Below are 70,556 nucleotides of genomic sequence, written 5' to 3' on the forward strand. Positions count from 1 at the left end.
CTCCAAAAATTAAGCCTTTGTATTCTTAGTTTGAGTGTGGTGTCTTGAGTGTGAGTTGTGAGCTTTCTTTTGATTCCTCCAACTACTTGAAGGTCACCCATCGTGCCGACAGGACTTCGACTATACCGAACAAGCTTGACTAACAAACTTGCGATTACCAAAACTCGCACGACTCAGATAACTCCACCTAAACGCTCCTTACTGTCCCGCTCTGATACCAATTGTTGAGTTAATTATTTAGAGTACATGACTCTAAACTTACTATGTTGGACCCAAACAAGTAACAAATTACTTGTATCATACCCACAATAAAAATACTACAACACTTTTCAAAACCACTCACAATTTGAAGAGAATACAAACACTCAAAAGAAAGCTTACAACTCACACTTAAGACACCACACTCAAGACACCACCTCAAACTAAGAATACAAAGACTTATTTTTGGAGGATACCTAACCCAAATGCAAGGGGATATTTATAGTCCTCATCATGCAATCTACACCACTAAATATAAATTAAGAATAATTCTAACCACACATTATTACCACATTCTACATACTTCTCCTAAAAATACTCTTTTCTATATCCTTCTATAATTTTCTAAAAATATCTTTCTTCCACATTTGTTGATAAGCTTCTATGTTTTGGACTAACATAAAAGGTTTGGGCTTTTATTTTCCTTGGTTTGAAATCAAAATATTGATTGGGTTCTGCAATGGGTTTGGGTTGATCTTCAACAATGTTATGATATGGAAGGATATTTTTTTGTGTTTGCTTTAGAAGCACTTAAAAACCCTGTATTACCTGATCTAGTTATATATGTAAAGCTTGTTTTATGTACGAAATAAATTGTACTTTCTTTTTGGTGCTCCTAGATGCTTCATATCTTAGCACTCCAAATTGTTTATAGTTTATGGGATTACTGTTTACTTATAGCAAGTCCAAATTGTTTTGGTCTTTCAATCCTTAATATGCTTGTTATGTTGATTATTGGACAAGAAAATATTCTAATTGAAGAAAGTCTCGAGCTAATATTGGCAGTAGATAATGTATACAGGTGGCTTGAAGTTGAGGGTGGCTCACAAATTTCAGTGTTTTCTTTTCTTGTTTTTAAACATATTTATTTGATTCTGTTTCATACTAGTTATCTCGTGAGTAATTTTGTAGTTTACATCCTGTGTTTTATGGCTCACTAATACTTTTCAATTACGAGTAAGTTGAACTTTTGACTCTTGGACCGCAATTGTTTAGGTGCTTTGACAGAGAGCCCAAGTTTTGAAATGTTCCAACTTTTCTGATACGTTTTGATATCTATTAGAAATAATTCACAGTGCTTTTTTCATGTTAGCTTTCTTCACATTGGCTCTTGGTGTTACAAATTTCTTTGATATTACTGATATGTGATTGTTTATGTGGTGCCCTAGGCTAAACTTGCAAAGTTACGAAGGAACTCCTTGAGCCTACAACAAAAGATGTGGTGGTGTGGTGAAGGTTTTGATGTCACTAAAAGTGGAGATGCAGATTGGTCTTGTCGGTTTCCTTCCGTGGGGAAATCTACACTTTTAAACAAATTAACAGACATTTTCGAGGTATGAAACTGTTGTTTGATCTTGTAAATGTTATCTTTTACTTGTTCATGAATGCCACCAGCCTGTGGTTTTTGGTTTATAAATGTATGAAAGTTTGATTGCAATCACTAGTTTAAAAATTAAATTATCTATTGTTTGTGGTCAAACACAAGCTAAATCAACTTAGTGTGATATGCCTCCTGGAAGTTTAATTCTGAAAACTACTGTTGAGTGATGCATGTCTCACCTGTGAACTTCATTTCTTTTAGTGTGGATTTTTATGTTGTTGAGATATATTTTTTTGTAAAGGCTTGGAAGCCTATAGAGTTAAAATTCTGTATTGTAACATTTTTTCTGCCTTGTAAGAGATTGAGGTGAGTGGAAAGGAGGGAGAAGTGATGTTGTTCTTTATATGATAAAGTTTGACTGCCAATATTTGAAGTATTTTCATTTTGTTAAATCTGCACTGTGTTGCATTTGTCCAGTGACTTGTTCTGCAGTGGTTGGGTACCATATATTCAATAGAGGCTTGGCTGAACAATATGGAAACCTGTGTATTTATTGTCATTCTATGTCTGCTGTATGTGTTGGATTGGGATTCTTTTTCAAAATTTCTGCAAAGTTATAATCTGATGAGATCCTGACCTGCAACTTATCAAATACACTACAATCTAGTTACAGTTCCAATCCCACTCACAATCGAAACAAGAATTCTCTATATAATGGCAGCAAAACAGTACATCCGAAATACTCGACTCTGCTACAATAATCCACAACTGAGAATCCAGTAAATAAGCTAAGCTAATACAGAAGAAAACAGAAATATAATACTGACTTTGAGGTCAGTCACCTCCCCTATCCATCCTTAATCAACTTTTTCAAGGCCTCTCCCTTTTCCCTTCTCCCCCTTTTATTCCCTCCTGGCACCTAAGTTTATTCATAACAGAATTTCTCTCTCTCCACTCTCCATAGGCCACCTGTCCCTTCCTAACAATTCTTCTAACCTCCTAAATGCAATTATCCCTGCTTCTTACTCCCTTCTTCCTACGTAAACCTTTCCCTTTGTTGCTCATCATTATCATGGATTCCTGATGTGATTTATTTGTTATGATATACAGGTTGCTTCATATGAATTTACTACCTTAACCTGTATCCCAGGTGTGATCACATATAGAGGCGCTAAAATTCAGGTACTATTATTTATACTTTCCTTTTTATTTTGGGCAGTGACATGGCCTTTTATAATGTTAATTTAGCTGTGACAGTGAATGTTTAACATTATGTTAGGAAACTATATATTATTATCTGTCCAAATATGGTGTCTGTATGAGTGCAAATGAATATTTATTGGTTGACATGTTTTTGTTCCCCTGTTTCCCTCAGGGTTGAAATAATTTAATGATATATGTAATGCTTCTTCGTTTATGTTTGCAGTTGTTGGATCTGCCTGGTATTATTGAGGGTGCTAAGGATGGAAGGGTAGAGGAAGGCAGTAAGTCATGAAATTGTTTATTCTACTTTTATTTTAGGATTTTCTAGCCTGCATGTTTGATTGTTCATTTCAAAGTGCTGTAAAAGGGTATGAGGGCCATAATTCCTTTGGAGCCTCACTTTCCAGGAGTTGAATTTTTATTCATTTTAATCTCAACTATTTTGATTGTCAATGTCATTGAATGGAATGATACTAATCGTTGCTGTTATTACCTTAGCGGTATATTATAGGTATGGAAAAGTTTAGATGTACTGTATGACTGCTATTATATTAGTATAAATGGTTATGGGTTTAATTGACATTTTTAGTTTGCATAGTTCTGGTTCATAAGCATCTTTATATCCTCTTTCTGACAAATCAGTATGCTGAAAAAGTCATGTATTGGAATCCAGGTTATCAGCACTGCAGGACATGTAATTGTATCTTAATTGTTCTTGATGCAATAAAGCCAATAACTCACAAGCGTCTGATAGAGAAAGAGCTTGAGGGATTTGGTATAAGGTAATATTGTGCTTTTAATATCTTTATTCAAAAAGCAAAGCTTTTTGGTGTGCTCTGAAAAAAAAAAACATTGTACCTTTTTTTTTTTTAAGTAGCCTACTCTTTCCTCTGACATCATGCATCCATGAAGCATTTGGTACTTAGTTTGATCTAATCTGTAATTTAAATTTAGAAATCTGTATACGTGCTGCTGTTTGAAATTTGGGCCAATTTTTTGCAGTTGTTCCCATCTGAATACTTGCTTATTGTTCATATTGATCTAATTATTTTTTTATATCAACAGGTTAAACAGGAACCACCTAATCTGACGTTCAGAAGAAGGATAAGGGAGGTATTAATTTTACCTCAACTGTTCCAACACACATCTTGACTTAGATACCGTGAAGGCAATATGCAGTGAGTACAGAATTCACAATGCTGATATTACTTTGAGTATGATGCCACCGCTGATGACCCTCGATGTCTGGAGGGCAGTAGGATATATATGCCTTGCATCTATGCTGTGAACAAGATTGATCAGACACCCTTGAAGAGCTGGAGATATTGGATAAACTTCCTCACTACTGCCCGGTTAGGTTAGTACTATATTTATTTTGTTATCTGATAATTGCTTAAACCCTTTATCTGTAAACTCCCTTACAATTACATGTTGAAATTCATTAAAGATAAATACTGTAAATTGTGGGTGGAGTAAAATTCATATGGATATTAATATCTTACTTAAACTGTCTTTTACACTGACCAGCTGAATGAAGCATTACAATGTAGATTTTACCATTATGTGGTATAAGCAATGATGTATAGTTTACCTTTTGATAGTTTAGTATAATGCTTTCGAGTTCTTTTCGCCTGCTTGTTTAGTCTTAACCTTTGATTTGCATGACTTTGTACAGTGCTCATTTGGAATGGAACCTTGATGGCCTCTGGATAAGATATGGGAATATCTTAATTTGACTCGCATATACACCAAGCCCAGGGTGAATCCAGACTATGAAGACCCTGTTATTCTGTCATCAAAGAGGAGGAAGGTTGAGGACTTCTGCAACAGATCCATAAAGATATGCTTAAACAATTTAGTAGTGAGTATTATTTCCCATATCTTGTGACTTCAAAAGTTTTGATTTCTTAAAAGATGGGAGCATCAGTAATTGAAAACACCAAGTCCATTCTGGACATATTGTTTAGTTGTTTTCACTCTTCGTACACACAAGGAGTTATCATAGGAGTCAGTCCGGCGTTTATTTTTGTGTACTGAGGAAATAGTAGGTCTAGCTTACAGGGCTTACACAGAAGTCTTTCTGGACATTTGTTTAGTTGTTTGCTCCCGAACATTTTATGTCTGCTGGCAACACGATCATCAAGTGCCATAATCAAATAGAGTGGTATCACTTGTGCCTAGAAATACAAGTCAACAGATGCTGCTGACACTGTATTGGGGAAATCTTTGGATGAAGACACTTATATTCATTTGTCATCATTTACTTTTGGTTGGTTAGGATTTTCTTTTCCGCAAAACGCCACTTCATTTCCTTTTTACTTGATATCCTTGAGATGCTCTAGTGAGCTGAATGTCGTTTCTTTTTTTAGTTTCTGTTGCATCTTTCTAGCTTATTTCTCTCAAAGTGAGTACTGACTGTGGAAAAAATTATGCAGTGCTCTGGTATGGGGGTCAAGCGTGAAACACAAGCCCCAGAGTTGGCAAGGTTTGATTCTAAAACCTGATATTCGTATACTCAATTCCTTTATTTTTATTAAAGTTGTGTTATTTTTATCCAAGCCCATGTTCATTCAGTTCGCCGATTGAAATCTATATTTGGTGGTTTATTCTTACCAGGAACACGACTCGAGGATGAAGATGTTGTTCAAATTATCAAAAATGTGTATTGAGGAATATCAAAATCCATCTTATTCTGCTACAAATTTCTTCGTGAAACCTTTCTGTAAGAGTTCAGATCCTGTGATGAGATTAGGTAGAGAGCCAAGAGAAAAGCTTGATGTTAAGTAAGCCATTTGTGGTCAAGCGCTTGCTTGGGTGATTCACCTCGTTGCCTGGTTAGTAGTATTCCTAATGTTGTGTTGTGTATGAGATTTGATGACATAGAAGAATTAAGAGAATTTAGCACTTGTTCTCTTTACGCCTTTCGTGAGGCATCCATTCATCTACATTATAAAATCTGAATATCGCATTGTACAAGTCACCAGATGACCTATTGGTAAGTTATGTCATTTCTCACATGTGATAAAACACTCTTAATACGTTTTTGCATGATATAATTCGGATATATTTACAAGTCCATTCATTCTTCTTCTTTGATTGAGGATTTGGTTACCGTAGATAGAACTGTATGAATGGATTGGGCATCGGAAACACAACGATCTATGTGGAGGGTAGCATTGCTGAGGTACTGTAGATAGAACCTTATGAATTGATAGGGCTTATGAATAGAAATGGTCAAATGAGAGTAACGTTATTGGTTACCGTAATAGAACCTTATGTATGGATGGACTGGGCATAGAAAACAAATTCAGTCAATTCCTCTTTATATTGTAGTGTAAATGCACATATCAAGCAATGTGCGATGGTGGTCATTATTGTTTTGTCATAGCACAGCTTCAATAAGATTGTGATGAAAATAGCTAAGCAATATCCCACAATGAAGCACATGTATGCCACCTCATATTATATCTTCTCTATGTCGCCTCTACATCCATTCATACATTTACTGTTTGTACGTTGTGTTCTGTGCTGTTTATACAATTATAGGGAAAAATAACAATTTCGCCCTCAAGTAACCTTGAACCAAAATATTACTAATTATCAAAAAATAGGCTCCGTTTGGTTCACTTTTTTGCATTTTTAGAAAAGTTTTTTGAAAAAGTTAAAAAAAAGTTAAATTGGACGGGTATTACGATGGTATTTGGAAACTATGAAAATACCTCTTATGTTTGTTTATTTACTAACACTTTATAATAAAACTTTGAAAGTTAACAAAAACATTTTCAATCCACCCATTAATAATTACACGCGGCCACCACCGTCGAGGGTGGCCAAGTCGTCGTATCGCGTATGACCAGCAGGATCTTGCCAATCGTGCGTCGATGTGGCCTTTGCCGGCCAAATCCATGGTGGATCTGACCGCATTTGCTCGCACACGACGGCCAAAGATACGGCCGTCGTTGATGTCAATGACGATCATATGTTGGTTCTGACCAACTTTCGGCAGTGGTGGCCGAATCTGGTATAATATAGGTTTAAGGTGTTTTTGTAATTTTGAAAAAAAATATTTAGGGGTATTTAATTAAATTAACAAATTTAGGGATTTAAAAAAGTTGAATAATATTGGATAATATTACGAGTTTTTGGGCATTTTACTGTTAACTTTTTTGGGAATACTAATAATGTATTCCCAAAACCAACCAAACGGAACCCTAATTACCAAAAATGTTACTTAAACCAAACTTTAGAATAAAAATTTATTATCCAACATTATTTTAGCCAAAAAATAAAACAATGAGGACTTTTATTAATTGCATACGCAAATAAAGTGATATTTCAATTTTCTCGGAAAGATTGTTCACCGTAAACTATTACCTTAACACCATAATCTTACAGTAGGATACAGGCGTGTTCCTGAATTCTTGTCTTACAAAATGTATAGATTGATTTATTATTTCTGAGTTAAAAATGCTTAATGGGTTTAGGTTGAATCTGATTGAACTTAATTTTGAGTACAACTTTCCAAAAAAAAAAAAAAAAAAAATCTAATAAAAAAATTTGCATTCTTCTTACATAAAACCATCAAAACACCCATAAACATAGCGTTTCAACGAAGAATTTGTATTCCAAATACAAATTTGGATCTTCTATTGATTTGAGCTCTTAACAATCTTCCTATTTTGCTCAAGTAAAGCTCGCATCAGGAGAAATTCTTGATTTTACAAAGACATGCATAGGCTTGCCGGAAAAAAGAGATTGAGCCGATTGATTTAAGCTCTTATAGATATGCAGTGATGCACTTTAACCCAGAAAAAGAGAGATTCAAGTCAAAACGTTTTTTTCACACACAATATTATTGTTTAACTAGACAAGGAAAACCCACTCTCAGGCTACAATGGTCTAAAACTTACAAAATTACTCATGATAGACAATCAGCTAGAAGCAAAATCCACAACAAAACAAAATATTCTTTAATAACACAGATACATTAATAGAATATATAATAATCATTTTTGAGCGATAATGAACACACAAGACCTGTCCTTGAAAACACTCCAGCAGTTCTCGCCAGGGATTCATGTATTCTGTAACAAGAGAAAACACAATGTGTAAGTCCATCTTCATAGATTTTGTGTATATGATTTGAAGAAATCGAAAAGCCCAGAGGTGTGTATATAAATACTCACATATCTTGTTGAAGGCAATGATATCGCAGCTCTGTACATATTCATTTATCGGTTCAGACATTAGATGTTCCTCAATGAGATTGTCGACAGAGACCAAGTCATCCACAATGGTAAGCATTATCTGCAATTTCTTTATACCATACCCGACAGGTACAAGTTTCGCTGTGACAACAAAAAATATGTATTTTAGAAAAGGAAATGTAACTAAACATAAAATTGTACCACCCAGGAGAGTAAAACCAGCGAAAGAAATGAATGAATTCACATGAAAGATGGTTTCGGTCCCAACATTAAAGATGGAGAAGACTATGGTTGAAGTAGAGAAAGAACATACATGCTCCCCAGAGTAGCCCTTCCATCTGAACACTTCTAACTGCTTCCTCGAGCTTTTTCATGTCTGTCTCATCATCCCATGGCTTTACTTCCAACAAAACTGATGACTTACCAGCTGAGAATAAAAAGCAAGGGCGTTTAGATTTTAATTTTTAACTAAAGAATACAAGGAAGATTGTCAAATTTCTGGATAATAGACAAATTAATAAATTACCAAGATGAGAAGCTTACATTCTTTCTTTTTTCCAGATGCCTTAACGGCAGCTGCACGCTCTTCAACAGCCTTCTTTTCCTCTTCTGTCTCCTCACCAAACAGATCAACATCATCATCATCATCATCTTCGGCAGCTGCTGCCTGAGAACCATGTATAAGTCATCAGAACCCATGACCAAGTTTCAGCAAGCAAGGAGAAAAAAAAAATTCCGAATAACCCACAACCCTCTTCTAATATGCACCCACTGTTTTAAACTCACAGGATTCAAAACAATGCAGAAACTGCACGCATAGAAAATGAAAATGTTTGCACGACTGTCAAACAAAATGGCACATGCAATTACATTGTAAAGATATACAGGCAGTTCCATGTTATAAAAACAGAACACTACTTGCCTTTGTGTCACCAACTGGAGGGGTTGCAATCTCCTCTTCTGTGATAGGAGCAAATCCCTCTACAGTGACACCAGACCCTTCTGCCGAAACACCACTGAAATGGCAATATTGTCGAAGCTAGTGAAATAGACACGCAGAACAAGCGATAGTTGAAAAAATGAAACAAAGGCAGGTATAAGAAACTTAAAAATCATCACCATCGTTAAACAGAACTTCAAACAACACTGACAAACTTATTTCAGGGAAACAACCAAATAAAAGAGAACTTACGAAATCCTTAGAAGTGCATCAATATGGTTGTACCAACGAGACACATTCACATATTCAGACGACGGTGCCTTTGAAAGAGCTGCATAAACTGTAATATCGTCCTTTGAAGCTTGGTACCTGATAGGAGCAACACAGCAAAATGCTTAAAATTCTTCAGGCGAAAGTAACCATCATTACCATCACTATTCTTGGGAGCACACAGACATATATACGGCAAAATAGAACTCACCCAGTAATATAACTGCGAGTCAGAAGGTACTCATCAAGTTTCTTCAAACCGGTGGCTGAGTTAAGATCACCGAACACGACTGCCATCTCCAGCAACTGAGGTTTTTTCTGGAACTACAATCATAGAAATCAAAACTTAAGCATCCATTTCATTTACTCGAACCATAAATTTGAGAAACTAAAACTTATAGCAACATTAAGCTATCTCCAACAGAAACTATCATTTTTAGTAGCTTTAAGCACTGAAAACTTAGAAAAATTAACCCCAAAAATAAAAAAACTTTTTAATCAGGAAAATAATAAAGTGGTACAGAAGATCATAAGAGCTCCAGTCACTTTGATAACAAATAAACATTCAGCAACCTTAACCAGAGTATAAATTATTATTCGAACAAATCTTCAATTGAGTATTGAAAATTTTGATTTTTCATGCAAGTAAAACTAAACCATTGATTAACTGTACTCAAAAGCGCACTATATGCTCAATCAACCAGCCGGGTTTTGCTTTAAAATGAAATATAAAACATTTAAAATAAGAATATCTAGGAGCCTGTGAAGGAGTAAATGCCACGAAAAATTGAGGAAAAAAAAAAAGTACTATCATTAAAAGAAAATCAAAGTAAAAAACAATTGAACTCATTTATCAATCAATGAATACCAACAACAAAGAAAAGAAAAAAGTAAACTTACTAAGTGTGGAGGCTTGGGGCGGCGGAAACGGAGACAGGAGACGGAGACCCAAGCAGCCGAGCAGGAGGAGGGAACTACGGAGACAGCCGAGCAGGAGGAGGGTACTAAGGAGGCAGGAGAGTCGACGTGAAGAGTCTAGATTTGTCTTGTCGTTTATGTTGTTGAATTATGTCTCAAAAAGCTAAATATACAAAAATGCTTATAGTAAATTATATTAAATAAACTTTTTTTCTTTAATATAATTATATTAAATAATCTTTTTTTATAAGAAATTATATAAATAACCTTTTTTTTTTTTTCTGTGTGTGTGTGAATTGAAAAATGATTTATTTGTGAAAATCTCTCAAAAAATAGGAATTTTAGAATATAGTAATTTTATTAAAGGCTTTGGAAATAGCGTATTTTTTTTTAACTAAAATCCCAAAACTGGGTTATTCAACATAATTTTGCATATTTTTATACAATAATTAATAATTAATTTAAAATACACCCACAATTATAAGAAATTATTCGTATATTCTTGAAATAATTAAACACCCTCTCATATTGTTAAAATCTCAATGAAATTATTAAAAAATTCTTTATAAAAATATTAGAAACACCCTCTCATACTATTAAAAACTCTGTGAAATTATTAAAAATTTCTTTATAAAAATATCAATAACCCTATTATGTATAATACTTTTTAAGTTTAAAAGTTATGAGAAAAAAGAAAATTGTTTTTTTTTTAATTTCTTCTTTTCACCCACTAATAAAACACAAATATATGTCCTAGAGATCATAGATTTGTTGAAGATCAATACAAAGATGAATATAAATAACATAAAAAGCATGACGTAATTATGATATTTATAAGATCGACATTAGTTTTTTAATTTTATTTAAACTTAAACATAATCCATATATTACTAAATTAATACAATATAGAATATTACTTTCATTGTCTTCTTTTAAATTATGTTAAAATAAAATTCCAAAATTAAACCTTCTACGCTTATCCAAGAAAAGAGACGTTAATTTTTTTTTTTTTTTTCGTTAAATAAGGTGTCTGAATCAGTTTACACGCATGACTAATCCTTAAGAGAAACTATCCTACAATAACCCATTGTCACGACTCTTCAAATAATTCATGAGCAAAGAAAGATACTACATTTCTATGTATTGGGGTATCGAGAATTCCATCTCCACGTAGTTGGAATTTCATTAAAAAGAAATCCATCAACTTGAGAATTAGAGCAACAATTAATAATACAAAAGAGTGGCAGAAGAAGAGAGAACCCAATTAAGGAGAAGAGTGGAAGAAAAGAAATTAAACAAAAAAACATAAAAAAAAGTGGATTGATTCAACTCTTCATTTCATTTTCATTACACAAACTTCACAAAACCATCTAAAAAACATGGCATTACTTTGCTTTCTTTAGGCTTTAACACAACAGTTGAAGTAGCTGAGAATGCTCCTCCTTGTCTGTCAAAAAACACAAAATATTCTTTTAATAACACAGATACGTTAATAGAATATATAATAATAATTTTTGAGCGATAATGAACACACAAGACCTGTCCTTGAAACCTCTCCAGCAGTCCTCGCCAGGGATTCACGTATTCTGTAACAAGAGAAAACACAATGTGTAAGTACATCTTCAGAGATTTTGTGTGTATGATTTGAAGAAATCGAAAAGCCCAGAAGTGTGTTTATAAGAGAAGTACTAATCTTACAAAGATAAATACAAAAAGGGCATACAAAGACAACCCCCACCCTTGATCTTCATGATTTCTCTCTCTCTCTTTCTTTTTTTCCGTTTTTTCTTTGTTTTTTTTCTCACTTTATAGTCTTCTTTGTATAAGTCATTGTAAGGATAACATTTTTCGTGTATATAAATACTCACATATCTTGTTGAAGGCAATGATATCGCAGCTCTGTACATATTCATTTATTGGTTCAGACATCAGATGTTCCTCAATGAAATTGTCGACAGAGACCAAGTCATCCACAATGGCAAGCATTATCTGCAATTTCTTTATACCATACCCGACAGGTACAAGTTTCTCTGTGACAACGAAAAATATGTATTTTAGAAAAGGAAATGTAACTAAACATAAAATTGTACCACCCAGGAGAGCAAAACCAGCGAAAGAAATGAATGAATTCACATGAAAGACGGTTTCGGTCCCAACATTAAAGATGGCCAAGACTATGGTTGAAGTAGAGAAAGAACATACATGCTCCCCAGAGCAGCCCTTCCATCTGAACACTTCTAACTGCTTCCTCGAGCTTTTTCATGTCTGTCTCATCATCCCATGGCTTTACTCCCAACAAAACTGATGATTGACCAGCTGAGAATAAAAAGCAAGGGCGTTTAGATTTTAATTTTTAACTAAAGAATACAAGGAAGATTGTCAAATTTCTTGACAATAGACAAATTAATAAATTACCAAGAATGAGAAGCTTACATTCTTTCTTTTTTCCAGATGCCTTAACGGCAGCTGCACGCTCTTCAGCAGCCTTCTTTTCCTCTTCTGTCTCCTCACCAAACAGATCAATATCATCGTCATCATCTTCGGCAGCTGCTGCCTGAGAACCATGTTATATATAAGTCATCAGAACCCATGACCAAGTTTCAGCAAGCAAGGAGAGACAAAAAAATTTCCGATAACCCACAACCCTCTTCTAATATGAACCCACTGTTTTAAACTCAGAGGGTTCAAAACAATGCAGAAACTGCACGCGTGGAAAATGAAAATGTTTGTGTAATAAACTCTCCGGCTAGTAATTTTTTGAAAAATATGCAGTAAACTCACTAAATATCTCATAGAAAATTTTTATATATATATGTAATAGAGGGCCCAAATACAAACTTTACTTTATATATAAAATCTCTACATCAAATAATAAAATCTCATAAATAACCACAAAATACAAACTGCTTCTTTAATTCCTGAAGCTTGATTGGGGCCATACGATAATAGGCTTTAGAAATTGGTGTTGTCCCTAGTGCCAACTCAATGCTAAATTTCATTTCTCTTTCTGGGGGTAAACCTAGCAAATCATCAGGAAATACATTTAAGGACTCTCGAACTACTGGCACACTTTGGATCTCTAGTCGTGAGACATCATTGCTTTACACCACATGGGCAATATACCAGGAGCACCATTTTCTTAACATTTTTCTGGCCTTTACACTGCTAATCAACATACTAAGTTGGTGGCCCTCTCCAAAACTAAACTTATCTCCATCATCAAGATTAAATCTTGCTTTCTTCTTTCAGTAATTAATCTCTACTCCATATCTCCCTAGGAAATCCATACCTAAAATTATCAAACACAATCAAATCCACTAGCAACACCCTTCCATAGATCACTACAGGCTCCCTCAGAAGCATCTCCTGAGTTACCACACTAACACCGTCTGGTAATTCTATCTTAATGGCCTGATATATTATAGTAGATTTCAAACCTGATCTTTCTATGATCCCATGTGTAATAAATGAATGTGTGGCTCCAGAATCAATTAATGCATAAAGGGAAACTGAATGAAATAGTAACTGACCGGTAACTGCGGATGGGCTGACCTCGGTTTCACTCTGTGCTACTGTAAACACCCGAGCATTGGTACCTCTGGACGTCTGTGCTGTGGGTGCAGGAGGGGCTTTGCAGTCTCTCATCACATGTCCCGGCTGTTGGCATTTGTAACACACATTTCGGCCCAATTCTTTAAGACACTCCCCCGGATGATATCTCCCACACTTCTGACATGGGGAAAAATCAATAGTCCTCGGCCTTTTATTCTGCCAATCCCTCCTATTTTTCTTGGGTTGAAATCTTTTCTTATTTTTCGCTTCTCTATTATTGGAGACATCAGCTCTACCTCTCTGTGGAGTGAGAGGTGGAACACTAGGAGCTGATGCTGATAGAGTTGTTGGAATCAACTTATTCACAAATATTTCAGCTCGTAAAGCTCGTTCCAAGGCCTCACTGTAAGTCTGAGGGGGTTGGGCTCCTACCATCACATCTCGAGCTATTTTTGGATTTAGCCCATAGACAAAGTTGTTCACCCTCAATTCTGGTGTGCTCACTATACCTGGTGCAAACCTCGCCAAGGAATTAAATCTTATGGAATATTCTTTCACTGAACTGGTCCCCTGCTGCAAATTGATAAACTCCTGAGTCTTTTCATGAACTCGATCAACCATTCCATATTCTGTCTCAAACAATCTTCTGAAATCTCCCCAGGTCATAGAGGCTATATCATGAGTATCCTCCATCAACTCCCACCATATTCGGGCATCACCCCGAAACAGAAAATTGGCATACCGAATCTTTTCCCATTCTGTCATGGGAAAAAGTGTCGTCGTACGCTCTACGGACCGAATCCATTCTTCTGCTACTATTGGGTCCATCGTACCTCTAAATACTGACGGCTGATGCTGACTAGGTAACCCATAAATAGGCTCAAGACAGCACGGTACTATAGGGGGTACTGGTCGCTCTCTCTCCTCTCGGGTGGTCGGTACAACAACTGGTGTCTCAACTCTCTCCGATATAGATTTCCCCTGACTCTCAGCCAGTACCTGCTGTATCATATTACGAATCCTCGCTTCATCGAGGACAGGGGGAGTAAATCTTGACGGGTTGGATGGTTCACCCATACTCACTGCATTGTTATTACCTGATCGAGTCATACGTCTCATCTAAAACACATAGCACCAACACTATTAGTCAACTAAGTTAACTCATCTACTATAAGTAAGAAAATAAATAAACTTACAACGGTCAGCTACGGTACGTCAATGCGGCGGGAGAGGCACACTGTCAAATCACTCTAATAAAAGACTCTTACTTTTCCCAAAACCTGGCTCTAATACAAAAAATGCAATAAACTCTCTAGCTAGTAATTCTTTAAAAGATATACAGTAAACTCACTATATATCTCATAGAAAATTTATATATATAAGTATGTAATAGAGGGCCCAAATACAAACTTTACATTTAAAATCCCTACATCAAATAACAAAATCTCATAAATAACCACAAAATACAAACGGACAGTGTTGCCATTCTCCTCCGCTACTTGACGTTCTACCTGACCGCATCTCATCTACTACCTGCAAAAACAGTGAAATCAACGGAGTGAACACTAATTGCTCAGTAAGTGAACCAACTATACTACTATTCTTCCTCTGTTACTCTTAATCTGGAGTTCTTTTTTTACATCTAGCTTCTCTATTCTTCTTCGTTATTTCTATTATTCTGGTTTCTCATTTACCGATATGTAAGCACAATTAGTAGAAACTGGAGTGTCACTGAATACAATAGAAAACTCTGGATAGTAGAAGTAGCATAATGCACATGCACAAGTGAATAACTTCTTCTAAAAAGTAACTTTTTCTTTTCTGTTTTTCTCTTTTCTTATTCAGTCTTCTATTTCTCAATTTGTTTTCTGTTTCTTTCTTTTACTGTGTTTCTTTCTTTTTCTTTTTCTCTTTCTTTTATTTATGTTTCTATTCTTTCTTTTCTTTTTCTCTTTCTTTTCTTTATTCTATTCTGCTTCGCCGGTCAGACTTGGTTAAGGCATAGATTTGGAACCCTCACCGTGTGAGTGTATTCTGAAATTCTTTCTGGGTACAGCCCTCATCCACATGCACTTCCAACGGACTGTACAAAATCTTCTTTCTTATTCTGAGGCCGCTCATTGAAAGCGGCGTGCATGTAAAGCTATTCTGCTTCTCTGTCACTCACGGGTTTCCCATTGCAACAACCTTCTCTTATAACCTTTTATATTTCTTTAATTAAAAATTTCAGATTTGGAAGGATTCTTTAATTATATTCTTTTAAATAATGATTCTACAATTAATTTCTTTTCTTTCTTTCTCTTTGTTCTTCAATGTTCTCATATATGTATATGTGTATGTAAATAAGCTTATTCTTTGTTATTCTTCTAAATGTAAATACTCAAATATAAGAATGCATTATGGCATATAAAGAGATCATTATAAAACTAATATTCTCTACCAACAACAATACCATAACAAGGTGATAATCTAACATACTCATATATGCACTTTCTTTGAAATTTCATCAAACACTTTACATGCACATGCAAACACTAAATTGGTTATACTTCCACATCTCTCTCAAGCCACCAAAATTGGAGCCAAAAACTCCCTAAAGCCAACATCCAACCTAGCCGAAATTCAACTCCACCACTCAACGTCCATCCTTTCATAAAGCCAACATCCAACCTAGCTGAAATTCAACTCCACCACTCAACATCCATCCTTTCATATTTCATCCAAAATTTCATCAACTCATCACATACTAATGAATCACTTCTCATGGCCATAAGATTTACATATCACTCAACATCAATTCAATCCATAATTCTCATCATCGAAACACATACAACACACAAGAAATTACTCTACACAACTATGGATCAAATCAAAGCTAGAGTTGGATTTACTTAAATTTGAGCAACAACAACACTATAACCTCCCTTTGGTAGAACTCTCTTCCTTTTAAACCCTAAGCATATAAAACCATAAGAATTCAAAACTTTAAAATTTAATCTCACATCTTGGTATTAAAATCTTACCTATGAATGCTTAAGATTGAAAATCTATCAAATTTAAGCCAAATTCTATGAATTTCCTTGAAATTGGTTGAAGAAAATTTGAGAGCTTTCGGGGTGAAGGGTGGCATGTACAAGGGTGGAATGGCTAGGGTTTCCTCTCGTGAATCCTTAATATTACATAATAATATATATAGATTCTGATTTTATCCTTGCACTTCTAAAAATTCCATCTATGTCCCTCAATTAATTACAAGAATGCCCTCATTTCTATTATCTTCTTCATGTTATTCTACTTCTTTTCACTCTCCACTATTTCATCTAATTACGAGTAAAATGACCATTTTACCCCTAATAACATTTTAAAGAATTTCTTTCATACTTGTCTAAGATAACACTAACAAGATTCAACTAAGGATATTAGGACATAAATAAAGTTACATACCTTGATGTGGGTGTTACAGTTTGCACGACTGTCAAACAAAATGGCACGATGCAATTACATAGTAAAGATATACAGGCAGTTCCATGTTATAAAAACAGAACACTACTTGCCTTTGCTGGAGGGGTTGCAATCTCCTCTTCTGTGATAGGAGCAAATCCCTCTACAGTGACACCAGACCCTTCTGCCGAAACACCACTTAAATGGCAATATTGTCGAAGTTAGTGAAATAGATACGCAAAACAAGCGATCGTTGAAAAAATGAAACAAGGGCATGTATAAGAAACTTAAAAATCATCACCATCGTTAAACAGAACTTCAAACAACACTGGCAAACTTATTTCAGAGAAACAACCAAATAAAAGAGAACTTACGAAATCCTTAGAAGTGCATCAATATGGTTGTACCAACGAGACACATTCACATATTCAGACGACGGTGCCTTTGAAAGAGCTACATAAACTGTAATATCGTCCTTTGAAGCCTGGTACCTGATAGGAGCAACACAGCAAAATGCTTAAAATTCTTCAGGCGAAAGTAACCATCATTACCATCACTATTCTTGGGAGGACACAGACATATATGGGACAAAATAGAACTCACCCAGTAATATAACTGCGAGTCAGAAGGTACTCATCAAGTTTCTTCAAACCAGAGGCTGAGTTAAGATCACCGAACACGACTGCCATCTCCAGCAATTGAGGTTTTTTTTGGAACTACAATCATAGAAATCAAAACTTAAGCATCCATTTCCTTTACTCGAACCATAAGTTTTGAGTAACTAAAACTTATAGCAACATTAAGCTATCTCCAACAGAAACTATCATTTTTAGTAGCTTTAAGCACTGAAAACTTAGAAAAATTAACCCAAAAAAAAAAAACTGTTTAATCAGTAAAATTAATAAAGTGGTACAGAAGATCATAAGAGCTCCAGTCTCTTTGATAACAAATAAACATACAGCACCAGAGGATAAATTATTATTCGAACAAATTTTCAATTGAGTATTGAAAATTTTGATTTTTCATGCAAGTAAAACTAAACCATTGATTAATTGTACTCAAAAGCGCACAATAAGCTCAATCAACCAGCCGGGTTTTGCTTTAAAATGAAAAATAAAACATTTAAAATAAAAAAAATCTAGGAGCTTGTGAAGGAGTTAATGCCTCGAAAAATTGAGGAAAACAAAAATACTATCATTAAAAGAAAATAAAAGTAAAAAACTTTGAACTCATTTATCAATCAATGAATACCAACAACAAAGAAAAGAAAAAAGTAGACTTACTAAGTGTGGAGGCTTGGGGCGGCGGAAACGGAGACAGGAGACGGAGACCCAAGCAGCCGAGCAGAAGGAGGGAACTACGGAGACAGCCGAGCAGGAGGAGGGTACTAAGGAGGCGGGAGAGTCGACTTGAAGAGTCTAGATTTGTCTTGTCGTTTATGCTGTTGAATTATGTCTCAAAAAGCTAAATATACAAAAATGCTTATAGTAAATTATATTAAATAAACTTTTTTATTTAATATAATTATATTAAATAATCTTTTTTTATAAGAAATTATATAAATAACCTTTTTTTTTTTTTTTCTGTGTGTGTGTGAATTGAAAAATGATTTATTTGTGAAAATCTCTAAAAAAAAAAGGAATTTTAGAATATAGTAATTTTATTAAAGGCTTTAGAAATAGCCTATTTTTTAACTAAAATCCCAAAAATGGGTTATTCAATATAATTTTTCATATTTTTATACAATAATTAATTTAAAATACACCCACAATTATAAGAAATTATTAGTATATTCTTGAAATAATTAAACACCCTCTCATTTATTAAAAACTCAATGAAATTATTAAAAAAATTCTTTATAAAAATATTATAAACACCCTCTCATACTATTAAAAACTCTGTGAAATTATTAAAAATTTCTTTATAAAAATATCAATAACTCTATTATGTATAATACTTTTTAAGTTCAAAAGTTATGAGAAAAAAAAAAAACATTTTTTCTTTTTTTTTAATATCTTCTTTTCATCCACTAATAAGACACAAATATATGTCTTTAAGATCATAGATTTATTTAAGATCAATACAAAGATGAATATAAATAACATAAAAAGCAAGATGTAATTATGATATTTATAAGATCAACTTTATTTTTTAATTTTATTTAAATTTAAACACAATCCATATATTATTAAATTAATACACTATAGAATATTAATTTCATTGTCTTCTTTTAAATTATGTTAAAATAAAATTCCAAAATTAAACCTTCTAGCTCTAGGCTCATCCAAGAAAAGAGATGTTGATTTTTTATTTTTTATTTTTTTGTTAAATGACGTGTCTAAATCAGTTTACGTGCACGACTAATCTTTAGAAAAAGTTATCTCACAATAATCCACTGCCACGGTTCTCAAAGTAATTCATGAACAAAGAAAGATACTCCATTTGTATTTATCGGGGAATCGAGAATTCCATCTCTTCATAATTGGAATTTCATCAGAAAAGAAATCCATCAACTTGAGAATTAGAGCAACAATTAATAATACAAAAGAGTGGAAGAAGAAGAGAGAACCCAATTAAGGAGAAGAGTGGAAGAAAAGAAATTAAACAAAAAAACATAAAAAAAAGTGGATTGATTCAACTCTTCATTTCATTTTCATTACACAAACTTCACAAAACCATCTAAAAAAATGGCATTGCTTTGCTTTCTTTAGGCTTTCACACAACAGTTGAAGTAGCTGAGAATGCTCCTCCTTGTCTGTCAAAAAAACAAAAACAAAAACTTTAATCACAAAAATATAAAAAAAAAAAAAAAATTAGATTCCTATACAAGATTATCATCTCAAATTCTTCATGGTTTTGTGTGGATTCTAATCATCGGATTCATATATGTTATGCGATCATTCTCTTATGCGGACATCTTGATTCTTTAAAATTTTATTTTTTAGCGGATTTCTTACGTAAGAATCCCGGAATGCATATAGGATACTATTTCCTTTTGGGATGATGGACCACAACATTTAAAGAAATTTCATTCATGTGGCCTAAACTACTCCACAATCTCTTGTCAAATATGCATCAAAGTACTTAAGACAAATTCAAGAACTCCATCTCTTTCGTTTTCGCCATTTGGGTTTCTCCAAATACGGAAAGATACAAATATCTTCTTGTACACAAGACTATGCAAACAATCAATGTGCAAAATTTATGGCTAAGAACAGCTGGGACATGAGCACCATTTGAACTTGTGGCCTATAAATTTTTTATCAAGAGCTCACAAAAATTAATGCCTCCAAGTTCCCTTTCCTCCTGGGAACACATCTCTATCATGACAAGTCAATGACAAATCTCTTACATAAAAATTCTAGATTTAAAAAATGGCTAATTGGCTCTACTCCATATCCTTAGAACCTCACATGTTTAATCACATTCTTACACGTAAGTTACAGATCGTTCAATAAAGGTACAAACTAACGGTAAAACACGTTAGACTTTACTAGGTATAATGGTAATAAACAACTAACTTTGCAAAGAAAAAGTTTTCCAGACAAATTTTTAACCTACCACTTGAATTCTATGAGTTGTATTGAACGATTTATAACTCTTGTGTACTTTTTAAGTAAGTTTTTAAAATGCCGCTGTACCTAAATTGATAATATCCTATTCTAAAATGGCTAGTTGGTTCTGCCTCAGATCCTTAGAACCCCACATGTTTAATCAAGATTAAGCCTCCAGAATCACATGGGACCGTTTCCTTTACACTCAGCAGCTACCAGGCTTCTTCTGGACAATCTAATTGATAAATAATTTCCAAGATATCCAACTAGTGCTCAACTTATGGCAAGCTTAGAATTTTATATTTGACATGGGCAAATAAACAAACAACTCAATACATATCATATGAGTATTCATATGTTACTACCTGCGATACGACAACCAAATACATAATAAACAAACTTATTTCAAATTATTTATACAAAAAGTGGACCATAAGGTTCTAAATCCCCTGAATCTGCTGTGCAACAAGCTATAAGTTAACTGTCTTATAAAAGAAAGAGAATGCTATAAGTTAATTGCTACCTACTAACCGGCTGAAATCGACCTCCAGAATTTAATAGGCAACAACTAAGCAATTACCCCACCACCATCACAGCTCGTGAATGCCTTTGACTAATGTTTTTTGTTTTGGCCATTTTTTTCATATCTAAACTTACCTAATACAATTAGTTGTACTCTATTGACAACACCACTTTCGCCATGGATTGATGTTGCAAACACTTTAGCAACGCAAAAGTTTTAATAAGACGCGCAACGGGTAGTAACATAGAACATCAGATTTTTAAATGTTCCACGCGCTTAAGCAACGTAAAGGTTGCAATAAAGCTCACGCAACAAGTAAATTTGAATTGTAACACACAACGTCAGACTTATAACAGGATAATCAGTAATTGGTATAGTCTATAAAGGTTGCAATAAGGCACAATAAGTAAATTTGAATTGTAACATAGAACGTCAAACTTATAACAGTATAGTCAGTAATTGGTATAGTCTGTGCCATCAACCATGGATGTTGCAGACGCCTAAGCAACATAAATGTTGCAATAAGACACACGCAACACACACAAATTTGAATCAGAACATAACCGTCCGACATATAACAAGTAGTAACCTATCGAAAACACGCCTTTTGCCTACGTTGCAATAAGATGCACGTATAACAAGTAAATATGAGTTGTGACATAGAACTTCAGATTTATAACATGTTATGCCACATTCTAAAGAGTTAATAATATCATGATATGTTTCCATAAAAGCTCAACATTGAACAAGGCTATGCAGGCCAAAGAATCTTACAGTGGGAGAGTGGTGGTGGCCCTGATGATAATGCTGCTGCTGCTGCTGCTGCCGCTGATCATGGTGGCTATTTTGGGTGGTGTCAGCGGTGGTGGCTGTTGGGTTAATTAAGTCTTCTTCATTTCCAAGACTTGCTCTTGAGACATCTCTCTTGTTTTGCTTCCTCATATCTCTGATTTTGGAGAAGTCCATGGAGTAATCAGGCAACTGTCCCTTCTGATCCCAGTCCCCAAATTGCGGCACTGATAGCCATGGAGCATTTTTCTGCATTACATCAAAAGAATCAACTTCCAATGCATCCAAAAGTGCTTTTTTCTATAAGTCAAAAGCTATAACTTAAAATACCCCATCTGATTATGATCTCCAGAACTATTCAACCTCCATTAATGCATTTTCAACCCATGAGAAATGCACAAAAACCAAGAAGCAGTATTAATTTAATAAAACAATATGTGATTTCAAGAACACAGATTTGTGACAGAAGGGCAAAATTCCTTGAATCTCAAAGATCCAATGACACAAAATCCGAGATTGCAAGAGAAAATTAAAGCTCAAATTGAATTTTTAATTCAAATAACAAAAAAGGTGGCAGCTTTGACTGATTCTCAGCTTTGACAGAGTGAGATGATTGCTTCCTTGAGTTTATCAATAAGGGTGAAAAGAAAATTAAAAGAAAATTCGCTTTTGTAGACCAAAATAAAGGCAAATAAAAGTAGGAACAGCCAATCAAATTCAAAGAAAATAGAGATTGTTACTTATTTTGAAAAAAAATAATTTCATGTAATGAATGAAACCCAAATTAAGGTGAAAACTTCAGATTCATATGGTTTTTAAAGGTGAAATTTTTAACCATGTAAGGCTTGAAATCAGAAGGAAAATTTTGATCACATCTCTGTTTGGTAGCTCAGAATTTTATTTTCTAGAGAAAGAGAAGAAAAATAAACTCATAAGCACTTCCATTCAGAAGAGCTTTTGCAGCTCTCTTTGCGAAAGTAAACAGAACTAAAACAGATGTTTCTTATTTCTCAGCAAACAAGCAACCAGATAACAAGAAAAGAAAGGAGAATCCATTTTCCAGGAGAAACAGTAAAATCGAAATTATAAGCACATTTTCAGCTCTCTGAAGGTAAACTAAAACCGAAGTACTTCAAAACACATGTTTCTCATTCACTTTTTTCAGCTTTTTCTCAGCAAACAAACATCCCAACAGCAAGAAAAGAAAGGGGAATTCATTTTCCAAGAGGAAGAGTAAAATCGAAATCATAAGCACTTCCATTCAGAAGCACTCCTGCAGCTCTCTAGAACCAAACTACTTCAAAACACATGTTTTTCATTCACTTTCTTGAGCTTTTTTCTCAGAAAACAAACACCCCAGAACAAGAAAAGAAAGGAGAAACAAACACACACAGAGAGAGAATGAATTACCTCCTTACGATCCTCCATTAAAAGCTTAAAGGGAATAAGCAAAAGCTGATTATACGCTTAAATGTTGATGGAGAAAGAGATGAAAAAGCTGGCTTTTTATGGTGAAGCACAGCACGAGAGAAGGTAGAAAAAGAGACAGAGATGAAGATGAAGATGAAGAATTGGAGACAGCGAGAGAACAGCTTTTGGAATTTGAGAAAGATGAGCTTCTGAGGTAGAAGCGCTTTTAAAGTTGGAACTGCAAAGCTCGAACTGTAGGAAAGCAACAGCAGAATGACAGCAAGATACAGATTCGTGTCTGACATTTCATGCAACCAATAGAGGCAAAGCATAAATTTGTTGAGGTTCTTAAACTTTAGATTAATATCATTAAGATCCCGATATTTTTGAAAGATTTCCAAAAGCCCCCATGGATATTGTTAAATCACAGTGAACTAAGAAAAAAAAATATATATTTCTTGTGTTATTACTTATTAGCCAACTTTGATGCATGGAACAAAAATTGCCTTAAAAAAGATGCACACTCAGATGACATAATTGTTGAGTAAATCGAGTTATATTGAGCACTATAACAAAAGAAGATGTTTATCTTGAATTTGTCAAATTCGTTTACTTAATTATGAAGATAATACTATGAAAGAATAATTCAGCCTATTAAGTGAGAATATGTCAAATAGTATAAAATTATTTTTAATGGGTAATTTAAAATTTTAAATTCTTTTAAAAAGACGTTAAATATAATTGATATTAATATTGATGTTGAGTAAGAAGACATTTTAATATTTCTTGTCCTATTAGCCAACTTTGATTCATGGAGACCAAGATATCCCTAAAAAAATCGTTTATTTCACTGTGTTTAATATTCTTGATGATATTTATTTTTAAGTGTATTGGATGCGTTTATTTAGTTATAAAAATGGTAATGTAAAAGGATAATTTTCTCTATATGGTGAGAAGATGCATGTTCCTACTATTAGAGGGTGGGATATTTGTTTTTAAGTGTGAAAAATGTATTTACTTAGTTATGAAGATCGTATTATAAAAGGATAATTTAGTTCATATGGTGAAAAGACTCGTATTCCTACTATAAGGGGGTCTTTTGATGGTTTTCGAAATTATGAGAATGTATTTGTCATCTAACGAAAGGTTAGAGATATTAAATGACCGCTAAAAGTTTTGATATTTAATTACTAATATGGGCTTGTCTTTGTTTCTTAATTACGAGATTGCCCTCCGCAACACGCTTTCGCCTTGTTCTGTCTGTCGAGACCTTTACCCTTTAAGGTTCCGTGGCCCTATGTCCTTTTGCTAGCTGTCTCCACTCCACCCTCTCCACCGCAACGTTACCTTTTTAACCTTTAACTTCCTCTTTTCTTCTTATCATAACATTAACGGTCCAATAACGTTTAAAAATCGGAAAGAAATTTCGATTATTATTTGATTGAAAATGAATCGATTATTATAATTTTGGTTAATAATCTCATTAAATGAATTTAGTTTTTGGATTTATCCAAACTTACAAGAGATTAGGTATTGATCCATCGGGAGGTTATAAACGTAATTGTAATTATTATCTTTTTAGTTATTAACTTCCTCTTTTCTATTTAGCAAAACAATATTGCATTTATGATTAGATAATGTTCATGAGATAGAGAAGAGGTTTTGATAATGAAGCTTTTTTCATCTGTTATTATTGATCGAAAAATATCTATTATAATTCATAACATTATAATAGTATAATATGATCAATAACGTTATTAAATCAGTTTAGTCGGTAGACCAATCCTAATTTATAAATATTTAGGAACCAAATATTGATAGATGGAGAGAGAGTTGATACAAGTGTCGTGATATTATTATAGTAACACAAATTTTTATGTCGTATCTTTTTAACACATGGAATTACCCAATTAAAACATTTTTTTACAACACATGCAAATTTGCTATGAAAAGTAATATATCTTGTTGTATATGGTTTTCCCGTCAAGCTCGGGCCAATGCGAGGATATAGTTTGGCCTAGAATGATCTCGGCAATTATGATTGATTGACCCAGCATAAACCCGTCGAGCGGTAGCTCGACCAAGCACAAGCTAGTCACAGACAATCCCAAGAATCAATCAATCAATCTCCAGATTACTTCAGATCCCAGATATCACGAGAATGACTAAATCAATAGTTATCATTGCACAATCATAGCGCTCAATCACAAGGATGTCATAATTGTTATTCAAATGATTTGTGATCCCCTTAATTTTACTCTTTCCTTTATGTAATTCTTGTATGTAAACTCCCTAAAACGGTGAGAAGGGGGATACGAATTATAGATTGAAACTACATTGCAAGCTCTCACAACATATACAAAAAACACAGTGGACGTAGGCTGTTAACTTTGCCGAACCACATTAAAAGTTCTCTTTGTCATTTACTTTCTGGCGTTATCATTCACTCATCACTGATTACCCGTAACCACGCGCACTTCAGTTTCGATCCCGATTAGGTCGAATGGATCACGCTGGTTGGTGCAGATTTTTATATCAACAGATCTAATGGAAAAAGCAATAGAAACTTAGCTATTAAGAGTTATTTTTTATGATAATATTAAATGAGATTATATAATTTAATCATGGTTCATCAATTATAGTAACATAAATAGAGAATAATTATATATAAATATAAGGTATTTTTTTTTTTTTTTAACCATTACCCTTATGGTTGGACAGCAAAACTTTAAATATCTGTTTGGATCATCCAGAGGTCTTATGTTCGAGTCTTCATTGGGCTTGTTGTAGGAGACACCCCGAAATTAGTTAAAATACGCATAAACTGGCCCCAAACACCCTAATTATAAAAAAAATATAATTTTTATTTATTTTTAATATAATAAATGGGTATTTATAATTTAATAATTTAAAATTCTCAACCCAAACAGAAGTCAAGTCACCTTCTTGATATTATAATTTAGAGTTTATTTTTGTTATCAATTTTTGAATGAGGATGGTGATAGTAAATTGGTTATCATAAAGAATAAATCTCTTGTGGTGGCTGTGGTCGATTATGCTTAAACAAATTATTAATAATTTATTATAATTAAGAGATTAATTTATATTGAACCTACTGGGAATTGAATTCGTGGATCAAATTCTTTGACTCTTCTTCTTATTAGGGTAAAGAATTAAAGTCAAAAGATTATATGTCAACTCATATGATCTTAAGCTGAATATTATACATTAAGAATAATTCAAAATACCAATATTTATTAAGATTATATACAATAGAACAAAGGTCTAATAATTTTTTTTAAATTAAATTGAAATAAGTTAGATGGGTTTATCTCATTTACCCCATCGTTTAATATAAATACACTTAAAAAAATATTATATACCTTTAGAATTACAAAAATCTCATACAAATATTAAAATTAAAAAAAATATAAAATATTAAATGAGTAAATGACATTCGAAACTATGAATTAATTAAAAAAAATTCTATTTAATCTTTAGTGAATAATTTAGTTTGCATTATTTTCAATGACATTGACCATTATAAAACAATTTTCTATTTAATCTGGATGTTGAAATTTTGTCAAATAATTATTAAAAAAATTTAGAAATAATATTAATTTTTTCTTTTTTACCTTGAATTATTTTTTCTTATTCAAAATGGTTATCAATATTCGCCATATCGATACTATCCCATATCATATAGAAAGATTATTAAGAATTTATTTTCAATTTTTGCACATAAATTCCAAGTTCCAACTATGTTTCTACACATTTAGCCTATTAATTAACTTAGATTAATTAATAATTTGAACAATGTTAGGTCTCAATCAATTTCAATCCTAAAAAGACAATATTAAAAAGACAAAAAAGAAAAAAAAATCCCAAACACCCCAGTTATCCCAAAAAAAATAAAAATAAAAGTGATTAGCGATAATAACTCCTTAAATTTTGGTTAATTATTATGAAGAGATCCAATTAATTTGGAGTCAAATGGGTTGTCTTTATTTAAACTCTATTATTGCTTTACAAGGTCAATTTGGTCATTTCAGGCTATTGCCAACCACACATTACTTAATTTGTCACACTCTATCAGCCTCACAACATTTAATATCATAATCTTATATTATATTATGTGACTAAAGTTTATTAAATCAAATACAGAACATGATGGGAATGAGAATATTGTATAATTAATTCTAGATTTTTTTGCGTATAATATTAATCAAACCCAAGACAGAGAGTAATATTCTTGAGCACTTTAGATAAAGTGAACTAAACCCTCAAAGCATATATTATAATGTAGATTTTTTCTTAACATTGTCGTATATTAACAGTATCAAATATGTAAACTTTATAGATAGGTTTATTTTTTATTTTCTGAGATCGGTTAATATGAAACATATTCACTATTAATTATATGGTTTTTAATTTTTTTTTTAGTAATTCTCAGAGATGGTGAACACGTCAATGGTAAATGAAATAAACTATTAAAATAAAAAAATATTATATACCTTTAAAATTACAAAAATCTCATAGAAATAGCACACACGTGGGTGAATCCCATGACATATAGATCTTTGAGGGGCTTAAATGTTTGGATTTTATAGTTAGGTTGGAATACAATTGGGCCACAAAGATTTTTTTTTTCCCTTGTCTTTTGGTAGCTCGAAGCTTGTCATAAATGACTCATCTCCCTCTTGGTGACAACAATATCAATATATGAAATTTACATATATCTATGATAAATTTAAGAGTTAAGATTAACCTCCGGAAGTTTAATTAAATAATAAAAATTTATTTACCGTTAAGTTTTAAGTGTTATAATAAATGGCAAAATGATAACTTTTAATTATGTAACTTTTAATGATAGACTAACGGTTCACTAATGAGATATTTTGTTATTTAGGAACCCTTGAGAGAATTTTTGTTTCATGAAAATTGTGAAAATTTTACCAGAATTAGGTCCACTTTGTGGCTTCTGAGCCAATTTTTTTTTTTTTTTTTTTTTTTTAATCAGGGTGTTCAAACAAGCTTGTATGTATATCAATTAATCTCAATGACACAAATGTGGTAGGTGACCATTTTGTAGGACTCGAAAACAATACCTTTATGTAATCCACCCAAATAAACTAAAGTGTTGCTGTCCCGGGACAAGGCTAATGGTCATGTGTGCCAAACTTTGTTGCCAACATTTTGAAAATCAAGCTCCTAAAATTAAAACTTAGTGTACAAGACATTATAGCTTATAATAATTCCTATGGTCCATGGCAAATTATTTGTCAAAAATGGACAAATCTCATTTAATTGACAACTATTTTCCTTTACAAAGTCTTCTCGACCACAAAGATTATAAATTACTTTAGAAATAAAGAATACCAAGACAGAGGACAAATTCTTCAACGTAGAAAATTTGTCAAAGATTCTCTCGTTAAAATCTTGTTCAAACATGATAATTTTAATATCAAAGAGATTTCTCATTTTCAATGTTGGACCCATTTGAGAGGCAATGGGGTCATACCCCCCACTCTCAAGCTTTTTTAAACTTTTGTTGGTTTAGTCGTAGTTCTATTCTGTTTTATATAAAACGTGTTTGTGTTTTTAGATATTAAAAAACATTCAAAACATATTTGATTTATGATTCTAGAGAACATAAGTGTTTACCTTCATTGAGTGAGGTGTAGTGGCTAATTTATCTATTAATGAGGGGGAAATTGATAAAATCGATCACGATTTGAAAGTCCATAAAGTGAAGGCCCAAGGAGCCCAACAAGATTTTTTGGGCTACCATTACTATGAGCTAGAGCACAAGAATATTCATCCTGAGAGAATTTTATTTTGATCCTTGAGATTTAGATTAATTAACACTTTAGTTCCTTAAAAAGAACTGTTGGTCATTGTAAAATCAGAAAACAACACATTTAGGTCCCTTAAACAAGGACTAAAATAACACATTTCAACTTGAGCTGAGCTGACACAAGCGGCGTCTTGGTTTCGATTGGCAGAGTTTTGGCCGAGCAATTTGGCTTCGACGCTGAGAACGATTCATGTCATCATGGATTTGCGAAGCCTAAAACACCTCTCGCTTGTATTGTCTTCAGGCGAGAAATGAAGAAGGTTTAATTTTGGGCTGGATTGGACTGGGCTGGGCTGGGCTGGGCTTTTAGATCCAAGAAGCCATATTGGGCCCGATACCTTGGACTTTATAAATTTTGATAAGAAAGGCATTATTTAATTTAAAATAAAATAATAAAATTGTGATTTATAATATATATTTTTCGTAAAGTATGAAAAGATTATATAAACACGTGGCAAGTTTAGAGTCTTGCATTAAATTACACATGGCAGTAAAGTACAAAAGGGTCTCACTCACTAAATTTCAGCCAACAAAATCTACACCACAAGACTTGTAAATTCATTATCTCCAATTCTCCATCAACTATCAACTTTGTGCTTCTTGGCCACAAAATTATTTAATAAACATAATAAATAAAAAAATTAATGACTAAATAATTCCCTCTTAATATTTATGTATAAACTAATTTAATAAATATATTTTGCAATAATATACAAGTCCAGGTTGTTTGCATAATTTTTTGTGAATTTTTCTTTTTGTTTGGTTAAAAAATATATAAAAAAAGTCTTAGTTTTTACTTATCAAAAAATTTTAATATATAAAAATAGATCAAATCAAATTTATGAAATATATTAAAAATATTTATAAAATTTCAACATTTTGTGTAATCTAAAAAAGAGTTTATGGGTCTTTTATAAGTCGTAAAATAATTTATTAATAATTATTTGTATTTATTTGAGAAAAAAATAAATAACAAAAAAAGTATTTTCTTTTAAATTATTTTATTTTTTAATATTGTAATTTAATTTTCTATTTTGTTTCTTGCAAAAACATCAATATCTTCCCAAAACTTTTCATGGCCTGAACACTGTTGAGATTCAAGAAGAGAGGGAGAGACTGAGAGAGTTTCTCTTCTTCTTCAAACTTCAATAGAGGAAACTCACACTTCACAAAAATTTTCCCACTCTTTCCCTCAGTTTCCCTCACTTCCCCACGCTGTCTCGCTATCCAAACATGGACATAACAACCAATCTCCACGGCCTCGACATCCGGTCCTCCTTTTTAACTACCTTCCAGCCCCGTCTTCGGCCATTTTACGCGGCGAAACCCTCTGCACCACTCAATTTGCTCCCAAAACAACAAAGACTCAAAATCACCGCCCAAGTCTCCACAACCATGCTCGAAAAATCGCCTGCTGAGACCGCCGAAAACGACATCGAATCGTTGTTCTCAAAGGACTCCGATGACAACAATTTTGACTACAAGAAGCGCGGAAACGGGAAACAATCAAACGGCGCGTCGAGCGTGTCGTCCGGAGTGAAGCTGGAGAATATAAGCAAGAGTTATAAGGGCGTGACTGTGTTAAAAAACGTAACTTGGGAGGTTAAGAAGGGGGAAAAAGTCGGGTTAGTGGGTGTAAATGGGGCGGGGAAGACGACCCAGATGAGGATAATTACGGGTCAAGAAGAACCCGATTCGGGGGATGTGGTGAGGGCGAAAAGTAATATGAAAATCGCGTTTTTGAGCCAAGAATTTGAGGTTTCGATGACTAGAACGGTGAGGGAAGAGTTTATGAGTGCGTTTAAGGAGGAGATGGAGATTGCCGGGCGGTTGGAGAGGGTGCAGAAGGCCATGGAGGGGGCGGTGGAGGATATGGAGTTGATGGGGAGGCTGTTGGATGAGTTTGACTTGCTGCAAAGAAGAGCCGGGGATGCGGACTTGAGTGTGTTGGATTCGAAAGTGAGTAAGTTGATGCCGGAGTTGGGGTTTGCCCCGGAGGATGGAGATAGGTTGGTTGCTTCGTTTAGTAGTGGGTGGCAAATGAGAATGTCGCTTGGGAAGATTTTGTTGCAGGTATATTTTGATGAGAAGTTTGTGTTTATCATTGTTTATGGTTACTCTTTTATGTGTATGGCTTACATGATGATGATTAGTTGGGCAAAGTTTGATTAGCTTAACTATGAGAGTGTAGTCGAAAGGAGTTTACTTCGCTGTGAAAAGCATGTTTAAATTTGAGTTTGCTAAACAAGCTTGACTGTGGAATAGCCAGTTTCAGGAGAATGCTTTTTCGCTTTTATGGTTGATTGTGTGAGATAATTTATATAGGACGCAGTGAGGATTGTTTGGTGCTGAGACAGCTCGAATGGAAGTTGTTCTAATTCTTGGATTATTGTTACTACTGTAGGGTTGCAATTGACGTTATGAATAGTATTTATGGTTTATGCTATGATGTGCGGTTATTGTTGTTTAATAGTAAGTGTAGATGACATTTATTATAATGCCTGGTATTGATGGTTCATTGTTGATGTATGTCTCTGTCTGCAGGATCCAGATTTGTTACTTTTGGATGAGCCTACAAATCACCTTGATCTTGACACGATAGAGTGGCTTGAAGGTTACCTCAGCAAGCAAGATGTGCCAATGGTTATCATATCTCATGACAGGGCTTTTCTTGATCAGCTTTGTACGAAAATTGTGGAAACTGAAATGGGTGTGGCCAGGACTTATGAGGGAAATTATTCTCAGTACGTCATACAAAAGGCGGCATCAATTGAAGCTCAGTATGCTGCTTGGGAGAAGCAGCAGAAGGAAATTGAGCAGACAAAAGACTTAATAAGCAGGTTAGGTGCAGGGGCGAATTCTGGACGTGCTTCTTCTGCTGAAAAGGTACACTGAGATATACTGATCTTACTTAGTAGGGTCTGAGAACGTTATGAACTGTACTAATCTTAATAATTGTTGCAGCTCTTTGATATTATCAGCATTTTGTTGTAAACATAAGTTAGGGACATCACTGCAAAGCATATTTTTCATCGTGAATTGCAGAATTCATACACCTAGCACCACTTTCCTCTGGAGATCTTGAATTTATATCTTCCATGAAATGCATTTATCTCATAGCATTCTAATACTTATGATTGAAAGTCTGAATTCATCCAGCATCTTTTAGCTAATCAGAGACAATTCTATTTCAGTCAATACTCAATTGGTCGATTAATGGATTTTCATTTCCCTCTTTGATGCAACAATCGTTGGAGCTGGTTTTATTTTGGAAAAATATATTTGTTAGTCATTTGATACAACTATGATTAAATTGTCTCCTTCATTTTGCACAGTTTTTCTTAGGGGTGATTGGGTCTGGGTATCCTGGGAACCGGAACCGGAACCAGTCGATTCCTAAAATTAGGAACCGGAACCGGTCGGTTCCTAAATTTAGGAACCGAAACCGAAACTAGAACCGATCGGTTCCTCAATTGCTTCGGGTACCTTGGATAATCACAGGGTCTGGTTTCGGTTCCGGTTCTGAGTACCCTGGATAATCACAGGTTCCGGTTCTGGGTACCCTGAATAATTATATTGGTCCCTGTAACTTTACAAAATGACAAAAAACCTGTAAAATTTACTAATGCACCCCCATTTGTTTAAATATTCTATAACAATATAACTTTTTCCTTATTAATTAATTTCAATATTTCAAATAATTTTAATATATAGTCTTACTTTTAATATATAGTGTAAGACTATATATTAAAATTATTCATAGCTTCTTCATATCCAAAATCCAAAATGTTCACTAGCTATGTATATAGTCTAGTGGTAAACTTTATTAAACCCCCTATGTTGTATACTAGTTATGTATAAACCGCGGTTCTTTTCCTGGTTCCTTGCAGGGTACCTTGTTACCGGTTCCTAGTAGGGTGCCCTATTCTAGGTTTCGGTTCCAGTTCCTGGTTCCTAGAATGAAGGAACCGAAACCGAAACCGAAACCGAAACAGAAACCAGAACCGGTCCCAGTTCCTATTTTTTAGAACTAGAACCTACCCTGTGAAGGCCGGTTCCGGTTCCTACCAAGAGCTGGGACCCCGGGTACCCGCCGGTTCTGGGAAGAACCTATTTTCATGCTCAACCCTAGACTTTTTCTGACTTGATTTTCCTTTGGTCTTGCTTCTTTTGGATGGTCTTTTGGCCTCGTAAATGACTACTAAATGAAGTGGTTGGAGATATTGATATTGATAGGAACCCACTCCAATAACTCAATAATTTGGGCTGGGCCATGGGTCTTTCATGGGCTTGGGTAGAACTCTCCTTGGAAAACCGGCTTGTCAAGGGAGGGTGCCCAAGCCTTTATAACCCACATGCCCACCCTTTTCCCTTTCAATGTGGGATCCCAACAGATACTCAAATTTTATGAGATGGCATCTATCTTTTTCATTTTGTGGATACTGGATTCCTGAACCTAACACATCCATTTCTGAATTTCTTTTTTGGATGAGAACAGAAGCTGGAGAGGCTTCTAGAAGAGGACCAAATTGAGAAGCCATTCCAACGGAAACAAATGAAAATTAGGTTCCCAGAGCGAGGAAGAAGTGGAAGATCTGTTGTCACAATTAAGAATCTGGAATTTGGCTATGAGGATAAAGTGAGTTGACATATCGGTTTAGATTACACTAGGGAGTGGCTGCCGGAAATTTTTTTTACTTTATTTTTGTCTAATACAATTAAGTTCTTACATTAATTTGCATTTTGTGCCAGATGCTGTTTAACAGGGCAAATCTCACAATTGAAAGGGGAGAGAAAATTGCCATTATAGGCCCAAATGGTTGTGGTAAAAGTACTTTGCTGAAAATGATAATGGGTTTAGAGAAGCCAAGTGGAGGTCAAGTTATTCTTGGAGAACATAATGTCCTACCAAACTATTTTGAGCAGAATCAGGTGTGCTGCTTTTGTCAAAGGTTTTTTATGTGACCTCTGTGTTACTAGCTAACGTCTATTGTACATATTACTTGCAACTGCTGATCAGTTAAATGACTTCTCTTTTAGGCTGAGGCACTTGATTTGGATAAAACAGTGCTTGAGACAGTAGCAGAAGTTGCTGAGGACTGGAGAATTGATGATATAAAGGGACTTCTTGGCCGTTGTAATTTCAAAGCTGATATGCTTGACAGAAAGGTTTCCCTTTTGAGTGGTGGTGAGAAGGTAAATAAAAAATGGTGTGCTTTTTGATAAGTATTTTATCTCTTCTGTGAACAATTATTCAACTTTCATGGGCTTTACTGAAAGCATCGCGCTTTAAGTCTTACTGAAAACTGCTTTTATGGTTTTAGTATGTTAGTATCACATACTTTACCACCAATGTTCCATTATTATGTGTGCTTGTCCTGATTTTGTGGTTGAATTTCAACTAAATGTGGCTTGCATTTTGATTGTTTTCCCCGTCTTTCATTTAGGCTCGCCTTGCTTTTTGCAAATTCATGGTAAAACCGTCAACTCTTCTCGTTTTGGATGAACCAACTAATCACTTGGATATACCTTCAAAAGAGATGCTCGAGGTTTGATTTTTTTTCTTCAATTTTTTCTTTTAAATTATTTTCCTACGTTTATTAATTTACTCTAAATTTATTCTACAAACTCATTATTGTTCTATCAGGAGGCAATAGCGGAGTACACGGGCACAGTCATCACAGTTTCTCATGATCGATACTTCATAAAGCAAATAGTTAATAGAGTGGTGGAAGTTAAAGACTGCAATTTACAGGATTATGCCGGTGACTACAACGTATGTGCCTTCTTTTACTTTTTTCTTTCTTTCTCCCTTTCTTTAAGCTTTGATATGTTTTCTAGCTCTCTACAAAATCAAATAAACCCAGTGCAGCTCTGTATTCCGTTGCTCTGTCATGCTTTTAGTTGATTTTTTTTTTTTTTTATTTGAGAAAAAATAAATAACAAAAAAAGTATTTTCTTTTAAATTATTTTATTTTTAATATTGTAATTAATTTTCTATTTTGTTTCTTGCAAAACATCAATATCTTCCCAAAACTTTTCATGGCCTGAACACTGTTGAGATCAGAAGAGAGGGAGAGACTGAGAGAGTTTCTCTTCTTCTTCAAACTTCATAAGGAAACACACTTCACAAAAATTTTCCCACTCTTTCCCTCAGTTTCCCTCACTTCCCCACGCTGTCTCGCTATCCAAACATGGACATAACAACCAATCTCCCCCGCCTCGACATCCGGTCCTCCTTTTAAACTACCTTCCAGCCCCGTCTTCGGCCATTTTACGCGGCGAAACCCTCTGCACCACTCAATTTGCTCCCAAAACAACAAAGACTCAAAATCACCGCCCAAGTCTCCACAACCATGCTCGAAAAATCGCCTGCTGAGACCGCCGAAAACGACATCGATCGTTGTTCTCAAAGGACTCCGATGACAACAATTTTGACTACAAGAACGCGGAAACGGGAAACAATCAAACGGCGCGTCGAGCGTGTCGTCCGGAGTGAAGCTGGAGAATATAAGCAGAGTTATAAGGCGGACTGTGTTAAAAAACGTAACTTGGGAGGTTAAGAAGGAAAAAGTCGGGTTAGTGGGTGTAAATGGGGCGGGGAAGACGACCCAGATGAGGATAATTACGGGTCGAAGAACCCGATTCGGGGATTTGGTGAGGGCGAAAAGTAATATGAAAATCGCGTTTTTGAGCCAAGAATTTGAGGTTTCGATGACTAGAACGGTGAGGGAAGAGTTTATGAGTGCGTTTAAGGAGGAGATGGAGATTGCCGGGCGGTTGGAGAGGGTGCAGAAGGCCATGAGGGGGCGGTGGAGGATATGGAGTGTGGGGGAGGCTGTTGGATGAGTTTGACTTGCTGCAAAGAAGAGCTGGGGATGCGGACTTGAGTGTGTTGGATTCGAAAGTGGTAAGTTGATGCCGGAGTTGGGGTTTGTGCCGGAGGATGGAGATAGGTTGGTTGCTTCGTTTAGTAGTGGGTGGCAAATGAGAATGTCGCTTGGGAAGATTTTGCTGCAGGTATATTTTGATGAGAAGTTTGTGTTTATCATTGTTTATGGTTACTCTTTTATGTTATGGCTTACATGATGAAGATTAGTTGGGCAAAGTTGATTAGCTTAACTATGAGAGTGTAGTCGAAGGAGCTTACTTCGCTCTGAAGAGCATGTTTAAATTTGAGTTTGCTAAACAAGCTTGACTGTGGAATAGCCAGTTTCAGGAGATGCTTTTTCGCTTTTATGGTTGATTGTGTGAGATAATTATATAGGACGCAGTGAGGATGTTTGGTGCTGAGACGCTCGAATGGAAGTTGTTCTAATTCTTGGATTATTGTTACTACTGTAGGGTTGCAATTGACGTTATGAATATTATTTATGGTTTTGCTATGATGTGCGGTTTGTTGTTTATAGTAAGTGTAGATGACATTTATTATAATGCCTGGTATTGATGGTTCATTGTTGATGTATTTCTCTGTCTGCAGGATCCAGATTTGTTACTTTTGGATAGCCTACAAATCACCTTGATCTTGACACGATAGAGTGGCTGAAGGTTACCTCAGCAAGCAAGATGTGCCAATGGTTATCATATCTCATCAGGGCTTTTCTTGATCAGCTTTGTACGAAAATTGTGGAAACTGAAATGGGTGTGGCTAGGACTTATGAGGGAAATTATTCTCAGTACTTCATACAAAAGGCGGCATCAATTGAAGCTCAGTATCTGCTTGGGAGAAGCAGCAGAAGGAAATTGAGCAGACAAAAGACTTAATAAGCAGGTTAGGTGCGGGCGCAATTCTGGACGTGCTTCTTCTGCTAAAAGGTACACTGAGATATACTGATCTTACTTAGTAGGGTCTGAGAACTGTTATGACCTGTACTAATCAATAATTGTTGCAGCTCTTTGATATTATCAGCATTTTGTTGTAAACATAAGTTAGGGACATCACTGCAAGCATTTTTTCATCGTGAATTGCAGAATTCATACACCTAGCACCACTTTCCTCTGGAGATCTTGAATTTATATCTTCCATGAAATGCTTTATCTCATAGCATTCTATACTTATGATTGAAAGTCTGAATTCATCCACATCTTTTACTAATCAGAGACAATTCTATTTCAGTCAATACTCAATGGTTCGATTAATGGATTTTCATTTCCCTCTTTGATGCAACAATCGTTGAGCTGGTTTTTTTTTGGAAAAATTATTTGTTAGTCATTTGATACAACTATGATTAAATTGTCTCCTTCATTTTGCACAGTTTTTCTTAGGGGTGATTGGGTCTGGGTATCCTGGGAACCGGAACCGGAACCAGTCGATTCCTAAAATTAGGAACCGAACCGGTCGGTTTTCGTAACATTGTCGTATATTAACAGTATCAAATATGTAAACTTTATAGATAGGTTTATTTTTTATTTTCTGAGATCGGTTAATATGAAACATATTCACTATTAATTATATGGTTTTTAATTTTTTTTTTAGTAATTCTCAGAGATGGTGAACACGTCAATGGTAAATGCAATAAACTATTAAAATTAAAAGAAAAAATTATATACCTTTAAAATTACAAAAATCTCATAGAAATAGCACACACGTGGGTGAATCCCATGACATATAGATCTTTGAGGGGCTTAAATGTTTGGATTTTATAGTTAGGTTGGAATACAATTGGGCCACAAAGATTTTTTTTTTTCCCTTGTCTTTTGGTAGCTCGAAGCTTGTCATAAATGACTCATCTCCCTCTTGGTGACAACAATATCAATATATGAAATTTACATATATCTATGATAAATTTAAGAGTTAAGATTAACCTCCGGAAGTTTAATTAAATAATAAAAATTTATTTACCGTTAAGTTTTAAGTGTTATAATAAATGGCAAAATGATAACTTATAACTATGTAACGTCTAATGATAGACTAACGGTTCACTAATGAGATATTTTTGTTATTTAGGAACCTTCGAGAAAATTTTTGTTTCGTGAAAATTGTCAAAATCTTACTAGAATTAGGTCCACTTTGTGGCTTCTGACCCAATATATATATATATTTTTTTTAACCTATGTGTCCAGATAAATTTGCGTGTATCTCAACTAATCTTAATGACACAAATGTGATAGGTGACATTTTTGTAGCGACTCGAAGACAAGTCCTTTATGTAAGCCACCCAGATAAACTAAAGTCTTGCTGTCCCGGGACAAGGCTAATGGTCATGTGTGCCAAACTTTGTTGCCAACATTTTGAAAATCAAGCTCCTAAAATTAAAATTTAGTGTACAAGACATTATAGCTTATAATAATTCCTATGGTCCATGGCAAATTATTTGTCAAAAATGGACAAATCTCATTTAATTGACAATTATTTTCCTTTACAAAGTCTTCTCGACCACGAAGATTATAAATTACTTTAGAAATAAAGAATACCAAGACAGAGGACAAATTCTTCAACGTAGAAAATTTGTCAAAGATTCTCTCGTTAAAATCTTGTTCAAACATGATAATTTTAATATCAAAGAGATTTCTCATTTTCAATGTTGGACCCATTTGAGAGGCAATGGGGTCATACCCCCCACTCTCAAGCTTTTTTAAACTTTTGTTGGTTTAGTCGTAGTTCTATTCTGTTTTATATAAAACGTGTTTGTGTTTTTAGATATTAAAAAACATTCAAAACATATTTGATTTATGATTCTAGAGAACATAAGTGTTTACCTTCATTGAGTGAGGTGTAGTGGCTAATTTATCTATTAATGAGGGGGAAATTGATAAAATCGATCACGATTTGAAAGTCCATAAAGTGAAGGCCCAAGGAGCCCAACAAGATTTTTTGGGCTACCATTACTATGAGCTAGAGCACAAGAATATTCATCCTGAGAGAATTTTATTTTGATCCTTGAGATTTAGATTAATTAACACTTTAGTTCCTTAAAAAGAACTGTTGGTCATTGTAAAATCAGAAAACAACACATTTAGGTCCCTTAAACAAGGACTAAAATAACACATTTCAACTTGAGCTGAGCTGACACAAGCGGCGTCTTGGTTTCGATTGGCAGAGTTTTGGCCGAGCAATTTGGCTTCGACGCTGAGAACGATTCATGTCATCATGGATTTGCGAAGCCTAAAACACCTCTCGCTTGTATTGTCTTCAGGCGAGAAATGAAGAAGGTTTAATTTTGGGCTGGATTGGACTGGGCTGGGCTGGGCTGGGCTTTTAGATCCAAGAAGCCATATTGGGCCCGATACCTTGGACTTTATAAATTTTGATAAGAAAGGCATTATTTAATTTAAAATAAAATAATAAAATTGTGATTTATAATATATATTTTTCGTAAAGTATGAAAAGATTATATAAACACGTGGCAAGTTTAGAGTCTTGCATTAAATTACACATGGCAGTAAAGTACAAAAGGGTCTCACTCACTAAATTTCAGCCAACAAAATCTACACCACAAGACTTGTAAATTCATTATCTCCAATTCTCCATCAACTATCAACTTTGTGCTTCTTGGCCACAAAATTATTTAATAAACATAATAAATAAAAAAATTAATGACTAAATAATTCCCTCTTAATATTTATGTATAAACTAATTTAATAAATATATTTTGCAATAATATACAAGTCCAGGTTGTTTGCATAATTTTTTGTGAATTTTTCTTTTTGTTTGGTTAAAAAATATATAAAAAAAGTCTTAGTTTTTACTTATCAAAAAATTTTAATATATAAAAATAGATCAAATCAAATTTATGAAATATATTAAAAATATTTATAAAATTTCAACATTTTGTGTAATCTAAAAAAGAGTTTATGGGTCTTTTATAAGTCGTAAAATAATTTATTAATAATTATTTGTATTTATTTGAGAAAAAAATAAATAACAAAAAAAGTATTTTCTTTTAAATTATTTTATTTTTTAATATTGTAATTTAATTTTCTATTTTGTTTCTTGCAAAAACATCAATATCTTCCCAAAACTTTTCATGGCCTGAACACTGTTGAGATTCAAGAAGAGAGGGAGAGACTGAGAGAGTTTCTCTTCTTCTTCAAACTTCAATAGAGGAAACTCACACTTCACAAAAATTTTCCCACTCTTTCCCTCAGTTTCCCTCACTTCCCCACGCTGTCTCGCTATCCAAACATGGACATAACAACCAATCTCCACGGCCTCGACATCCGGTCCTCCTTTTTAACTACCTTCCAGCCCCGTCTTCGGCCATTTTACGCGGCGAAACCCTCTGCACCACTCAATTTGCTCCCAAAACAACAAAGACTCAAAATCACCGCCCAAGTCTCCACAACCATGCTCGAAAAATCGCCTGCTGAGACCGCCGAAAACGACATCGAATCGTTGTTCTCAAAGGACTCCGATGACAACAATTTTGACTACAAGAAGCGCGGAAACGGGAAACAATCAAACGGCGCGTCGAGCGTGTCGTCCGGAGTGAAGCTGGAGAATATAAGCAAGAGTTATAAGGGCGTGACTGTGTTAAAAAACGTAACTTGGGAGGTTAAGAAGGGGGAAAAAGTCGGGTTAGTGGGTGTAAATGGGGCGGGGAAGACGACCCAGATGAGGATAATTACGGGTCAAGAAGAACCCGATTCGGGGGATGTGGTGAGGGCGAAAAGTAATATGAAAATCGCGTTTTTGAGCCAAGAATTTGAGGTTTCGATGACTAGAACGGTGAGGGAAGAGTTTATGAGTGCGTTTAAGGAGGAGATGGAGATTGCCGGGCGGTTGGAGAGGGTGCAGAAGGCCATGGAGGGGGCGGTGGAGGATATGGAGTTGATGGGGAGGCTGTTGGATGAGTTTGACTTGCTGCAAAGAAGAGCCGGGGATGCGGACTTGAGTGTGTTGGATTCGAAAGTGAGTAAGTTGATGCCGGAGTTGGGGTTTGCCCCGGAGGATGGAGATAGGTTGGTTGCTTCGTTTAGTAGTGGGTGGCAAATGAGAATGTCGCTTGGGAAGATTTTGTTGCAGGTATATTTTGATGAGAAGTTTGTGTTTATCATTGTTTATGGTTACTCTTTTATGTGTATGGCTTACATGATGATGATTAGTTGGGCAAAGTTTGATTAGCTTAACTATGAGAGTGTAGTCGAAAGGAGTTTACTTCGCTGTGAAAAGCATGTTTAAATTTGAGTTTGCTAAACAAGCTTGACTGTGGAATAGCCAGTTTCAGGAGAATGCTTTTTCGCTTTTATGGTTGATTGTGTGAGATAATTTATATAGGACGCAGTGAGGATTGTTTGGTGCTGAGACAGCTCGAATGGAAGTTGTTCTAATTCTTGGATTATTGTTACTACTGTAGGGTTGCAATTGACGTTATGAATAGTATTTATGGTTTATGCTATGATGTGCGGTTATTGTTGTTTAATAGTAAGTGTAGATGACATTTATTATAATGCCTGGTATTGATGGTTCATTGTTGATGTATGTCTCTGTCTGCAGGATCCAGATTTGTTACTTTTGGATGAGCCTACAAATCACCTTGATCTTGACACGATAGAGTGGCTTGAAGGTTACCTCAGCAAGCAAGATGTGCCAATGGTTATCATATCTCATGACAGGGCTTTTCTTGATCAGCTTTGTACGAAAATTGTGGAAACTGAAATGGGTGTGGCCAGGACTTATGAGGGAAATTATTCTCAGTACGTCATAGAAAAGGCGGCATCAATTGAAGCTCAGTATGCTGCTTGGGAGAAGCAGCAGAAGGAAATTGAGCAGACAAAAGACTTAATAAGCAGGTTAGGTGCAGGGGCGAATTCTGGACGTGCTTCTTCTGCTGAGAAGGTACACTGAGATATACTGATCTTACTTAGTAGGGTCTGAGAATGTTATGAACTGTACTAATCTTAATAATTGTTTCAGCTCTTTGATATTATCAGCATTTTGTTGTAAACATAAGTTAGGGACATCACTGCAAAGCATATTTTTCATCGTGAATGGTAGAATTCATACACCTAGCACCACTTTCCTCTGGAGATCTTGAATTTATATCTTCCATGAAATGCATTTATCTCATAACATTCTTATACTTATGATTGAAAGTCTGAATTCATCCATCATCTTTTAGCTAATCAGAGACAATTCTATTTCAGTCAATACTCAATTGGTTGATTAATGGATTTTAATTTCCCTCTTTGATGCAACAATCGTTGGAGCTGGTTTTATTTTGGAAAAATATATTTGTTAGTCATTTGATACAACTATGATTAAATTGTCTCTTTCATTTTGCATAGTTTTTCTTAGGGGTGATTGGGTCTGGGTACCTTGGGAACCGAAACCGGAACCGGAACCGGTCAGTTCCTAAATTTAGGAACCGAAACTGGAACTAGAACCGACCGGTTCCTCAATTGCTTCGGGTACCCTGGATAATCACAGGTTCTGGTTTTGGTTCCGGTTCTGAGTACCCTGGATAATCACAGGTTCCGGTTTTGGGTACCCTGAATAATTATATTGGTCCCTGTAACTTTACAAAATGACAAAAAACCTGTAAAATTTACTAATGCACCCCCATTTGTTTAAATATTCTATAACAATATAACTTTTTCCTTATTAATTAATTTCAATATTTCAAATAATTTTAATATATAGTCTTACTTTTAATATATGGTGTAAGACTATATATTAAAATTATTCATAGCTTCTTCATATCCAAAATCCAAAATCCAAAATGTTCACTAGTTATGTATATAGTCTAGTGGTAAAATTTATTAAACCCCCTATGTTGTATACTATTTATGTATAAACCGCGGTTTTTTTCCTGGTTCCTTGCAGGGTACCTTGTTATCGGTTCCTAGCAGGGTGCCCTATTCTAGGTTTCGGTTCCAGTTCCTGGTTCCTAGAATGAAGGAACCGAAACCGAAACCGAAACCGAAACCGAAACCGAAACCGAAACCGAAACCGAAACCAGAACTGGTCCCGGTTCCTATTTTTTAGAACTGGAAACTACCCTGTGAAGGCCGGTTCTGGTTCCTACCGGAGCTGGGACCCCAGGTGCCCGCCGGTTCTAGATAGAACCTATTTTCATGCTCAATCCTAGACTTTTTCTGACTTGATTTTCCTTTGGTCTTGCTTCTTTTGGATGGTCTTTTGGCCTCGTAAATGACTACTAAATTAAGTGGTTGGAGATATTGATACTCAAATTTTATGAGATGGCATTTATCTTTTTCATTTTGTGGATACTGGATTCCTGAACCTAACACATCCATTTCTGAATTTCTTTTTTGGATGAGAACAGAAGCTGGAGAGGCTTCTAGAAGAGGACCAAATTGAGAAGCCATTCCAACGGAAACAAATGAAAATTAGGTTCCCAGAGCGAGGAAGAAGTGGAAGATCTGTTGTCACAATTAAGAATCTGGAATTTGGCTATGAGGATAAAGTGAGTTGACATATCGGTTTAGATTACACTAGGGAGTGGCTGCCGGAAATTTTTTTTACTTTATTTTGTCTAATACAGTTAAGTTCTTACATTAATTTGCATTTTATGCCAGATGCTGTTTAACAGGGCAAATCTCACAATTGAAAGGGGAGAGAAAATTGCCATTATAGGCCCAAATGGTTGTGGTAAAAGTACTTTGCTGAAACTGATAATGGGTTTAGAGAAGCCAAGTGGAGGTCAAGTTATTCTTGGAGAACATAATGTCCTACCAAACTATTTTGAGCAGAATCAGGTGTGCTGCTTTTGTCAAAGGTTTTTTATGTGACCTCTGTGTTACTAGCTAACGTCTGTTGTACATATTACTTGCAACTGCTGATCAGTTAAATGACTTCTCTTTTAGGCTGAGGCACTTGATTTGGATAAAACAGTGCTTGAGACAGTAGCAGAAGTAGCTGAGGACTGGAGAATTGATGATATAAAGGGACTTCTTGGCCGTTGTAATTTCAAAGCTGATATGCTTGACAGAAAGGTTTCCCTTTTGAGTGGTGGTGAGAAGGTAAATAAAAAATGGTGTGCTTTTTGATAAGTATTTTATCTCTTCTGTGAACAATTATTCAACTTTCATGGGCTTTACTGAAAGCATTGCGCTTTAAGTCTTACTGAAAACTGCTTTTATGGTTTTAGTATGTTAGTATCACATACTTTACCACCAATTTTCCATTATTATGTGTGCTTGTCCTGATTTTGTGGTTGAATTTCAACTAAATGTGGCTTGAATTTTGATTGTTTTCCCCGTCTTTCATTTAGGCTCGCCTTGCTTTTTGCAAATTCATGGTAAAACCGTCAACTCTTCTCGTTTTGGATGAACCAACTAATCACTTGGATATACCTTCAAAAGAGATGCTCGAGGTTTGATTTTTTTTCTTCAATTTTTTCTTTTAAATTATTTTCCTACGTTTATTAATTTACTCTAAATTTATTCTACAAACTCATTATTGTTCTATCAGGAGGCAATAGCGGAGTATACGGGCACGGTCATCACAGTTTCTCATGATCGATACTTCATAAAGCAAATAGTTAATAGAGTAGTGGAAGTTAAAGACTGCAATTTACAGGATTATGCCGGTGACTACAACGTATGTGCCTTCTTTTACTTTTTTCTTTCTTTCTCCCTTTCTTTAAGCTTTGATATGTTTTCTAGCTCTCTACAAAATCAAATAAACCCAGTGCAGCTCTGTATTCCGTTGCTCTGTCATGCTTTTAGTTGATTTTTTTTTTTTTTTTAATTGTATTTTTTGGTTTAATCTATGTTCTGACTCTCTGAAATTCATAATTAACAGTATTATCTAGAGAAGAACCTCGAGGCCAGGGAAAGGGAGCTTGAACGAGAGGCAGAGCTCGAGGACAAGGCTCCTAAAGTTAAGGCCAAATCGAAGATGTCAAAGGTAAGTTTGTCTCTGTAATCACACTCGCCTCATATTAGTGTGACAGCAGACTCAGTAATTTTGTTCATTTTATAACAAACAGGCCGAGAAGGAAGCAAGGAAGAAACAGAAAATGAAGGCCTTCCAGGCGGCGAAACAAAAATCAAAAGGACAGAAGAATGCTAAGAGATGGAACTGAATGTTATTTTGTTTTTTTCCTGCTTCCAATACATTTACCAAAGATCATCAATCATTGTTAAAGGTACTTCGACTGCAGAATCGTAGGAGACAATGTGGCCGATAATGATCAAGTAGCCATTCTTGTGTATATAACATAAATAGGCATACTGATTTTAGTACAAAATCAAAGGGTGAAAGGGGAAATGTTGTAACCGGAAATTTGTGCCTTGAGAAGATGTTGTATCCGAAGGCATAAACGCGAGTTCCTGAGTTTCAGGAATGTGTAAGTAAGAATTTATGTTCTATTTATTCAAGTAACCACTTTGAACCCTTTTCCAGATTTTCATGTCTCTTCAATTGACAATGGAATGTTAAACAGTTTGGGCAGATTCAGTAACACAACATGTAAAGTGTTTAAAATTTAAACTTGAAGAAACGTTAGCCTCAAAATGAAGGAGAAGAAGAGAAGAGGATTCACTTGTCCATTGCATAATATTAGATTCCTTGGATTGGGTAAAATTTCATTTGGATTGAACGCTAATATTTAATTTGATATGTTACTCAATGTTTTAATAACCATCCTAGGTGAAACCTGGCAAAGTTGCTAGATCCTAGGTTGACCGGTATAATTAGTTTGATCGGGCGGTCAAACTAGGTGACAATTTTTAAAATTAAGCAAATACATCCTTGAAAATTGTTAAGTCCCTATAGGTTTGAAATTTAGCAAACACACCCTAATACAAATCGGTCGGTGACTGTTTGGCGACACCCTAAATGTAATCCCAATCGTCCCTTGAGCCAATTTCCTAGAAAATCTACCCAAGATTTGGCTGAAATTAGTTTCGAACCAAATCTCACCAACACCGATGTCGGTATTGCACGTCAGATCTCATCGACGCCGACGTCGACAACCCTCCCGATCTTCAATTGTTCGCCATCATCCCAAATTCTAGGGTTTTGAGTGAATAGGGAAAATGTTAACTCGGCTCGTGAAGCTCCCGGGTCCCAGTTAAATCGGTCGGGCTAAACTGGGCCTGGTTTTAAAACAGTGATGATACTTATTCGATAACATTACATATTCTAATAATATTATTGAGTTTTCATAAAATATTAATAATAACAATATTATAACCCGAACTCGCTGACAAAATTTAACATTAAAGTGATTTTGGGTCCATTTGTTTTGTTATGATAAGATTTTAGAACTAATATTGGGTAGTTGAATAGGGTGAGTATTACGAGGTAAAATTTAAAAATTCACAAAAAAACCCTTTGATGCGTTGGAAAGTTTAGCCAGAGTGTAAAGAAAAGGGATGTATAGCATATTCGTTGATTGTCCCAACATAAGTGTAGGTAAAGTCTTGGTTTTCATAGGGTATGCGTTGGAAAGTAAAAATGACATGTGAAGACTGGAGGTTTTCTCTGTTGCAGAGGGTCTCTTTTGCTTTGAAAAGGCTTATCCAACAGGATATGGGATAAAACCATTCAAGAAAGGTTTGAAAGAGATAAGCCTGAAAGTTGGGCAGGACACGCCTTTTGAGGAGACACAAATATGATGCCATCTGTTGTATGGGAAATTCTATGGCAATGATGTACTTATACAGTAAACACCATAACAAGTACAGGAGGTGCGGTGTGAAGATGGTATCTTCACTGAGTAAGAAAAGAGTCAGAAAGGGGTAGCCTGGATGATAGTGGAGACCTCCAAGTGTATCTAATCCAGTGGCTTGAATAGTTCTGGTTTGGTACTGTTGGGTAAGGTTATATATCTGTAGATGTAGAGTGTTTGTTTTACGGAGTTCTAGGATCTTAGGTTGTTGGTCAGAGACAAGGTTCATCATACAAATAACAGGGACGGATGGCGTCCGAGCAATGTGAAAATCTAATTTGGGTTTTTTGGGACGGGACAACATGTCTGCAAGAGTATTATGTTTCCCTTTGATATGTTTGACGTCAAACTGGTATTTTGAGAACCATTGAGCCCATCGAAGCCGTTGGCTATCTGGAATTTCCTTCTGTTTGAATTCAAGCATTCGAGGAAAAGAGGACATATCCATCTCAACTTGGAAATGGTGGCTGACAAGGTGGAATTCAAACTTTTCTATACCACGTCTTACTGCAAGTAATTCCTTGTAGCTTGAGTGATAATGTTCTTCACTGGGCTTGAAATGTCCACTCTTATATCCACAAATTTTTCTAACTCCATCAATTTCTTCGAGAAGAATGGCAGACCAATGAGAATCACTAGCATCTGTTTGGAGTATACGCTTTCCATTGGAAGGAATATGGAGAGGAGGTCATTTAGAAGCGAGATCCTTCAATCTTCTGACAGCTGTTGTCTAATCAGGGCCCCACGGGGGTGGATTCTTTTTTAGCATGGCTTGCAAGGGTCACACCAGGGGAGATAATTTATGTATGAAGGAGGCCATATAAGTCACAATGCCAAGAAATTTTGGACTTCTTTGAGGGAAAGGTTCTCATCTGGAAAGTTAAGAAGCTCTTGGCCAATGTGGGGTTGATGTTGATATTGCCCATTGGTAATGTGCATGCCAAGGAAATCAATGTCCGTAGTGTTGACAACCATTTTCTTTTCAAACAGCATTACGCCATAGTTTTTGAGAAGGGAGTAAAATTGGAACAAGAGAGCTTGGTGGCTAGAATGGTCAGGAGAAAAGAGAAGAATGTCATTGTTATGCCTGGAAAATCAAGGGCTGACGTTGGAAGTCACGTGGTGAAGTGTGACCTGCTCCCGTTAGAACGGTAAGCGCACGTCAGGCCTGCCAAACGCTATGAAGCTCCCACGTGTCCATTTCCCTGCAATAAATCGCGTGAAATCAGCTTGGGAAGTGGGCAATGGGACGTAAAGCCGGATTATGTCCTGACACTCACACCAACCCATGGATTTAAAGATAATTACACGCCTTCATCTCGTTATAAAAAGAAGAAGAACCCTTTATTAAGGGGATTCGACCATTTTTACACTTGAACTCTCTCTCTCTCTTTCTCTCTCTCTTGAAAACTTTATACTTACTTTTTCTAATCATTTGTAAGTCAGTCCGCTGTGGCGACCTAACCCACAATATCAATACAAATCAGTGGACGTAGGACTTGCTACCTTAGCATCTGAACCACTTTAAAAAGCTCTCATTGCATTTATTTCACATTTTCTTTCCATAATCACATGTGTCTCTTGACCAATCAATGTTACGCACGTGTCGATTAGTTATTGTTAGAATCAATTCATCAACAGTTTGGCGCTAGAAGGAGGGCCTGATTTGGTATTCATCCTTCATCAGGAGAATCTTCAACCTACTGGTCCTACAGCAACAAATGGCCCGCCAATCTGAACCTAAGCAAGCCAACCAGCGCGTTGAGAGAGTCCCCCTAACCCAGGGGGATACCCCTTCCAGGATAATCCCAGTTTCACAAAATGCTACGGGGGATATCCCGGCAGCTTCGCAGCTTGACCCCGCCATTAGAAGCTACCTGGAGAGGTTCGATAATACTTTCCAGATGGTCAACCAGAGGCTGAACCGTTTGGACCAAGGCATGTCATCTACAACAGCTGGGGCGGTGCAACCGCCAAAAACGCCTGCAGGTCACGCGAAAGCACGGCAAAGGGAAATAGCCCGTGCTGCAAGCACTGCAGCGCGTAGACGTAAGGGTAAGCAAGTGGCAAAAAGTAAGCCTACGGGCTCCCAAGGACCAGCGAACACAAACCGTGCCCTGAGCAGGGTGCTAGCAAAGCTGAGACTTGGTGAAAAAGTGAATCCCGAGTTGTCCTATGCCATGTCGCAAGTGAACCCAAGCAAAGGTGCCAGGCGCTACGATTCCTATCACCGCCAGCAGAATGATCCCGATCGCTATCATGCGGGTGGTCTGCACACCTCGCGGGGCGGTTCATACCACCGCGAGGGTTGTGAAAATGCCTCGCGCGATCCATCGCCTTCACACGCCTCTAGTCAACGTGTGTCGAGTGCGGCTAGAAATGCCGACCGAGGCGAAGAGGAATCCAACCTCCAGACTTTCCTGAACCGTAATCGTGAAGGTCGGACTCGCATGGGTGAAAGCAACCCCCAATTAGCTCAGTTACCACAAATTGAGGAGCTACAGCGAGCTCTGGACAAGTTAAGGGAGCAGTAATGCGAACAGGCCCAGGTCGCCTCTGCATCCCTTTTCTCTCCCGAAGTGCTTGCTGCTCCACTCCTACCGGGGTTCAGAATGCCCGACATGCGACCATTTGATGGGAACCATGACCCACAGGATCATTTGTATGAGTTCAACGACCTGATGGAGCTCCACCAAGTTTCGGACCTTGAAAAATGTCGTTGTTTGGCCGTGACGCTGACTTCTCACGCCAAGCGGTGATTAAGGTCGCTCCCAGCGGGATCGATTAGTTCGTGGCCTCAGATGAGCATGATGTTCCTACGACATTTCCAAGCAAATCGAAAGTTTTCGATTCCTTTGAGCTACCTCAGAAACATAAGGCAAGAAAGAGACGAATCCCTGCAATCTTATATCGACCGTTTCCACAGGGAACTCAATAAGGTGGCTCATGCCCCAGAAGTGTCCATCCAAACACTTATAATAGCTGGAGTTCGCCCGCAAACCGACCTGTGGAAAGAACTGCAGGCTGAGGACGATGTTTCCCTCATCAGATTTTACAACCTTGCAGAAAAATATCTCCGAATAGAGAATTCATTGGCGGCACTCTACTGTCGCGATCACGGCACTTCAAGCAGTATGTTTGGTCGGGGAGAAAATAGGAGAGCTGATCGCAAATGAGACATTGATGATCAGCGAAAAGGGAAGAAACCCCGCTACAAACACAAGAAGTCCTATGCTCCTGTTCCTCGTCACGACCGGGACAGAGCTCAATACACTCCGCTGAACGTGTCCATATCTGTAATCCTTGACAAATCCGAGGAGGCCAGCGTGCTCGGTGAACCGGAACCCATGAAAATCCCTACTACGGCCAGGAACAGCTGGCCTGATGGTACTCACCTCTCTTGTCACAAGTACTTAGCCTGCAGGTCTTGTGTTCGAGAGGTGGGGAAGGCGAAAGAAACCCACTTGCAGGGGTGGGGATATTCCTATGAGTGGGCCGCATGGGAAAGCCCCTTGCCCGACGGCCCAAGGGCGGGGTAGTTGAGGGATAGCCCATGGTCCTCACAATAAAAAATACTGTCGTTTCCATCGGGATAACGGGCATCATACTGATGAATGTCGAGCTCTAAAGCAGGCAATCGAGGAGCTCATCAAGAAAGGGCACTTCAAAGAGTATATTGATGACTCTCCAAAAGAGAACCAAGGGGAGCAGAAGAAAAAGCGTCGTGATCGCAGCGGATACAGTAGTGTTAACATAATCTTTGGAGGCCCGCACCTCGCAGGAAACACGTGAGGTGCGTAGGAAAGGTACGCTCGCGAAGCATATCACGACCCGATCAGGGTCATGAACACTTCGCAGCGACCGCAAAAGGCTCGAAATGAGGAGCCGATCACTTTCTACGAAAAGGAAGCAGCTCGCTTGCACCACCCTCACGAGGACGCCCTGGTGATCACGCCGCTGATAGGGTGCCATAATGTCTGCAGAATGCTTGTGGACAACGGAAGCGCTGTGAACATCCTGTTCAAGACCGCTTTCGATAGAATGAACCTGGACGAGGCCAACCTGAAGCCTGCCTCGATACCTCTTTAAGGTTTTACAGGGGACCAACTGATCCCCAAAGGAACAATCCAACAACAAATCAAGCTCGGCGACTACGACGAGGTGACTAGGGTTACCGAATTTTTGGTCGTGGATTGCCCATCGGCCTTTAATGGAATCTTGGGGCGACCTCTGTTGAGAAGCTTCAAGGCAGTCACTTCCATATATCACATCAAGATGAAGTTCCCCACTCCAACGGGGATAGGGGAAGTGAGCAGATCGCAAAGCACATCTCGCGAATGCTACGTAAAAGCGGTGCAGATGGCAGGCAAGGGAAAGGGCATTTCGCGATGTGTGCCTCGCAGGATATGGCAATCAGCCGGATCGAGCCACAGCTTGGTCCAACGGAGGATAACATAGATCCGTGAGTCCAGGAAATCCCTCCTAGCGGCCCGGTTGAGGATCTGTCCGAAATTTCGGTTGATCCAAAAGAGCCGAGCCAAGTGTTAAGGATTGGAAGCTGTCTCAACCCTCAGCTCGCTTCCGAACTAATAAGCTTCTTAAGGGAAAACATTGACGTGTTTGCCTGGTCGCATGCAAATATGGTCAGGATCAACACGGACATTATTTGCCATTCATTAAACGTCAGCAGAGAAGCCAAACCGGTTCGTCAGAAAAGAAGAGCGATGGATCTGGAGTGGTACGCTGCACTGAAATCAGAAGTGGAAAACCTCCTCCGAAATGGGTCCATCCGAGAGGCTCTCTACCCGACCTGGGTTGCCAAACTGGTCCTAGTAAAGAAGCCAAATGGCAAGTGGCGGACCTGCGTTGACTTCAGCGACCTCAACAAAGCTTGCCCGAAAGACAGCTTCCCTCTACCGAGAATCGACCAGCTCATTGATGCCACCTTGGGACACGAGCTGCTAAGCTTCATGGATGCGTACTCGGGATACAATCAAATCCTGATGTATAGGCAAGACGAGGAGCATACGTCCTTCATTACGGACCAGGGGCTGTATTGTTACAAAGTCATGCCTTTCGGCCTCAAGAATGCCAGCGCAACCTATCAGTGGCTGGTTAACCGAATGTGCTCCGACTAGATCGGGAAGACAATGGAGGTCTATGTGGACGACATGCTGGTCAAATCCCAGGTCACCTCAGAACACATTACACATCTCGCTGAGATGTTTGACATCCTCTGACTGTACAGAATGAAGCTAAACCCTCTCAAGTGTTCGTTCGGGGTATCGTCAGGAAAGTTCCTGGGGTATATGGTTAATCAGCAGGGCATAAAAATAAACCCTGAGAAGATCCAAGCTCTGCTCGATATGGAGAGTCCGACCAGCAAAAAGCAGGTCATGAGTCTAAATAGGCGAATAGCGGCACTCAGTCGCTTCATATCGAGATTAACAGACCGCTGCTTACCATTTTTCAATGTTCTGAAGGCCAACAAGAAATTCAAATGGACTCCCGAATGCGAACAGGCATTCTAGAGTATAAAAGAACACCTAGGGAAGCCACCTCTCCTCTCTAAGCCTCTTCCACAGGAAACCCTGCTCATCTACCTGTCCGTCTCTCAGTTTGCGGTCAGTGCAGCTCTAGTACGGGAAGAGGAAAAGGCGCAGTGGCCAGTGTACTATGCAAGCAAGCGTCTGTCGGATGCCTGATAAGCGTATTTTATACTATGATTTTGCATTGAATTTTGATAGGATTTGGGATACTTTTCATACAATTTGGGCCATAATTGCTACCTAATTCTATTAATTTGTCTTTGTAGGCCTAAACGATGATTTTTAGCATAAATGACAGTTTTGAGCGTAAATTGTGTAACTTGAGCTTGAAAACTCGGAATAACCTGAATTTAGAAGCGTTGGAAAGCTAAGAAAAAGAGCTACAACGTTAATGATTTTGGGTTTTTCATATTCGACTGGACAAAGGTAAAAACTTGGCTTAAAGTCGTGAAAAGGACGCTGGGAACTGAAGAAAAACGTCTTGGATGTACTTCAGTATTTCTGCCAACTTGATCTGTAGACCTCGGATTGTGCTGATTCTTGAACGACCAGAAAGATAATTGAAAGGGCTACAATTCATATGTTTTACACTTTTCCAGATTCTAACTATATCATGCTCAAATTGGGTCTGTAAGTCTTCGCCGCGGCGAGGAAAAACTTCGCCGCGGCGAAACCTGCGTCAGATGCAAAAATAAAACGACGCGTTTTGGCTTGCTAGGGCTTCGTCCTTAAGTGAGAGAGGTATAAATTAGAGCGAAAAGGAAAGAAAAGAGGGGCTTGGTTCGTGATTTGGGAGGCAGCTCATGGAAGGAGAAGATTATTGAAGATTTGGGCTTCAAATTAGAGAAGATTTCTCATCTTTTGCTTGCTTTTCAATGTGAATCTTGATTCAGTTTGTTTTTGTTGTTTTATTCGTTTTTGAGTATGAACTGAGTTATTTAGCTAGGGTTTGATGTAATCTTGATACAATGATTCAAATTTATATGGATGAATTACTTTGAGTTTTAATTTCATGATTGAGTGTTTATCTCTTTGCTTAATGTCTTTTGGATGCTTGATCACCATTCAAATGTGTGTTGTTCACAATGAGACTGAGAAGTGATTTGTGATTGTGCCTCTTGGGATAAATACCATAGATTAGCAAACGCTAGAGTAGGTTTAGCGATCTATGAAATCTAGATAGAATTCCACAAAGCTTAAATCTTTGAACTATTAATCTTCATTTTGTTGGGTGCGGAAGCTTAATGGGATAAGTAGGGAATGTAGCATGAGAATGTATGTTTTACAACTTAGGGAATTCAATTTCAATCGAGGAATTAGAACTTGGGTAATAGATTCTATGATTTGAGTTGGCGTATCTAGGAAATCAACCCCCTAGCATTTTTTTTTGCATTGTTTAATTAATTAAGTTGTTGGGTTTTGCATTTGTTTTTAGTTTGTTAATCGTCCATCAATCCAATATTTGTTGCTTCAATTAGGACTTTAACTAGAAATCGGTACTTGTAACACTATCCCGTGGGAACGATACTCATCATCACTATTACTTAGTGCGACTAGTATACTTGCTACATTTTTGCATGTTGTAAGAAACACGCATCAAGTTTTTGGCGCCGTTGCCGGGGATAGTTGATTATTAATATTGATAGATCTAGTGTAGTGCTAAATTGAGGCTTTTATTTCATTTTTGTAGTTAATTGTAAATATGTATAGTCTTAAGTATGAGAATGACATTACCTCTTTCGTGCAGGCAACGATGAATCACTATATGAAGCTGGGAGAGGTACACGGAGTTGTTATGGAATTGTCCTCATATGGTCTACCGTTTTGGAGACAAGTCCAAACATTTTACAATAGGTTGCTACCAAATATTCAAATGATGGTAGATGTGGCAGCAGGCGGAGCCTTAAATAACAAGACCCCAGAAGATGCTTATGAATTGCTTGAGTTGATGGCCAACAATAACTACCAAAGACTAAGAGAGAGCAATGCCGAAGAGAACAATGGGTCTACATGAAGTTGACGCGTTCGACACATTATCTGCACAATTGCACCATGTCAAAGCCAATGGGAGGTATGAATGTAAATTCTTTCACTCACCATTTATAACTTGTGAATTTTGTGCAGGAAACCATGAGAGTGTGGAATGCCAAGATGGGAACAGTTATTCTTCTCAACAACCGAGCAAGTGAATTACATTGTTAGTTCACAAAGGCTGCAAAATGACCCTTCACCATACCTACAATCTTGGTTGGGAGTAACCCAAATTTGTCCTGGGCGATCAAAGCAGTCAATCAAATCAAAGGACAATGCCAAACCATCAACCGGTGGTGAATCATCAACCATGTGAGCAAAGAATGTCGAAATTGGAAGATATTCGAAGAGTATCAAGAAACCACAAGTTTATGAATGAGACACACTCACACTTCATAATCAAGGAGTGTCCATTCAAAATTGGAGGTTCAAATGGGGCAATTGGTTGAACAACTGACAGAGAGATCTCAAGGTTCTTTGCCGAGCACAACGGTCACAAATCCTGAAGAACAATTAAATGTCATCCATTGAGGAGAGGTATAGTGTTGGAGCAACCACAATGAAGAAAAGTTGGAAGAACATGAAGACAAGACCATGAAGAGGAAAATCTCAAAGCGGAAAGGTGTGCAAAATACTAAGGGAATTTCAACCAGGCAACTCACCTCACAAGGAACAATTTGAGGAATTTGGTGTAAATGCGCACAAGTCAAAATTGGTGTTGGAAGAGACTCCAAACATTGGACTCAACCAATCACCATCTCATCTCAAGTACGCATATACGAATTTGAAGTCCGAAAAGATGCTTATGAGAATGTCCGAAATCCAAAGGAAAGATCAAGAGGTGGCAATGGGAAGTGAAGCACCCCACAAGGATCCGGATTGACGAAGGACCATGGGAAAGTCGAGCTTTCGACTATAAACAAGCGCTTCTTGGAGGCAACCCAAGTCTTTTCAATTGTTTTTCATTTCATTGCTGTTTTAATTTGTTTTAGTTTTCTTATATTTTGAATTAGTTTTAATTTGTGTGTTTGGGTGTTTCAGGTGAAGTTTGAAGCTAGGAAAAGGAAAGAAAAACTTCAGACTTCGCTGGGGCAAGATTGTTCTTCGCGGGGCGAAGTGCCCTGAAGAGTGTGTAGCTCCTGTAATTTTTCGCGCGGCGAAGAATTTGTTGTCGCCGCGGCGACGACTGGGTTTGAATTTAGGGTTTTATCATGAAGAACTTCGCCGCGGCGAAGTTATTCCTCGCCGCGGCGAGTTTTCCTTTTAATAGTCGGTGATCTTTCATTTTTGCGAAAATTTTCTGAAGCACTTTTCTTTAGTTTTAGTTTTTATTTCTTTATGTTTTGTAAGTGGGAATTGATGTTGATTTTCTGGTTTTTGGCTCTTTATTTGTTTTTGTTTAGATTTTGGTTTAGTTCAATAAGGTTGAGATTAGGATGTAATTCTTTCATATTAATCGGTGGAGGTATCTAACACATTTGGCACCATGGACTCTCATTTGTTTGACAGATGATGATGATGAGGAAGCCAAGGAATGGATGCTAGGATGTTGCACAAAAATCGGCCTTTACGGATTAGTCAGGGGAGTATCTCGTAACCTTACTTTTGTTTTATTCCTTGGATGTGCATGATGTGACATTGGGGACAATGTCATTTTAAGTTTGGGGGTAGGAAATAACATAAGCTTGGTTTAAGGGTATACCGGCTGGAAACCAGAACCAGCCTTAAAACTGCCTAGCAGTACTTGGCAACTCTGGTATAACAACGCCAGTACACCTTAAACGGGAAAAAAAAAAGAGTTTTTTTATTTTATTTAGTTTGATTGTTTTTGCCGATGATGAATGCATAAGTCTATGATGAAACTTGAATTGTTGGGATATTATTCTTGGAAAATGTTAAGCATTGTTCAAGTTTAGGTTTATTGACTAAATTTGATTGAGGTTGTTGAGTGGTTCAGCCACCATTTTCATTATTTCGGCATGCTTAGAAACATTTTATGTGGTTAGGTGAAGTTTGATAATGTTGGTGGACTCTAGAACCTAGTAGAGAAGTGCTTGAGGCGAAATTCTAAGATTAGACATTGTTGGGAAATGATTTGGCATTTTTCGGAACGTTTGAGCCTTTCCAGCCGACCCATGAATGAATCTTTCCCTAGTCACCCATTTGAGCCTTATGAGATATCATTGCCTTATTTTCCTTGCAAACCAAAAATGTCCAATCCCATACCCTAACACTTCATACCTTAGGGAATATGGACCAATGTATGCACAAAAGAGCTTGAGAGGTGTGTGAATAAGTGATAGACCAAAATCTTAAGTTTGGGGGTTGCAAAAAAAGGGCACGAAGAAGGGGCAATAGACCTCAATGGTGTTGCAAATAATTGTTATTGTAAATATTTATATTTGAAAAAAAAAAAAAAAATAAGAAAGAGAAGAAGAAGAAGAAGAAGAAGAAAAAAAAAAAAAATTGCTTTAGTTCAATTCAAAATCAACAATAAGAAATGCTTAAGTTTGAGGGTTGTAAAATGGTTGACACTTTGATTGGTGGTGAGAAAGAAAGGGAGATTGATGTAGCTCTTAGTGTTTGCATGAGGAAAACTGAGTTCTCTTACTTTATTTATCCTATCCTTTTCCTTGGAGGCCACCACCCGAGCTAAATACAAGTTGCAAGACCTTTTGATCTTAGCGATGTCTAGTCCACATAGTGGAGAGTGGTTCGATACTTAGGCTTATGGAGTCTGCCACCATTTGATAAACTTTACATTTTGCATAAAAATATCCGGGAAGTCGGAATGTGGACTGAAGTGGGGATCACCTACTCGGGGGATCAATAGGAAAGATAGTCGATGAAATTAACTTCTGGAGTGTTGAACATTTTCTACTAATAATTTTTCAACAACCTTAGAGACTTGTATAAATTCTAGGCAATTCTTGTGTTGAGTTTGAGCCTAATTTTTGTTTGTTCATTTTTAGTTTTGTTGTTTTGTGTTTGGTTGTTTGTTGTTTTCTTCTTGAGTTTTTATTCTTTTGCTCGAGCAGAGCAAATCTTAAGTTGGGGGTAGTCACAAAACTTGATGCGTGTTTCTACACATGCAAAAATGTGCAAGTATACTAGTCGCACTAAGTAATAAGTGATGTGAGTATCGTTCCCACGAGGATAGTGTTACTAAGTACCGATTTTTCTAGTTAAAGTCCAATTGAAGCAACAAAATATTGGATTGATGGACGATTAACAAACTAAAACAATGCAAAACCCAACAACTTAATTAATTAAACAATGCAAAAAAAAAATGCTAGTGGATTTCACCTAGATACGCCAACTCAAATCATAGAATCTATTACCCAAGTTCTAATTCCTCGATTGAAAACGAATTCCCTAAGTTGTAAAACATACATTCTCATGCTACATTCCCTACTTATCCCTATTAAGTTCCGCCACCAACAAAAAAGAAGATTAATAGTTCAAAGGTTTTAAGCTTTGTGGAATTCTACTAGATTTCATAGATCGCTAAACCTATCTCTAGGTTGCTAATCTATGGTATTTATCCCAAGAGGCACAATCACAAATCACTTCTCAGTCTCATTGAACAACACACATTGAATGGTGATCAAGCATCCAAAAGACATTAAGCAAAGAGATAAACACTAATCATGAAATTAAAACTCAAAGTAATTCAATCCATATAAATTTGAATCATTGTATCAAGATTACATCAAACCCTAGCTAAATAACTCAGTTCATACTCAAAAACGAAATAAAACAACAAAAACAAACTGAATCAAGATTCATCATTGAAAAGCAAGCAAAAGATGGAGAAATCTTCTCTAATTTGAAGCCCAAATCTTCAATAATCTTCTCCTTCCATGAGCTGCCCCCAAATCACGAACCAAGCCCTTTTCTTTCCTTTTCACTCTAATTTATACTCTTCACTTAAGGACGAAGCCCTAGCAAGCCAAAACGCGTCGTTTTATTTTTGCATCTGACGCAGGTTTCGCCGCGGCGAAGTTTTTTCTCCGCGCGGCGAAGACTTACAGACCCAATTTGAGCATGATATAGTTAGAATCTGGAAAAGTGTAAAACATATGAATTGTAGCCCTTTCAATTATCTTTCTGGTCGTTCAAGAATCAGCACAACCGAGGTCTACAGATCAAGTTATGGCAGAAATACTGAAGTACATCCAAAGACGTTTTCTTCAGTTCCCAGCTCCTTTTCACGACTTTAAGCAAGTTTTTACCTTTGTCCAGTCAGAATTAGAAAAACCCAAAACATGAACGTTGTAGCTCTTTTTCTTAGCTTTCCAAACGCTTCTAAATTCAGGTTATTCCGAGTTTTCAAGCTCAAGTTACACAATTTACGCTCAAAACTGTCATTTATGCTAAAAATCATCGTTTAGGCCTACAAAGACAAATTAATAGAATTAGGTAGCAATTATGGCCCAAATTGTATGAAAAGTATCCCAAATCCTATCAAAATTCAATGCAAAATCATAGTATAAAATACGCTTATCAATGCCGAGATGCGGTATCTGGAAATGGAGCGACTAGCTTTTGCTCTGTTGATCGCATCCAGAAAGCTGCAACCTTACTTCCACGCCCATACGATCAACGTAATGACTAATTATCCCCTCAGATAGGTCCTCCAGAAACTAGAAGCCTCGGGTAAACTGCTCAAATGGGCCATGGAATTAAGCCAGTTCGACCTAAAGTACAAGCCCAGGTCAACCATTAAAAGGCAAGCTGTTGCAGACTTCATCTCAGAATTTTCCTATCTCCCAAGCGAGCAACAGCCTAGCGAAGTCATGCAGGAAAGTATTCAGAACCTGTCGACCTGGAACTTCTATGTCGACGGGTCATCAAACAGGAAAAGAGCCAGTGCGGGTCTTCTCCTTGTAAGCCCCGAGGGGGCTCGAATTCATGGTATTCTCCGGTTCGGGTTTAAGGCGACCAACAATGAGGCTGAGTATGAAGCCCTGCTTGCCAGGTTACGACTTGCCAAAGAGATGGATGCAACCGCGATCAGCATTTACAGCGACTCCATGCTGGTCGTCAACCAAATTTTAGGGGAATACCAAGCCAAGGAAGAGAACATGGTCTGCTACCTGAAAGAAGCTAAGACCGCTCTTGGGTCGTTTAAACGCTTTGAAATCACTCAGATCCCCAGAGATAGCAATTCTATAATGGACGCCCTAGCAAAGATAGCCTCGTCGTTGGATTCAGAGGCTCTAGACAACATTCCTGTTCGTTTCGTGGATGCTCTAACTATCAGCTCAGCCAAACAGGCCGTAAATGTGACTCAACCGGATTTCTGGATGGCTCCCATTTTCCAGTACCTCAAGGATGGGACCTTGCCAGACGACAAGGTCGAGGCAACGGTCCTGCGAGCAAGATCTGCTCGTTACACACTCATCGGGGACTAGCTGTATAGGAGAGGATTCAGTGCCCCTCTCCTCCGATGTGTAACCAGTGAGGAAGTAGACTACGTCATGAGGGAAATTCACGAAGGGATCTGCGGTAGTCATACAGCTGCTCGATCTCTTGCGAACAAGGTTGTTCGTCAGGGATATTATTGGCCCCGGATCCAAGAAGATACGCACAATTTTGTCAAAAAATGTGATAAGTGCCAGCGGTTCGCGAACATTCCGCGAGCCCCCTCACACGAGCTGATAACGATGTCTAGCCCCTGGCCATTTTCCATGTGGGGGATCGACCTTATCGGTCCCATGCCAGTTGGAAAGGGAGGGGTCAAGTATGCCGTGGTCGCGAAGCAATGATTCCTGTAGAGGTGGGAATTGGTTCTCTTCGGAGAGACTTGTACAATGAGGTTGAAAACGAAGCACTTATGAGGGCAAGTTGGGATCTCGTTGAAGAGCACCGCAGCAAGGCTTCGCTAAGGATAGTAGCCTACCAGCAACGTGCGAAGAGGTTCTTCGATTCAAAGGTCAAGCGAAGGGACTTCCAGGTCGGAGACCTTGTGCTAAAGGAAGTTCTCCCTGGGACCAGGGAGCCAAGTGCAGGGGTAGTAGGACCTAACTGGGAAGGACCGTACCGGGTCGACAAGGTGATCAGACTCGGGACTTACCATCTCAAAAGATTGAATGGTTTCAAAATACCCCGAGCTTGGAATGCCGAGCACCTCCGGTCATATTATCAGTAATCCTGAACTCAGCTCTCATTATAGATCAGTTTTTGATTTTGTTAGTTCCCTCTTTGTTGTAAAGTATTATTTTGTTCGCTGAAACAGTTCGCATTTATTCTGTTCGCTTGTAACAATTTGCATGTAATATTGCCTATGTAACAACTGCTGTAAACTAGTACAATGCATGCATAATAATAATAGAAAATGAGCCAAAAACTTTTCTTTTTATTATATGTAATAAGTCCTTTATAACAAAGAGCATTATTTACAAAATGCCATTTAAAAAGACAAAAACAGGGGAAACAGTGTAGCTATTGCTCCTCGCTTGCCGACGCCCCTCCGACTGCATCATCACCTAGTTCCTGCATCCACAAAGGAAAAGAACGGGGTGAGCACAAAATAATGCTCAATAAGTAAACCCTCTATCTGTCTATCCCCGTATGTATTTCTCTTAATTCTTTCCTCACACTTTCTATTGCTTTCTATTAAACGTCATGGCCTCATCTTACTGGAGGTACGGCCGGATGGCGTTCACACAGCACCATCTCGCTCTTCATGCCTGTCGGGTAGAGTTCACACAGCACCAATCCACTCTTAGTGACTACCGAGTGGGGATCACGAAGCACCTACCCGGTTTTCGTAACTATCGGGTGGAGACCACAAAGCACCTACCCGTTCCTCATGACTTTCGGGTGACGATCACAAAGCATCAACCCATTTCTAATAACTATCGGGTGATGATCACAAAGCATCAACCCATTTCTAATGCCCTTCTCATTCATTCTACTCTAGCACTTCTCATTCTCCCTATCCTTAGAGTAGTTGCATTCACGAAGTTCTCTACTCATAGAGCAAGTGCCTACACAAAGTTTTCTACTCTTTCTTAAGTCATTTCTCAATACACAATTAATGTCTATGGATGGTTCATCTTCACTAATGCACTTATGAAATGCCAACATGCAAAGTTGCAATAATTAAGGTTCACTACTCATACTCAAACCTCTATTAGGCATTTCATCAAACAACTCAAGTACATAATAAAACTCTACTATAACAATAATTCTATGTCTTTCTCTAACCATCCAAAATGGGAGAAAACTCCCTCATATAGCCATAATTCTTGCCAAAGAATGACACTTTCAAAAAGGATTTCTCAATATCCTTCAATTCCATCTCAAACTACCCTTCCAACCCACATCTCACTTCTTATACTTGAAATGTATGAACAATCACAAAGCAATAATAATCTCCATTTAAGACTCAATAACATAGCATAACATGTATATAACATACATACATAATTGTTATTAAAACCCTAATCAAGAAAATTCCCAAATCTCACTTAGGTTGGGATTTACTTACCTTGTGATGGAGAGATCTCACTAGCACTTCCTTTCTCTTGGTTTGCTTGATATGTTCTCTACCCTTAAAAAATTCAACCAAAGGCCCTCAATATTCAAATACACTCAAATTTCACAAAACTTCACATCCAAAGCAAGAATCCTTACCTTAGGATGCCTTAGATTGCTTTCCTACCCCAAATCACTCCAAAAGCCCACTTAAAAACCTTGAACAAATGAAAGAGAAATTGAGAGGAAGTAAGGAAGGAGAGTGGCGATGGAGAAGAAAAATGAAGGGTTTGCAATGACTTAATTCCTTTTAACACACTTTATGCACAAGCCTTCCCATTTTGCCCTTACTCTTCCTTGGGAATTCCATCTATATCCTTTGATTCATTACAAACACACCCCCATATCAACATATTCTCCATGAAAATTCCTTACATATTACTCCCCATTTTTCCTACTAATTAGGAGTAGAATGGTCAAAATGCCCTTAGGGAAGAGAATATCTAAAACTTAACAAACATTTTGGTTGGCACGTCGCCGCGGCGAGGAAGCTTCTGTCGCCGCGGCGAAACTGTCCAGCAGCTTCCCCGAGGCTTCAACACGGCGAAGCCTGAAACACTAAACTTCTTCTATTTTCAACCAATTTCAAGGCAAGTGTTCAACAAATCACTCAAAGGCCAACCAAACAATAATACTAATGAATCAACTCAAAAAGAGCAAAAGAAGAAGCATTAACTACGTACCTCAAGTGGGGCATTACAGCCTATGTAAAACTGAATTGTAAACTGCACTTATGTATGATAAAGCGAGCAGGAATTGAAAGCAAAATGCATTTTCATTTATTTACAACAAAAATTAAGACCCTACTCCAATGGAGTCAGACTCATTGCACTATGGCTGGTCGGGGGGATCCTTCGAGGCAGGACCAGAACCCTTTGCCTGGTCAGATCTTCGGGTGGCCGCTGCTGCTTGATCATCTTCCTCCGCCAGAACCCGCAATGTCTCTTGCCACCCCTCTGGGAGGTCGAAAATACCCAGATCTGGGTTCTTTGGTCGCAGGGTATAAATAGACCCGATTGCCCAGTCGACGGCCTTATCCTCGATCTCCTCTGACTGGATCCGCATTTCTTCAGTTAGTGAAGCAATTTTTTCCCGACTCTCCTAGAGTTCGGCCTCGAGAGCTAGCCTTTCCTTTTCGGAAGCCTCCCTTTCTTGTTCAGCTCGCTGAGCCCATATGGAGGTCGTCTGAAGCTCCTGGTCCTTTTCTCTGACCTCCTTAGAGAGCCTAGCGGTTGTCCTCTGAAGCTCATTTACTTCCTCCGCACGTCATTCAAGCTCCGCCTTTTGGAAGTCCACTGTCCGCAAAACGGCATCCTTTTGGTTCAGGTACCTGTTCGCCGCTTCGAATGCTTGGGTTCTTTCTGCTTCGACGGACTCCAGGCTGTGTTTGAGCTTCGCGACCTCCTCCTTTAGGTCGCTTGCCCCCTTCGCGGCCCCCAGCCGAGTCTTCTCCATAGACATCCTCATCGCAAGCAAAGCCTACGAGCAAGAAGTGAATTAGAATGAAAACGGCTGACAAACTTTAAGAGCAGTTCGTTTACCTTGCTTAGATGCTGGAACGAAGTGGTCATCAGGTCATCGCCCGTATCGGCGAACTCATCATATGACTCCGATAGCCCACACTCGAGCAGAGAATAGACTATCGGCTGCAGGTATTTGGGCAGACTCTCCAACGAGTCCGGCACTGGTTCGTCCTTCGCCTTGTTGGCAGCAATCGCCTCGTCTGCGGGTTCCTTGCCCGACCTCCTTCTAGAGTCCTGTCGCGACCTTAAGGGCTCTTCCTCAGATTCGGTCTCTGACTCGTCAACCTGAATCTGCTTCCTCTTTTTCGAACTTTGGGCCAGAGCCTTCCGCCGCGGGCGAGCAGGTGGTGTTTGAGCGACCTGTTCTATCTTGGTCACTTCTTGCTCAGGACGGGGATGGGAAGGTGCGGCTGTTCGCATCGGTTGTGCCGTAATAGGACGAGTAGCTTCGGCTGCTCTCTCTCTCCTCGATCGAGGGAAGACGAACAGTGCTAGCCGAGGCTGCTCGGACTCTTTCGGAGGCATGGTCGCTGCATGCAAGTACATTAGTAAACAAAAGTTATTCTACGACCAGAAGGGAATCAGTGTAACTTAACTTCTGGGGGCTCCAAAGACGCGTTGTTACTGATGAAATCGTACTTCCGCAAGTTCGCAGTCGTCACGAGCTTCCTCACGTCCCGACTTTCCTTGGGAAGGACCCCAAAAGACACAAGCCCGTCCGGGTCGTCAAATAGGTCTTGGCTGGTCATCTTGTTAACTGCAAAAGAAGGCAGGTTGTTATGATAAAGCAAGCGAACAGACAATGAACCTAGCGAAGAAGAACTTACTTGGTTTCTGAAAGCGGCAGTAGCCGTCATAGCAGAAAAAGAAGAACTTTGTCTCGTAGGCCCCCGCGTTGCTGGGATAGCTATGTATCCCTTCGGCGATGTTAGGTCGTCGGGACAAGTAATAGGAATCCTTGTCCTTACTCTTTTTAAGATAATAGGTGATGCCGAGCTCCACCGCCATTAGCTCGCCCAAGCCACTCTCGCGGCACGCGATGTACATCGCGACGGCAATGACATGCGCGTTTGGCGTCAACTACATCGGTGCGATCCCGAAGTGATCCAAGACCGACCTAATGAAAGGATGGAAGAGAATCATCCCTCCACCCTTGAAGATCTCTTCGGAGATCGCACTAGGCCATCGGAAGGATACCGTGACGACCGGGTGTTGTCGAGGAACACCTCTGCGCAGACGTCGAACTGTCTTTTTATCCTCTCAAACTCGTCTCGAGTGAAAACCGAGAAGACATCAAGGGATGCGTCCGCGGGAACATCCCGCGAAGACGAACTGGCTCCTTCCTTGGGTCTGGACGTTGACGGTTCCATTCCGCAGTCTGCAACACCAACGGATAGGTCATTTTAGCCATCGCATGTTGTCCCGCACGGCGGCATGGGACAAATCCCTTAAACCCTAACAGTAACTCGAGCCGCCATCCACGGCTCGAATCTGACGACAGCGTCGCGTCTCTGGTGAAACACCAGGAGACCCGACGCCATCGCCCCTCAGAAAAGAAAAAAAAAAAAAAGAAAGAAAAAGACCTTACCTTCTAGGGCGCGTGACCAAGGACGGATCTTGTTTCAGATATCGGAGAGATGCCAATCGAAAAAGAAGAACTTCCGGTTTGCAAAGATTTGTCGCTCGAGGCAGAAGGGATTTTGGTGGCATCATCTGAAAAATTTGGACTTTTATATGGACTGCGAACCGACGGTTACCACCCCTCGGAATCGAAACGACATCCTTCTCTCTCTCCGCATTAAATGCGCCTCACGTCGCATTCAATGTTGTGATGAGGGTTGCCGTTTCGAATGTGTCATGCAATTAATGCTGTCAAAACAATGCCGGGTTGGCACAAACGCATTTAATGCGCCTGCCAGACGCTTTAACGCGTGCAGAGCGCCTGTCAGCGCAGAAACAGGCTCATTGAATCTCCAACCCTAAGGCACGGTAAGAAACGTCCGATGAGTCCAGGTCGCTGGGATGATGATTAATAGGTCGTTTGGGCAGAGTGTGCGAGGTCGTATTCGCAAAAGGCCCTGTCCCGAGCTTCTTCCATTCAGGTCGAAATTACCAGAACCTTCAATCGCGGCATGACTTAGTTTCCAAGGTTAGATCCTCAAACCTTAAAAACTAGAGGACTTCTGTTTTGCCTGGAAAATCAAGGGCTGACGTGGGAAGTCACGTGGTGAAGTGTGACCTGTTCCCGTCAGAACGGTAAGCGCACGTCAGGCCTGCCAAACGCTATGGAGCTCCCACGTGTCCATTTTCTGCAATAAATAGCGTGAAATCAGCTTGGGAAGTGGGCAATGGGACGTAAAGCCGGATTATGTCATGACACTCACACCAACCCATGGATTTAATGATAATTACACGCCTTCATCTTGTTATAAAAAGAAGAAGAACCCTTCATTAAGGGGATTCGACCATTTTTACACTTGAATTCTCTCTCTCTCTCTCTCTCTCTCTCTCTTGAAAACTTTATACTTACTTTTTCTAATCATTTGTAAGTCAGTCCGCTGTGGCGACCTGACCCACAATATCAATACAAATCAGTGGACGTAGGACTTGCTACCTTAGCATCCGAACTACTTTAAAAAGCTCTCATTGCATTTATTTCACATTTTCTTTCTATAATCACGTGTGTCTCTTGACCAATCAACGTTACGCACGTGTCGATTCGTTTGTGTTAGAATCAATCCATCAACAGTCATTAATGTAAACCAAGGCCTACTTCAAAATTGGTTGAAAAATCTGGATCATGGCTTTTTGAAAAGTGGAAGGAGTAGTTTTCAATCCAAAGGGCAAGATTGTCCACTGATAGTGGTGAGAGGGAATACAAAAGGCGGTTTTTTCTCTATCAGCAGAATTAAGGCCAAGCTGCCAAAAGCCTGCCTTAAGGTTGAATTTGGAAAAAACCCTGGCATCGAAGAGATATACGAAAAGAAAGTCTTTTCGTGGAAGAGGAAACTTGATGTCTGCAAGGAACCAATTTAATGGTTTGTAATTAATGACTAATCTGAGTTTTCCTCTAATCTGCTCAGCTTTTTTATTAACATAAAAGGCTTGACAGGCCCACGGGGACTGGGTTGGTTCAATTAGTCCTTCTTTTTTAAGCTGGGCCAATTCTTCCCAGGCCAAAGCTAGATGGTCGGGTGGCATGCCTGGATGTGTGGCCTTTGTGGGATTGATGTCCTCATTTTTCTTAAAAGGGAGGCTAACAAAGAAGTCTGGATTTAACCATAGAGGATGCGAGCATTTGGTGAGGAAGTCTGTGTGAGACTGTGCTGAGCATTCTGTGACAAGTTGTTGGGTAACATCTGTGTTTGGTAAAGGGCTAGGTAGAGTGGTGAAATAGTTGTGAGGGTGTTTGTATGGCATGAAGTAAGATTTGTGTTTTAAGCCCTGAGGGGTAAAAGTGAATTTTGCCTTGAGGAGTTGATTGAGAAGATCCCAACCAATGACCATATCTTTGCTAGGATGGTAGGAGCCAAGACATTCACGGGTAAGGACAAGGTGAGGGAAAAATTGGATGTGGATTGGTTTACTGATAAGATTCATAGAAAAAGGTTCACCATTTGCTGCGGTAAACCAACGAATATGGGGCTTCCAGTATGAAGTAGGAAGAACATCAGGATTCAAAATGGTGGAAGCTGCTCCTGTATCAACTAGTGCCATGACCTTAATGGGGCGATCATACTTTGTTTGAAGAAACAAAGTAAATTCGACCATGGGGACTTGGACTGCCAGATTCATGGGGAGAAACCATATTAAAGGGAAAAATCACTAGAGGAGTCGTCAGATGATGAAGAGATCTCCAAAGGAGGGGTGGTCATAAGATCAACAGCAAAGACAGCGGCAGGGGTTTGTTCTTCTGTCTTGGAGTACAAGGACTCGAGATCATGATCTGCAAGAGCGGGATCAAGATTAATAAGCTGGCGGGCCGATTTATGTTTCTTTGGGCAGTTTTTGGCAAAATGCCTAGGCTGCTTACAAAAAACAACGCTGGCCTTTGGGGGAGCTAGATTTTTTTTTTTTTCTGGAAATAGTGGCGACGTTTATTTCTGAACCGGGGCTTTGATTTTTTCTAAAAAAGTTGTTTGTCTTGGTTTGAAGGTTTGAAACGTCGAAAATGTTGTTTCTTCTTGATGGGGCAGTGGCAAGAAGGATCTTTATGAGAACATTTGAGAAGGAGGTCCGGCCTGTAACAAGATTTTTCAATATTCTGCCCAATATGTTGGAATTGCTTGATAAAGGCCTATTTGTTACAAAGCCTGTGAAGACCCTTTTCAATAAGTTGACCTAGATGGCCAAATGTCACGGTGGTCAAAGTGAGATTATTTTGCTCAAGCAATCTTTGAGTTTCCTGTGAAAGTGGCTCAGGGATCGAACTCAAATAAGCCTGCTTGATGTTGGGATCATCAAGTCCACCAATATCATAGAACCGAAGAAATGCTCAGCGGAAATGCGTTTGTAAATCCCTTAGCTCAAAAGAACAACATTTGAGCTTAAAGAACTCTTCTCGTAATTGATCAATTCTATTGCGACTATCTCCCACAAATTCTTGGACTAGAAACCCAGCAAATTGTTCAAGAGAATCAACTCGAACAACTTGAATTTGTCTGTATTCTCCAAGATTATTCCACCATTGTCGAAGAATACCCATAAACCTTGCTACAATGGCTTCCAAAACCTTGAGAAGAGTAGCATTTGGTTTGATGAGTTCTGTCTGGCCCCAAGTGTATATCTCATGAATTTTGTCCCTCCATTTTGAGGGATGGTGGGGATCTAAATTGAACCAAGGTCTAGAAGAGGGAGGAACATACTGTTGGGGCTGATTATAATCTCCTAGGTTGCCTGGGTTAGGAGATTGATGGCCCATATCGGGGTCAAGATCAATACTACATCAGTTTCTATCCCTGGAATAAAAACCGGTGATCAAGATCTTGATATGGTTCTTAACAATCCAACATACATACAGTATCAAGATGCTCAGAACTCAAATCCTCTGGATCCAATTTGGTGGAAGACTCTCGGGTATACCCATTACCCGATCGATTCTGAAGAAGATCCAGACAAGACAGACACCTCATCAGATGACGACTAATAGACACCTCAGCAGATTTCCAGAAACTCCCGGATTGTATTAAAATTTGTAAAATATTTTATCACATGTATTAACTGTATTGTTGGCAAGCTTGTATACTTACATCTATTGCTCTTATGTTTCTTATTTTGTGTCCCAGTTTTACATTTGTCTCTTTGTAAGCGTCCCTCCTTCGCTATAATAGGAGGCCTCCCTTCCCTTGGAAGGCATCAAGGAATAAAATCCTATCCAAACACCCCAATATATAAAAAATTTATAAAATAATAAAAACACCTTCATCCACTTATAGTGTCAGATTTCAGTCCAGAAAATGGCGTTATAATGCAGACCAATCGGATCTGACCAGTCGTGTATCGATATGGCCTTTTCCGACTAGATCTACTACTGATCTGGTCGAAAAAGGTTAGATCTACAGTCAGATTTGGCCTTCGATGGCCGCAAAAGACCAAATTTGACTGTCAGCAATGGCCAAAGATATGGTCGTCATCATCGGTCAACGATGGCCAGATCTGGCCTTTTTCGACGAGATCCAGTGTAGATCTGATTGCAAAAGGTCAGATTGGTGGGTGGTGGTGTTTTTGTTAATTTTTAAACTTTTTTTTTTAGGGGGTGTTTAATTAAATTAATAAACTTAAGCGGTTTAAAAGTAATTAAAAAAATAGAATAGTATTTCTCAAATAATAAAATAAACAAGTATTTTGGAAATAGGATTGAGAAGCATAAAACAATGGTAAATTTCTTATAAAAGATAGTTAATAGGTAAAATTAAATTAAATATAATTCTAAAAATTTCCCATAGCTAAATAAACAACAAGAGATATATTATAATTATATGCCTGAGTTAATGAAAATAATCCTTAAGGTATGATATAATTACGAAAATCTCATTAAAACTTCTGAAATAACTAAATTTTTCTATCGTTAATAAATTGTTAGTGAAAGTTTAAAATTCACTTTTATTAATTAATAAATATTATTAAATCACCTTCACATCTTTAATTTTATTAATACTTAAAATTAATTATAGTGAAATTTTATTATTTTACTATAGCACTTTTATATGTCAATTAAACGAAAAATTGACATATTTTTGTTGTATAAACTTTCTTTTAGACTGATTAAACGGCACCGTTTTATCTATCCTCTCTCAAGTCCTGACCCGCACTCTCCTGTTCTTCTAGTAGCTCGACTTTCTTCTCTCAACTCAACAAAAACCTTCCAAAACTAGCCGTTGCCTACTCGCCTTCTCCGGCGGAACCTCTTAATTCTGAAAACACCGAAAAAGAAAAAAACAAAAACAAAACACTATTTGTTAAATTCAGTAATTTTTCAAACTACTAATTTATTTAAAACAAATTTAATAACCAAATGAGTAAAGTTATTCTCGGCTTGCCGGGACCTTGGGCTGACGATAATCGTGAGCCGTCCGATCACTACACCTCAAAAATTGGCGGACTTCCTGTAAGTAGTAACTTCCGATTCATTTTTATGTCCTCAATTATTATTTAATTTTCTGAATTGTAATTTTTTTTAAATGTTAACAGGACTGGCCTTTTTATACGGAGAGTTTAAACCCTAATTTGCTTCAGTGTGGTGCTTGTGGAAGTAAACTCTATCTTATTGCTCAGGTTTAAATTCAATTTTTGTTTTTTTGAGAGTTGTTATGGTGCTGGGACTGTGCAAATTCCTGTAACTTTACCGGACATTCGACGTGGATTTTAACAAAATTGTATTGTTAGCATCAATTTTTTGTTGCAAATTGGTGTTGAATGTTACAGATTTTGCGTCCCAAGTGATGTGGTAAGATCCATTTTCTTTGGGAATGTGATGTAAATTTTTTGTTTTTGTGTTTTTTGACTCCAGGTTTATGCTCCGGTGTCGAGTGAGAGTTTAAGGATTGAAGAACGTGTTGTATATGTTTTTGGATGTGTAATGTT

At 37.5% G+C, this 70,556-nt stretch overlaps 6 protein-coding genes and 2 pseudogenes across 9 annotated transcripts in view; 5 read left to right on the forward strand and 3 right to left on the reverse strand.

Moving 5' to 3' along the window:
- The first annotated feature begins 1,475 nt into the window (after positions 1-1,475).
- On the forward strand, positions 1,476-4,693 carry LOC116136318 (annotated as a pseudogene).
- Positions 4,694-7,602: 2,909 nt separating this feature from the next.
- LOC116136344 (elongation factor 1-delta-like) lies at positions 7,603-10,265 on the reverse strand. Its single transcript, XM_031422054.1, has 8 exons — positions 10,100-10,265; positions 9,411-9,523; positions 9,182-9,298; positions 8,912-9,005; positions 8,533-8,656; positions 8,303-8,416; positions 7,969-8,130; positions 7,603-7,866 (listed from the first exon to the last, which is right to left on the reverse strand). Coding segments are annotated over exons 2-8 (699 nt in total). The 5' UTR covers positions 9,497-9,523; positions 10,100-10,265; the 3' UTR covers positions 7,603-7,864.
- Positions 10,266-11,225: 960 nt separating this feature from the next.
- Positions 11,226-18,539, reverse strand: LOC116136343 (elongation factor 1-delta 2-like). Of its 4 annotated transcripts, XM_031422053.1 has the most exons (9): positions 18,394-18,539; positions 17,714-17,826; positions 17,485-17,601; positions 17,224-17,308; positions 12,551-12,671; positions 12,320-12,433; positions 11,986-12,147; positions 11,657-11,703; positions 11,226-11,564 (listed from the first exon to the last, which is right to left on the reverse strand). In XM_031422053.1, coding segments are annotated over exons 2-7 (525 nt in total). In that variant the 5' UTR covers positions 17,800-17,826; positions 18,394-18,539; the 3' UTR covers positions 11,226-11,564; positions 11,657-11,703; positions 11,986-12,145. The 4 variants fall into 4 exon arrangements, with proteins under 4 accessions (XP_031277913.1, XP_031277910.1, XP_031277912.1 ...); XM_031422050.1 differs by lacking the exons at positions 11,226-11,564; positions 11,657-11,703; positions 11,986-12,147 and adding an exon at positions 13,648-14,788 and having other exon boundaries at positions 12,323-12,433; XM_031422052.1 differs by lacking the exons at positions 11,226-11,564; positions 11,657-11,703; positions 11,986-12,147; ... (2 more) ...; positions 17,714-17,826; positions 18,394-18,539 and adding exons at positions 13,648-14,788; positions 17,114-17,217 and having other exon boundaries at positions 12,323-12,433.
- Positions 18,540-19,526: 987 nt separating this feature from the next.
- Positions 19,527-23,536, reverse strand: LOC116136257. The gene is made up of 3 exons (XM_031421979.1): positions 23,387-23,536; positions 21,962-22,225; positions 19,527-19,865 (listed from the first exon to the last, which is right to left on the reverse strand). The coding sequence occupies exons 1-3, from the start codon at positions 23,402-23,404 to the stop codon at positions 19,818-19,820; spliced, it is 330 nt and encodes a 109-aa protein (XP_031277839.1). The 5' UTR covers positions 23,405-23,536; the 3' UTR covers positions 19,527-19,817.
- A 6,766-nt stretch (positions 23,537-30,302) lies between these two features.
- Positions 30,303-35,151, forward strand: LOC116136319 (ABC transporter F family member 5-like). Its single transcript, XM_031422027.1, has 7 exons — positions 30,303-31,316; positions 31,788-32,129; positions 33,742-33,882; positions 33,996-34,175; positions 34,284-34,439; positions 34,691-34,792; positions 34,891-35,151. Exons 1-7 carry the CDS (start codon positions 30,477-30,479, stop codon positions 35,149-35,151), a joined length of 2,022 nt encoding a protein of 673 aa, XP_031277887.1. The 5' UTR covers positions 30,303-30,476.
- Positions 35,152-35,370: 219 nt separating this feature from the next.
- On the forward strand, positions 35,371-37,077 carry LOC116136320 (annotated as a pseudogene).
- Positions 37,078-40,194: 3,117 nt separating this feature from the next.
- LOC116136260 (ABC transporter F family member 5-like) lies at positions 40,195-45,547 on the forward strand. Its single transcript, XM_031421985.1, has 9 exons — positions 40,195-41,208; positions 41,680-42,021; positions 43,472-43,612; positions 43,725-43,904; positions 44,013-44,168; positions 44,420-44,521; positions 44,620-44,748; positions 44,953-45,057; positions 45,140-45,547. Exons 1-9 carry the CDS (start codon positions 40,369-40,371, stop codon positions 45,233-45,235), a joined length of 2,091 nt encoding a protein of 696 aa, XP_031277845.1. The 5' UTR covers positions 40,195-40,368; the 3' UTR covers positions 45,236-45,547.
- A 24,224-nt stretch (positions 45,548-69,771) lies between these two features.
- Positions 69,772-70,556, forward strand: part of LOC116136261 (programmed cell death protein 2-like) — a 3,666-nt gene continuing 2,881 nt past the window's right edge. The window contains exons 1-3 of the mRNA XM_031421986.1: positions 69,772-70,080; positions 70,164-70,247; positions 70,483-70,556. The exon at positions 70,483-70,556 is cut by the window's right edge and continues 24 nt beyond it. Coding sequence (XP_031277846.1) covers positions 69,988-70,080; positions 70,164-70,247; positions 70,483-70,556 — 251 coding nt within the window. The 5' untranslated portion in view covers positions 69,772-69,987. The remainder of the gene's footprint in view (positions 70,081-70,163; positions 70,248-70,482) is intronic.

The sequence above is a fragment of the Pistacia vera genome, unplaced genomic scaffold, assembly GCF_008641045.1.
Source record: "Pistacia vera cultivar Batoury unplaced genomic scaffold, PisVer_v2 Contig310, whole genome shotgun sequence".
Lineage (NCBI taxonomy): Eukaryota > Viridiplantae > Streptophyta > Magnoliopsida > Sapindales > Anacardiaceae > Pistacia > Pistacia vera.

What these genes read in the sequence shown, in the direction of transcription:
- LOC116136344 (XM_031422054.1), bottom strand. Translation starts at nt 9,496, where the DNA reads ATGGCAGTCGTGTTCGGTGATCTTAACTCAGCCACCGGTTTGAAGAAA. An exon ending in ACTCGCAGTTATATTACTGG is followed by an intron (nt 9,299 to 9,410) that starts GTGAGTTCTATT and finishes TGCTCCTATCAG; the next exon opens with GTACCAAGCTTCAAAGGACG. An exon ending in ATCTGGAAAAAAGAAAGAAT is followed by an intron (nt 8,417 to 8,532) that starts GTAAGCTTCTCA and finishes TTTTATTCTCAG; the next exon opens with CTGGTAAGTCATCAGTTTTG.
- LOC116136343 (XM_031422050.1), bottom strand. Translation starts at nt 17,799, where the DNA reads ATGGCAGTCGTGTTCGGTGATCTTAACTCAGCCTCTGGTTTGAAGAAA. An exon ending in ACTCGCAGTTATATTACTGG is followed by an intron (nt 17,602 to 17,713) that starts GTGAGTTCTATT and finishes TGCTCCTATCAG; the next exon opens with GTACCAGGCTTCAAAGGACG. An exon ending in TTGCAACCCCTCCAGCAAAG is followed by an intron (nt 14,789 to 17,223) that starts GCAAGTAGTGTT and finishes TATGTGTTTTAG; the next exon opens with ATGAGACGTATGACTCGATC.
- LOC116136257 (XM_031421979.1), bottom strand. An exon ending in GCCACCACCACTCTCCCACT is followed by an intron (nt 19,866 to 21,961) that starts GTAAGATTCTTT and finishes TTTTTTTGACAG; the next exon opens with ACAAGGAGGAGCATTCTCAG.
- LOC116136319 (XM_031422027.1), top strand. Translation starts at nt 30,477, where the DNA reads ATGGACATAACAACCAATCTCCACGGCCTCGACATCCGGTCCTCCTTT. An exon ending in TTGGGAAGATTTTGTTGCAG is followed by an intron (nt 31,317 to 31,787) that starts GTATATTTTGAT and finishes CTCTGTCTGCAG; the next exon opens with GATCCAGATTTGTTACTTTT. An exon ending in AATTTGGCTATGAGGATAAA is followed by an intron (nt 33,883 to 33,995) that starts GTGAGTTGACAT and finishes ATTTTGTGCCAG; the next exon opens with ATGCTGTTTAACAGGGCAAA.
- LOC116136260 (XM_031421985.1), top strand. Translation starts at nt 40,369, where the DNA reads ATGGACATAACAACCAATCTCCACGGCCTCGACATCCGGTCCTCCTTT. An exon ending in GTGCTTCTTCTGCTGAGAAG is followed by an intron (nt 42,022 to 43,471) that starts GTACACTGAGAT and finishes GGATGAGAACAG; the next exon opens with AAGCTGGAGAGGCTTCTAGA. An exon ending in CCAAATCGAAGATGTCAAAG is followed by an intron (nt 45,058 to 45,139) that starts GTAAGTTTGTCT and finishes TATAACAAACAG; the next exon opens with GCCGAGAAGGAAGCAAGGAA.